Source organism: Pyrus communis, chromosome 12 (assembly GCF_963583255.1).
Source record: "Pyrus communis chromosome 12, drPyrComm1.1, whole genome shotgun sequence".
In the NCBI taxonomy this organism is placed as follows: Eukaryota; Viridiplantae; Streptophyta; class Magnoliopsida; order Rosales; family Rosaceae; genus Pyrus; species Pyrus communis.
This window is the reverse complement of record NC_084814.1, coordinates 15,592,071-15,662,853: the sequence shown is the minus strand read 5'-3', so window position 1 is coordinate 15,662,853 and position 70,783 is coordinate 15,592,071. Positions and strand designations below refer to the sequence as shown.

The 70,783-nt window shown below is 35.9% G+C and overlaps 6 protein-coding genes and 1 non-coding gene across 9 annotated transcripts; 6 read left to right on the top strand and 1 right to left on the bottom strand.

The window, feature by feature from the left end:
• Positions 1-3,183: 3,183 nt before the first annotated feature.
• Positions 3,184-6,432, top strand: LOC137711520 (AT-rich interactive domain-containing protein 2-like). The gene is made up of 2 exons (XM_068450759.1): positions 3,184-4,428; positions 4,885-6,432. The coding sequence occupies exons 1-2, from the start codon at positions 3,547-3,549 to the stop codon at positions 5,752-5,754; spliced, it is 1,752 nt and encodes a 583-aa protein (XP_068306860.1). The 5' UTR covers positions 3,184-3,546; the 3' UTR covers positions 5,755-6,432.
• A 15,183-nt stretch (positions 6,433-21,615) lies between these two features.
• Positions 21,616-25,878, top strand: LOC137710933 (uncharacterized). 2 transcript variants are annotated; one of them, XM_068450099.1, is made up of 8 exons: positions 21,616-21,837; positions 22,595-22,769; positions 22,886-23,316; positions 24,364-24,502; positions 24,756-24,889; positions 25,288-25,350; positions 25,444-25,515; positions 25,618-25,878. In XM_068450099.1, exons 3-8 carry the CDS (start codon positions 23,125-23,127, stop codon positions 25,693-25,695), a joined length of 678 nt encoding a protein of 225 aa, XP_068306200.1. In that variant the 5' UTR covers positions 21,616-21,837; positions 22,595-22,769; positions 22,886-23,124; the 3' UTR covers positions 25,696-25,878. The 2 variants fall into 2 exon arrangements, with proteins under 2 accessions (XP_068306200.1, XP_068306201.1); XM_068450100.1 differs by having other exon boundaries at positions 22,582-22,769.
• Positions 25,879-26,764: 886 nt separating this feature from the next.
• On the top strand, positions 26,765-29,623 carry LOC137710871 (probable E3 ubiquitin-protein ligase RHB1A). Its single transcript, XM_068450024.1, has 5 exons — positions 26,765-26,918; positions 27,590-27,716; positions 27,986-28,421; positions 28,626-28,735; positions 28,836-29,623. Exons 2-5 carry the CDS (start codon positions 27,651-27,653, stop codon positions 28,860-28,862), a joined length of 639 nt encoding a protein of 212 aa, XP_068306125.1. The 5' UTR covers positions 26,765-26,918; positions 27,590-27,650; the 3' UTR covers positions 28,863-29,623.
• Positions 29,624-41,529: 11,906 nt separating this feature from the next.
• On the top strand, positions 41,530-44,078 carry LOC137710917 (ubiquitin-conjugating enzyme E2-23 kDa-like). Its single transcript, XM_068450077.1, has 6 exons — positions 41,530-41,659; positions 41,768-41,847; positions 42,354-42,468; positions 42,617-42,669; positions 42,813-42,941; positions 43,779-44,078. Exons 1-6 carry the CDS (start codon positions 41,616-41,618, stop codon positions 43,907-43,909), a joined length of 552 nt encoding a protein of 183 aa, XP_068306178.1. The 5' UTR covers positions 41,530-41,615; the 3' UTR covers positions 43,910-44,078.
• Positions 44,079-45,752: 1,674 nt separating this feature from the next.
• Positions 45,753-45,824, top strand: TRNAT-UGU (transfer RNA threonine (anticodon UGU)). The gene has a single exon. It is a non-coding gene; the product is annotated as a tRNA-Thr (tRNA).
• A 2,037-nt stretch (positions 45,825-47,861) lies between these two features.
• On the bottom strand, positions 47,862-52,427 carry LOC137711237 (uncharacterized). 2 transcript variants are annotated; one of them, XM_068450465.1, is made up of 3 exons: positions 52,298-52,427; positions 51,837-51,956; positions 47,862-51,260 (listed from the first exon to the last, which is right to left on the bottom strand). In XM_068450465.1, exon 3 carries the CDS (start codon positions 51,189-51,191, stop codon positions 48,195-48,197), a length of 2,997 nt encoding a protein of 998 aa, XP_068306566.1. In that variant the 5' UTR covers positions 51,192-51,260; positions 51,837-51,956; positions 52,298-52,427; the 3' UTR covers positions 47,862-48,194. The 2 variants fall into 2 exon arrangements, with proteins under 2 accessions (XP_068306566.1, XP_068306565.1); XM_068450464.1 differs by lacking the exon at positions 52,298-52,427 and having other exon boundaries at positions 51,837-52,058.
• Positions 52,428-60,030: 7,603 nt separating this feature from the next.
• Positions 60,031-68,582, top strand: LOC137710299 (puromycin-sensitive aminopeptidase-like). Its single transcript, XM_068449231.1, has 32 exons — positions 60,031-60,256; positions 60,743-60,817; positions 60,981-61,025; positions 61,216-61,356; positions 61,455-61,530; positions 61,772-61,848; positions 62,168-62,281; positions 62,371-62,445; positions 62,537-62,644; positions 62,726-62,938; positions 63,054-63,115; positions 63,279-63,306; positions 63,400-63,486; positions 63,603-63,628; positions 63,773-63,836; positions 63,941-64,021; positions 64,168-64,215; positions 64,322-64,340; positions 64,490-64,494; positions 64,594-64,605; positions 64,845-64,901; positions 65,015-65,124; positions 65,218-65,298; positions 65,399-65,582; positions 65,967-66,115; positions 66,207-66,345; positions 66,439-66,585; positions 66,693-66,774; positions 66,871-67,046; positions 67,712-67,939; positions 68,046-68,117; positions 68,319-68,582. Exons 1-32 carry the CDS (start codon positions 60,179-60,181, stop codon positions 68,397-68,399), a joined length of 2,940 nt encoding a protein of 979 aa, XP_068305332.1. The 5' UTR covers positions 60,031-60,178; the 3' UTR covers positions 68,400-68,582.
• Positions 68,583-70,783: the final 2,201 nt, after the last annotated feature.

Genomic DNA, 70,783 nt, shown 5'->3' with positions numbered 1-70,783 from the left:
AATGTTTTCAAAAGGTTTTTATTAAAAACTTTAGTTTCAGGCCCACTCACTTTTGTTTTTGCACCCCTCCAGGTTTTAGCTGTTGAAAGTTCGCATCGACGAGGATTCTTGGCAAATCTTAGTATAGGTGGCTACGTCTAAGTGTATAATCCTTACCCACACTACTGTACTTTACTTATGCTCAGACGCAGTGTTCTAAAATGCGGTCTCGGTGGCCGCCTAGGCACTGGGCTACGGGCCGCCACTGCGATTATTTCAAAAACGTTCAAGAAATCGGCATGGGTCTTAGGCGGTGCCTAGGCGGGCTAGGCGTCGAGCTAAGCGGCCTCCGCGGTGGTTTTGTTAAAATTTTCCGTCTCACTACACCATGATTATGACAACCGAGAAATCGAGAAAGCATGAGGGAAGAGCAAACGTGAGAGAGATATGTAGAAGGAATCGGAATAATAGTGCAATTGCAGGAAAAAAACGAGAACTTTGACTTGGAAGCCCATATTTCTTCGCTGTGCTTGAGGAAATTGACTGGACTCATGATTAGGTTTTGGAAAATTATACAGAGCAAGAAGATGGAAATTAGGTGGAGAGATGGGGAATCAGGTGGAGCAATCGAAGAAGAATGAAGGGAGAGGAAACGAGAAACTTAATTAGGTGGAGAAGATAGGGAATTGGGTAAAGCAATTGAAGAAAAAAGGGAGAAATTACAGAGGGAAAATGGAGAAAAGAAGAAGACGAAGAGGGAACGGAAAGAAGACGAAGAGGATGATGAAAAGGAAAGAATAAAAAAGACAAAAAAAATTCCGGTTTTCAAGGCGTCAAAATGGACTCCTTGGTTGGGAGTTTATGACTGTCTTGGTTGTTGTGAGGCATGGGTCTTGGCTGATTTGAGGCATGGGAAGTTGGGAATGGACAGGGGAAAGGATGCATATGCACCTTTTCAGAATTCTTTTTATTATGAACCACCTAACCGGATTTTTACTTTTAATCTTTAAAAATTAGATATAGTAATTTAAAATGTATATGCCTAATATGTTTTTAAATTCTGGACTTGTTAGATATTTTATTTACATTTTATCATTCTTTTATTCTTTTATTTATGTATTTCATACAAGTATAATTTTTCGTAAGTGTCAATATGCACTTATTTACAAGATATACAAGAAATTTACCTAAATTCGCCTAGACAGCCTAGGCGCCCGCCTAGAACCCGCCTAGCCATCTAGGCACTAGGCTCTAGCCCGCCGCCTAACTAGCGCCTAGCGTTTTTTAGAACCTTGTCAGACGTCACGTGTGAAATTGGTTCATTCCCGCTCACAGCGCACTCTTGTCTTTAGGTACTTTTAGGTTTAAATTTATTCACATTTTCCACATCACTATACTTTATGCCTTCTTTACCCTCTGGGTGTTGGCCAGCACAACTCGATTTGGAGTCCTAGTGAACATTCTGGGTCGGGGTGTGTCAAATTACATTAGTTGTTATAAACTTTAAAAAGCCTACAAGAGTAACAAAACACATTGAAAAAACAAAACAAAGAAAGTCAACAAAATAAATTACCTAATATTGGTATTAAATTAAGTATTTATTTTATTTTTCCATGTCCAATTCAATTTCAGTGTGGTGTTAGATGTTTAGAATAGAAACTAAACTGTTTTTCCATATTGTGGTTCGGTTTCAAACCAAAACCGGTTCAAAACTGCAAAAACCAAACTGTTACGTGTGGTTTGGTTTGTTTTGATTCCAAGTTCCCACCCCTAGCGCGATGTGTGAAGCGTAAGAGGCGTGTGAGTGATGGGAAAATAAAACTAGGAAAAGGACATTGCAACGCAACGTTTGAATCCAAATGTAAAGAAACAAAACAAGGAAACAGATACTACATTGTGGTTTCTGAAACCGAATGTAAAAATTAGGAGTCATGCAAGGTGTGAAGCGTAGGAGGCATGTGAGTGGTGAAAAACAAACGGAACCATGAAACGGACACTGCAACACAGCGTCTGAATCCAAATGTGACAAACACAATCAGGAAACAAACATTGGGTTGCAATGTCTAAATCTGTATTGACCTGTTCCAAAATATTTAAAAATATGAGAAAGGGGTGTTAGACGAATTAGGTGCTAGTTGTAGTGGCATATTTTGTAATTTTTGTTTATTTTAAATATATTTAAGTATCGCAATAAATGGATGACCTATTCATAATTAACATAAATGTTGTTGATATATTGTTAACATTGTAACTTTTTATTAATTTTATGCAAATCAACCATTAGTAAATATATTTCTATTTTTGTTTTTTGCTTAAGATTTATAATATTATTCCCATTTTGGATAGATTTTGTGCTTTGTATCATTAATTGCTTTACTCTTTTAAATAAACTCTTTTTGTTAAAAAAAAAATGCTAGCACAATCACTAACTTTCAATAATGCATCTTACAAAATTGCATAATACCATATACTCAAATTTGAAAAGCCAAATAAAAAACATAAACAACCAATTTCCCAAATTAAAAATAAATAATTGTAGAAAGATTCATAAAACTATTTTCTCCCTTTTGCAATTTTCATTTTTTTTGGATAAATTAAAAATGGTGATTCGAAAATAGGACCTATATTGAAAGAAATATCACAAAACAAAAAGTTAGTTGATTTTTTTAATCTACTATATTGGTAGATTATACCAACCCTCCTATATCACGTGCCGATCTATATTTTTAAAATATATTTATTAATTTTGAGTATGTTCTCAGAGCTCTTCCAGCGCCATGTCATGCACGTTCTTTTAATCCTTTCCGCGTCTTAGCGCAAGTGTATGCCTATAGTCCTAAATTGGAAAACGAGAGTACAATTGAAAACGTAAATAGCTTTCACATCGTATATTCATATTAATGGTTATTTAAAATTTTAAATGTCAGTTAAACCAACGAGATACAAAGACATAGATAATATTAGATCGACCCATCTAATTCATAAATCCACCCATTTCAGAAAACACATCTCTCAAAATCAACCTTCTATTTCTTTGGCCAGAAAAAAAAAAAAAATCTATAAATTAGATTCATTGAATTGTTTCTCTCAAGAATTTTTTTTTTTTTTTTTTTTCTTTTGCATTTTCTCCGCTTTCAATAAAGTATAAACATTTGTTTCCTCCCTCTGCTTATATATAGGTGTGTGCGCGTAATCTAATCTCTGTCCAAAACAAATTTTTGAGTCCACCTGGTACTGTCGGGGTGTCACCCGCTATCATTTTTTCGACAATTTCCTCAATTCCAACGTTATTCTTGCCTGTCCTTGCTCATCCCCTTGTCCCTTTTGCCGCCTCCGCATTTCTGCAAATTCGCAAAGGCGGCTGCTTTCCGAAGCCAAAACCAAAAAGAAGCAACCCAGAAATGTCCAGGTAACAAACGACATTTCCACAACACTCTGCAAATAAAAGAGGGCAAGGGGTCTCCCACCCTCTGCCCAAAATTTGAAATCATTTGTTTCTGTTGTTTGGAATTTTGATCTTTTGGGACAAAGATTCTTGTTGGGTTTTCATTAGTCAAATCGAAGTTCATGGCAGGATGGTCATCCTTAACCGCTGGGTCTGTCTCAGATTGCGTCGAAACTAATGACACATGTCAGAAAAATGGTGTTTTTCCTGAAACCAATCATGCTGGTTCTGTAAAGGATGGTGTGGATTTTGATGAGGGTGATCATATGGGTAGGCGAAGATGTATATTTAATCGAGTTTTAGCTGTTTTTCTTAAGGAAATTGGTGATGGAGGTGGTTTTGTTAGGCCTGTCCCAGCAGTGATTGGTGATAGGCAACCTGTTGATTTGTTCAAATTGTTCTGTGTGGTGAAAGATAGAGGTGGGATTGATTCGGTTTCGAAGAACATTTTGTGGTCTTTTGTTGCCAATGAATTGGGTTTTGATCAGGAAGCAATGTGTTCTGTGAAATTGATTTACTTTAAATATTTGAATGAGCTGGAGAAATGGTTTAGGGAGATTTGTGAAACTAGGAGTTCGGGAAATGGGGATTTGCATCCGTTGTCTTCGGAGTTGGTGAGAGAGTTTGGAGGTTTGTTGTCGGGTTGGCCAGAGCGGAAGGGCAAAAGTGATGGAGAGGTTCATCTAGTATCTGGAGAATGCAATGGTGATGATGACGAAAAAGTTTGTAATTACGATCAGAGTGATATTTTGATATCACTATCTAGTCTCAATAAAAAAGAAAATGATCGTAAAAGAAAGCGAGAATACTTGGTAGGAATGCTAAATTGGGTAGTCCAGGTTGCAAAGCAACCAAATGATCCTTCAATTGGAGCAATACCAGGGCCAACTAAGTGGAAAGAGCATAGGAGCGATGACGAGTGCTGGGTCCAAGCACTTAGAGCAAAGGAGGCATTGCTGATAAGAAGGAATGTTAATTCAAAGACTGAAGAATGTCTCCAGCAGGTACATTTGTTTGTTTGTTTGTGTGTTTCCCTAAATGTTTTTTCCTTTTGCTTCTTGACTACAGCCATTTCTTGAATTTTATATGCATAGTATAGTTAATCGTTCGAGTGTACTCCTTGCTCCGTAACATTTATTAATGAGATGATGAATATCATCCCCTGTGATAAGTTGCCATTGTTTCTGCCTCGAGTAAGTTAACCTCCACAATATGATATCGCCATCCACCTTAATAGCTACAAACCTAAACAGGTTTCCAGATAGTTCACACATCAACCCTACTTAATTCAGCAATATCCGAACTTTTTGATCAGGTGCTTCTTGTTCATTAAGTTTGTCTAACTATGCTCTTCCTTTTCCTTTTCTGCACCAATTTTTGATTTCCCGGAACTGTGAATATCCATGTATGAAAGTAAATTAGTTTCAATTTTATAAACAGATCATGGTCTAAACTTGCAGAAGAAGCTAAAGATGCATCCATTGTTGTACGAAGATAATATTGTTGCTGGTCGCCAGTGCTCAGGGAGGTTTCGATGCAGTGAAAGGCTTCCTCATTCAGTTAAATCTCAATCATGCCCTTGTTGCCATAAAAAAGAGGTGGAAAACGATTCTATGGAGAAAGCTCCTGCAGAAGTTGATTTATTGGCCACTGATGCAACGTCTGAGGAGAATCCCCACGAAAAGGATGTCTCTATAGGCGCTCATGCTCAAGCTGATGTCCCTGAATGGACAGGGGTGGCTTCTGAAAGTGATATTAAATGGCTAGGCACACAGGTTTGGCCCTTGAAATGTGAAGAAGACGGCCCCCTTAGTGAAACAGATCTTATTGGCCAAGGAAGACAAGATAACTGTGGCTGTGGATTTCCAGGTTCTGTTGCATGTTTCCGATTTCACATTACTGAGGCTAGGATGAAATTGAAGAGAGAGCTTGGTTCCTTGTTCTATCATTGGCGATTTGATCGAATGGGTGAGGAAGTTTCTCTTCGGTGGACAGCTGAAGAAGAAAAGAGATTCAAGGATTTGGTAAAGTTAAATCACTCAAATTCTCCTTTTTTTGAGGGAAATACCTCAAATTCTTCTTCCTTTTGGGATAGTGCATCCAAGTGGTTTCTTAGAAAAACAAGGGAAGACTTGGTAAGCTATTATTTCAATGTGTTTGTTGTCCAGCGCAGAAGTTATCAAAATCGTGCAACTCCAAAAACCATTGATAGTGATGATGACGTAACAGAGTTGGGATCTCTAAGTAATGGTTTTAGGCGTGAGATAGTCGAGGTTTCAGCCAATTCTCTACCATGTTCTCTGAACCAGCAGTCCACTGATTTCGACTAGGTATAAATTGTGTCCCGGGGAGTTAGATAATCGGACTGGGGTTTGAACCACTGCATTAACGTATCAAATGGTGATGCAATTTTGAGGGCTGTGTGTGTCATGGTGGAAGCGGGCCTGGTGGGATTGGTGGTGAGGCCAGAAGGTAGAATTGATGAAATGTGCCGAAGAATGTTGTTAGTACTCGACAATTGTCTTCAGCTTTCGTTTTGAAGAACCATGCTACAATTTTAGATGGATGCATCGTGATACTGTACCTTATACCAGGTTCTATAACCTTGGATACAACCATAGAAGTAGATTGGGAAACAAGAGAGGAAGAGACAGAGTTGTCCAAGTTTTCGGGCATTTCTTTCGTTTTTAGAAAACCATTTTTCTTTGTTGTAACTTCTGACAGGTTTTTTCTTTCTAAAAAACTAAAAATTAGCATATAGAATTAAATGTTGTGACCCTTTGCCTTTCAGTTTCAGTTTCAGTGATTTGTCTTCGCCATTCTCGTTTTGGTTCTCTCTCTGTTCCAACACAAACATGCCGGTAAGGCTTAGTTATCGGTGTTGCAACGTGAGAATATGATAGGTGACCGTGATACACGTATATTATTTGCAGCTATGTATGTGTAAACATAATGCAGCTCTCCTTCACCTGTCAGAGGCTGCCCGTTGAGATCATTGTCGAGGACTAGGAGAAGTCGTTCTAGGTATACTGGAGATCTCGAATTCCCTATTTGCAAAACTGTTTTGGTTTTATGGATTCTGTTTTATTCAAACTTAGATACCGGGTTCAAGCTTTGTTGAGTTGAGTTGAAGAAAACTCTGGTTTATCTTGCTGCAGGTGCCGTGAATCTGTTGATCAACGTAGTTCTAGGTGTCGCAAATCAATGTCATCCTTGCATCACAGTTTTGTAAAAAAATTTGTTATGTGATCATGCGACACATAAATGGGTCACATAAATTTTGTAAAAAAATTTAAATTGAAAATAAATTAGAAATAGGTTTATTAATTTAATAATTAATTAAAAAAGTGTCAACCTAGAAACTCAATCCAACAATCATCTCTGATCCTAACTCACACTTTTCTACCTCCATCTATGGTACCCTTTGCTGTCTCGTCTCTTCTACCTCCATTCTAATTTGGGTTTGGTACTGAGATGTTTTTATAAAAGTGGGTATAAAAAAAAGCTGAAAACATGAAGCAACAAAAATGAGCTTATTCTCACAGCACAGCAAAATCAGTTTTTTTTCAAAGCATAGTAATACCAAACCAGTCCTTAGCTTTTAAGCTGCGAAAATGCAGCTGAGATTTTAAAAGAGTAATGCTAGACTTACCCAATTCATCCTGTAATGTTTATCACAATTCTACAGTACCTTCTCCCTTTGAAGCATGGTTTATACAGATGCAGGACATGATCGTGTTCATGCCCGCAAACGATCTCGAAGCTAGTTGTTATGGCAACGTTTAACGTAAAGATTTCGGATGTCAAATTTGTTGTTTGTTGATAACTTTCCCTAAGCTTGCAAGTGTATGTAGTGTTTTTTTACATAAGTTGTGCTAAAATCTTGGTTCTCATTCCTTGTAATACAAGACCAGTAAATTGCTAACCAATTCCCCTTCCCTATTGGTATTTCAATATTTTGTTTACCAAATTGTCTTACAGTTCATTTTTGTTGGTACATTTTGAATTGCAATATCAAGCATGCGGCATAACTAACTCACGTGTATGGACGGAAGCAGCCAGTGGCTACTGGGGATAGGTGGCCCCACTCAACTTTTCATAATTTGAAGATTCCATATAGTGCTAGTTAATCAAATAAATTGTCACCAAATAAAAAAAATAGAATTTTAACGAAAAGCTCGCAATATTGTTCAGTTTAATAAAAAATCACATTTTACACTAAAAAGTCAATCCTGGTACTATTCACTTTACTCTTTATTTTGTCTTTATTGTTAAAACTCAAAGTTTTAACTAAAAAAATTTAGACTTTAACCCATTAATAGTTTTTCTGCTCCAACATTTTTGAGTTAAATTTTAAACCCGAAATTACTAAAGAATGAATTTAGGATTTTTTTTTCTTAAAGTAATTTTTTTTTAAGAAGAAGTTTATGTAGACTATCCTAATTTAATTTTATGAATATTTTAACCTAAAAATATTTCAATTCCGATAAATATTGAAAAATCACTAAATCACCACCATGAAACACGGGGAACACTATGAAAGAATATGAAATACATGAAAATAATTTTTTTTTAACTATTTTAGCCGTTAGATTTAAATTTGGACCGTTAGATCTTTTTGTTATTGTTGGATTTAATGAATTTCAAAATATAAAACTAAAAAAAAAAAGTACACATATATGGTAGGCCAGGCCACCTGTCACATCCCAGACTCCAACCTCTCGGATATTGTCCGCTTTGGCATTCTGGGCCTGGACTATGTCGCAGCCACCCAGCTACCGCACGGTTTTGTTCTTGTGGACTGTAGTCCACAAAAGGCCTCTCTGAAGTTAAAGCTCTGGGCATGGATATATAAGGCCCAAAGACCACGCCCTCACGGGCGATGTGGGATACTACAATCCACCCCCCTTAGGGAGCCCGACGTCCTCGTCGGCACACCACGACCGTGAGTCTGGCTCTGATACCAAATTGTCACATCCCGGTCTCCCGCCTTGAGGATATTGTCCGCTTTGGCATTCCTGGCCTGGACTAGGTCGCAGAAACCAGGCTACCGTACGGTTTTGTTTTTGCAGGCCGCAGCCCCAAAAAGCCTCCTCAAAGGGTACCACCAGGCATGTACATATAAGGCCCAAAGACCACGCCCTCACGGGCGATGTGGGATACTACAATCCTTTGGCGTGGTCTTTGGGCCTTATATATCCATGCCCAGAGCTTTAACTTCAGAGAGGCCTTTTGTGGACTACAGTCCACAAGAACAAAACCGTGCGGTAGCTGGGTGGCTGCGACATAGTCCAGGCCCAGAATGCCAAAGCGGACAATATCCGAGAGGTTGGAGTCTGGGATGTGACAATTTGGTATCAGAGCCAGACTCACGGCCGTGGTGTGCCGACGAGGACGTCGGGCTCCCTAAGGGGGGTGGATTGTAGTATCCCACATCGCCCGTGAGGGTGTGGTCTTTGGGCCTTATATGTACATGCCTGGTGGTACCCTTTGAGGAGGCCTTTTGGGGCTGCGGCCTGCAAAAACAAAACCGTGCGGTAGCCTGGTGTCTGCGACCTAGTCCAGGCCAGGAATGCCAAAGCGGACAATATCCTCAAGGCGGGAGACCGGGATGTGACACCACCAATTAAGAGGGAATTCTAGCCTAAATTTGCGTCAAAATTGAATTTTGGGTTAAAATTTATATTTGGTCTAATGGTTGGAGTAAATTGGAGTAGGTTTATAATTCGTCAATCGATATGTAAAAGTCCACGTATAGAAGGTTTAGCATGAGAAGAGCTGCAGCAAATAACAACCCTTAAGACCTACTCCAACTCTTGGAGTAGAACTCAAATGTTATATTCTTAATTTACCCTATCTTGCTCCAACCCTTGGGGCAAATATGAGTTTTAACTCAAAACTCATTTCTGAGACAAATTTAGCTTATGATTCTCCCTAGGTAGTGGGGTCGGCCCACCATATATATGTATTTTTTTTAGTTTTATATTTATAAATTCATTGAATCCAACGGCTAAAATTTCATACGATCAAATCCAATGATTTAAAAAAAAGATCTAACGGTTCAAAATTAAATACAATGGCTAAACTAATTAAAAAATATATATTTTATGTGTTTCATATTCTTTTATAGTGTTCCACGATTTTCATGATATCGGTTTTGTGATTTTTCAATATTTGTCGGAATCTGAATATTTTTAGGTTAAAATATTCATAAAATTAAATTGAATAGTCTACATTTTTTTTTTAAAAGTTACTTTAAGAAAAAATTAGGGTAAAGTAAAAAAACTACCTCAACTATTGATATCACAACACTTTCATACCTCATCTTTTAAAATTAACAATGTCATACATCATATTTAGAATTTGTGCTAATGTTATACCTTCCGTTAGCTTGGCCGTTTATTTCTCAGTTAAATGCTGACGTGGCTTGATTCGAGGCCTATTGTCTATTAAAAATTATTAAAATATTATTAAAAACTAAAAAAAAAATATTTAATATTTTTTAAATATTAAAACAAAAGTAAAAAAAAAAAAAAAAAAAAAAGCCCTCACTTCGTCCCTTTCCCCCCCCCCCTCTCTCTCTCTTCTCCCCCATCTTCTTCATCGGGTTGGGGGGGGGTTGGGTTTTCAAATTTTTTATTTTTTGTTGAAGATACAAAAAAAAAAAAAAAAAAAAAAGAAACCAAACCAAACGCAGTTCGTTCCCCCCCCCCCCCCCAAACAAAAACCAAACCCAGTTCCTCTCCCCCCCTCCCCCCCCAAAAAAAAACCCAACCCCCTGCCAACCCCAAATCCACCACTCCCACCCCATCACGAAGGTTTCCCGATTCCACCTCAACGGGATCTGGGTTTTTTCCTGGGTTTTTTTTTTTGGGTTGCAGGTAATGGGTGCGTGTTTAGGGAAGATGGGAGGGGGGGAAGAAAGGAAGGGGGTCGGAGAAAATCGCAAGTGGGGGGGGGGGTGATAAATTGGTTTTTTTCTTCTTCTTCTTCTTCTTTTTTCTGGGTTGCAGGAAGGGCGCTAGAAGGGGAAGAAGACGAAGATGGGGGAGAAAAGAGAAAAGGGGGGTGGGGAAGGGGACGTGAGGGTTTTTTATTTTTTTATTTTTCTTTATTATTTTAATATTTAAAAATTATTAAATGATTTTTTTTAGTTTTTAATAATATTTTATTAATTTTTTAATAGAAAATAGGTATCGAATCAAGTCACATCATTATTTAACTGAAAGATAAACGGTCAAGCTAACGGAAGGTATAACATTGACACAAATTATAAAGATGAAGTATGATATTGTCAAATTTAAAAGATGATGTATGAAAATGTCGTGACATCAATAGTTAGGTAATTTTTTGTACTTTACCCAAAAAACTATCTTAAATTTGTATTTAATTTTAAATTTTAAATTTTGAAATGATCCTTTTTATAAAGTTACTTTAAGAAAAAATTATCTTAAATTCGCAGGATCCTTTTTCTGGAGATCCATTGATCGTAACCGTTTATCGTATATTGTACGGTCAGTTTTCATTAGGTACTATTTATATTTAATTTTAATTTTTAATTTTTGAAATTATTTCTGATCGTAAAATGTACGATGAATGATCATGGCACGGATCTCCATAATCTCCAAAAAATGATCTGGTAAGGATCATTTTCCGACAAAGATAGAGAGGGAAAGAGGGACCCACGCTTTGAATTCCCTAAAAATAAGAAAGCGGGAGGAGAGAAGGGTGCGCGCCAGCTGCACTTGTTACAAGGAAAGGGCGGACTTGGAATCCAATTTCAAATTTATTCTATTTCTTTTTCCTTTTTTTTTTCTTCTAATAAAACAAATGGTGGGTGGGTGTTTTGCTTGCTTACTATTAATAACAAGCTTCTAAAAGGCTAGTTGAGTAGTAGGCAGTAGCTTAGCGTTTGGGCTTCCATAGACTATTTTTTTTATTGGGTAATTTTACTTAAATTTGTTATGTAACATATAAATAAATATTTACCTACTTTAAAATATATAATTTTATTGAGATAAATAAATTACAAAATAGAATAACATATAAATTATAAAGTACTATATTATATTACAAATATGGAGAATAAATATATAATGAGTGTTCATTCATGATCCAACAAATCTCTTACAATTTAATGAAGAAAATGCAAAATAAAAGTTATTTATTTTTCTGTTTATGTGAAAATCGCGACCTAAGTGGTCCAAGTGAGTGTATAGTCAGGGTGACGTGTTATTTTTTATTTTTTAAGCGCCTAATAATTAGTCGCTATTGTGGTCAACCGCCTAATACCTAGACAAAGATTTGGATTCTCTTTTTTGTCCCTCCTCTTCCTTCCCTTTCTATTTGAACGTTATGAATAAGCCACGTTAACATTTTATATTAATTTTTTTGTAAAGAGAATGACAAAAATGAAAAGTGTGAGAGGATGGAGAGAAGGGAGAGAAATAGAAGGGGAGATAATTCTTTCCAATTTTTTATACTATGGTCTCAAGTGTACACTTGCTAGGATAAGGTCCGACAATTGTGTTCCTGACACGTGTACGTTATTTCCCTCCCTCTGTTTAGTGACCGGTCACTTTTCATGTCCTCCGCTTCGACTTGCCTACTAGCTACTGACCAATGGCTAAATGGCTTACCCCCTATTCCAATCTCAGAGGTGGAGCCCAGGTTATACATTAAAAAGACTAAATTGCCCAGAATGACAATGAGAGCTTGTATGATAGAACTTGGGGAATGGAGGAGAGTGAATAGCAACTGTCCAATTTTCAATTTTGGTTGTCGGACAAATGGCACACTGGTTAAATACATCATAAACATTTACAATTTTCTTTTTTGAAAACATATGTTTCATTGGTTAAAACTATTCATACACGACGTTCGTGTTTGAATTTTCTTTTTCATAATTTAAAAGAATTTAGTGTTGATTACCTTACCGTTTATAAAAAATACCATGAAATGAGTTTATCGATTTGAATGGTTGAACTTAGGGCTGGTTTTCATAAGATGTGTTTTTGCCCTAGATGCTTGGAGGTTTTCTAATCTTCATATTTTGCCTCCTCCTTATCAACCTCTGCTTGATTGGATGTTAAATCCTTCTAGTTGGAACCTTCCCCCTAATATTTCTAAGCAATATTTTTGTAAAACCTTCCTCACTTGTTGGCAAGTTCAGGCTTTTAAAAATAACTTGATTTCCAGAAACAGAAACACCAATCCCCACCCATACCAAGTTGCTAAGATTGCTTAAGAGACTCCAATGGTCTCACTCTTGCTGCTGCTGCTTCTCTTGGCCATGTGAGTGTGATGACAGCTGAGGATATGGCCCTTCGGATGGGTTTGGTGCATGCTAGGAGAGCTGGATTTTCAAAAGTTCTAGTGGAAGGAGATTCTAAATTAATCATCGATGTTGTGCTTTCAAAATGTACGTTGTCTTGGAAGCTTAAAATCCTTTTTATAGACTTTACTTCTCTCAAGTGCTGGTTTGAAGACATCCACTTTGCCCATGTGTTCCATGAAGCTAATTTTATTGCTGATACTCTTGTCACTTTCGGTTGTTTGATCCTTCTCTTATGATCATGTTTGGATCAATGCAGTTTCTGAGTGCATCTTCTTTTATATTTGTTTGTAATGGATGCCCTAGAGGCTTTGCTTTTTAATTTAATTTCTCCCTTCTAAACAAAAAAACTTAGATCTGGTTTTGGTTTGGTAACTAACCCGAAAAATGGTTACAGAAAACTAAACTGAAAACATCAGAATAAGAAGAAAAAAAATATCAAGAACCGAAAATTGGTAATCCCCAAATTTTTGGATTTCTTTTTTCGGGTTTAGGAAACCAAAATTCCATTTAAAAAAAAAAAAAAAAAATAGGCCCAACTAAAAAATCATCCTCCAATTGTGAAATTCATCCCCCAGTTCGAAAATTTAAAACCTTAATTCTAAAAGAGGGAGATAAAGGGGAGAGACAGACGGACATTAATGATCGAATCGAGAGATTTGGTTGAGAATTGACGGAGCTCTACGTCAACGACTGAAACGAAAGGGTTTCTTGTCTAGCTGGTAGGCAGATGAAGAGAAAGATGAGATCAACAACTACTTGATAGAGGAATGGGTGGTGGTTGGTCAAGAGGAAGAGAGAGTTTATGCAAGCCGAAGGAGTGTGGTGGTGAGTGGTGATACCGAAAAGGATCAAGAAGGATTGAGGAAGACAGCGAGAAGGGTGTGTGTGTGTGTGTGTGTGTGTGTGAATTTGAGTAAAAAGCTGTGAGAGAGGGAGAAGGTTGAGTTTAAACGAACAGTTGAGATTCAACCAATGGCTAATATTAATTCAACTATATATACAATTATATTAAATCTCTAGTCAATTCAATTCAATTTTTACTGAAAAAAAGGATATGGAGATCGATTACCATACCGAATATTTATTCGATTTTAGTATTTTGACTTTCAGGATAATTCAGTTTCGATTTTAATTGGTTTGGGTTTGGGTTTTTTTGGTTTGGGAATTTCAGTAATTTTCTGACACATCTTGACCGGAGTTGAGACATGTTGGCCGTCACGTGAGGGTGACGTAGTCAAGTGCGCAACAAAAGTGATAATAATAAGAAAATGCGAATAAATAAAAAAAAACAAAACAAAACATATTTAACTAGAGATAATATGTAAGAGTATGAAAGTGATCAAGTATAAAATACATGCATATCAGAGCATAGGTAAAACGAAAGTGCAATTGAACTAACCAAGTACTAATTATACAAACAGGGAGAAGATCCCTACTTTTATTTAGTAGAACGTCAAAACTGCCGTGTAGTCTTCGTGAGCCACCAAGGATGAACAGCTACCTAGAACCTGGAGGGACGCAAAACAGAAGGGTGAGTGGGCAAAAACAAAGCGTTTGAAAATGTATTTATCTTTATGAACATAATAACCCCTCACCGTAAAACCCGTATAATTTTCAGAAAATACTACTACGTAGGTATGAAAACCAATGCACAAGAGCAGTGAAAACTGAAGTATGCCATGTCATGATATCTCAGCAATAATAAATGTAAGCCAGGTGTGAAACCAATATAAAATAGTATGCCAGTCGGAGTCACCTAACGTGACCTGTACGACTGGACCTATAACTCATCAATCTAGGCTAGCACACGAGTCGGAGTCACCTAGTGTGACCTGTACGACAGGCTGGGTATAAATATGTACGCTCAAGTGTTACGATCACGTGAAGGCTGTGAGATAATTCGCGGATCACCTACAAGTCAAAACCACCTATTGTGGTCTGTACGACAGGCTGGCACCAGACTTGGATCCAAGGTGAGGGTGTGGTGCGGGAGGTGAACAATTATATGAAGGCTGGCCCTAACCCCGGGCGGGAGCACTAATATCGGGGTGTAGCCATGATAAGCTCTAAATAAATGTGTGCATACCAATGCAATACAACCCATTCAATCACATAGTACTCACCTAAAGCTTACCTGAGTCTCTGCAGCATCACATAATACAATTCACAAGTGTAACAATGCAATATTTAAAATGTAACTTATTTACGACATGGTAAGCAAAGCATAGTTCCATATAAAAATGTTTCTGAAAACTGTATATAAATATATATCTATTAATGCCCACTCATTGATAAGTAGCAGGGGCCTAACTTTGCTTGTCCACGCTCGTCCTTGGGGTATGTCTCACCTATATGCTATACAACGATTTTTACGTTAATTAATTAGCACATAAACAAAGCCTAGGATTAATTCCTCATACGTTGCTCAAATGAGGTATTTGAATATACCAACGTGATCTACTCGACAACACGAATACCCCTATATTTTTATAAAAATTTTGGATGTTGGACGCACCTTCACATGCCGGCCACGTGCAAGCACGTGCCTAACACATGGGACGGAAACTCTAACGGCGTTAGGAATATTCCATTAATTTTAACGGTGTTACTTGACACTGTTAGAATATTTCATCAACTTTGACAAAATATTCTTCTTCTTCTCTAGTGGATCACGCCGGTCTCTGGCATCCACCGCCGCTAGCCGTAGTCTGGTTTGCTGGTTTCTGGAAAAATTTCAAAGCTTAATATCTACTTCATTTCTTAACCAAAATCCATGAAATTTATATGGATTTGAAGGTCTTGAAGAGTAAAACACTTTCGTACCCATTAGGAGTTCAAAATCCTACAAAAAGCGGTCGGAAAATTCCTTGGAAAATCCAGTCAATTCTGCAACTTTCCAAACTTGCCTATACTGACGTCCACTTCACTCCAAAACTACTCCAAAGTGTTAGGGAAGTTGCATGGATACCTTTCCAAGCCTTAAAACCTCGAAACCACTCCGGGATCGCGTCGGAGCTCGTGAGTCGATGGTCAAAATTCACCAAAACTGAAACCTAAGGGTAGGGCTAGGTTCATAAGTTTGTGAGGAGTGTGATGGTAGTCTTTGTAGGTTCAATTCGTGTTGTTTTGGTGTGGTTTGTGCGTGTGGGGTGTCTTGGATGCAGAAGGAAGAAGAAAGGAGAAGAGTCGAGAAGGAGAAAGATAGTGTACGTGTATGCGTCTGTGTTAGAAAATAATATTTTCTAATTGGGCTGCTGTGAGAGAGAGATAGAGTTCCGATTAGCCCAAAGAAAGATAAAAGCCCAAAATTTGATTGGTTTAAAGGTAATAGGAGCTAATATAATTGGTTCGTGATTTACCCGTTTACGTATTCAATTAATCGTAACTTTTTCGTTACGAATTTGATTCGGCCCTAACTGGCGTCGACGCGCTCGCGATGTCAAGTACAATTTAATAATGACAGCGGAAATAATAATTTAAAACTGCATATACACATCCACGTCACTTAGCCAACGAGGGTAATATCGTCACTTTACACACTAGGGGAGAAAATATATGTAATAACTTGGGACGGGTCGTCACATTTTCGCAACCCTAGTTGAACTAATACAATTCAAACATTGACTACAGATCGAATAAACATTAATGCAAAATCAATCATTTTAGCAATTGAGATTTGTAGATTGATCATTTCATTCAATTTTTCAAGAAGAAAAATTAGTTTGTTGAATTTAAGACCTGAAGATTGGGGGACAAACCCTTTTATAAAACACGAGGAGCTACATGTTACCAAAAAACATGCTATTAGTTTTTGATACATGGGTTGTTTTCTGCATATTTATGTAGTATTAATATATAAGGTAAATTTTTTTCGGGGCTTTCCTAGTTTGTGGGCTTAGTAGGTTGGCTTCTCTCAGCTGCTCACACTGCCACCCTCGGCTACATTCCGAGCTTTAATTTAAATTTCATAGACGACAACTGTTGAATAAATAGAAACCCTTTGGGTAGAATTTCACAACCTTTTACTTTTGACTAGGCCTGGCAAACGGGTCGTGTCTGTCGTGTTCGTGTCGTTTTCGTGTAACACCTGTTATCTTAATGGGTCGTATCGTGTCATACCCGTTATCTTAACGGGTCCTTAACAGGTCGTGTCACTTTACCCAACGGGTAAAGTGACCCGACCCGTTATGACCCGTTAAGAAAAAAATATATTTTTTTACAATTTGCACATACCACACATTGCGACATAAATATTACTTGAAAACATTAAAACATTTCTCGTTCAAGTACTATATCTACACTCGAAAATGAAAGCCTAATAAAAAAAATAATACATACACTACTAATCTATTACAAATATTAAATGTATATAATTATTAATATTATAGTTGATTCATACTTTTATAAAGTATATAAATTCCACTAGTGTAAATATTTTAAATTGAAGATCAAATTCATTCTTTGTATTCATATAGGGTCAAGGAGTGTAGCTGTTAAAATTCATCAAAATCAGAGTTAAAATAACCGTTAAATCTTGATTTTTCGTTTATAACCGTCGAAAAGCATTGTCCCGTTACTTGATCTCTGAATGTTTTTTTTTTGTGATTTTTTGCTGATGTGATCTCCAAGCATATACAAACAATTTTGACGGTTTGGATCGTTGAAATTAATTTTGGAGAATTCGTAAAACGATAGATTGACTAACACTTAGAGTTTATTTATACTTTCATTAAGTATAACAAAAGATTTTGTGGTATCCACTTGTGTAAATATTTTAAATTGAAGATCGAATTCATTCATTGTATTCATATAGGGTCAAGGAGTGTAGTTATAAAAAATCATCAAAATCGGAGTTAAAATAACCGTTAAATCGTGATTTTTCGTTTATAACCGTTGAAAAGCTTTGTCCCGTTACTTGATCTTTGAATGTTTTTTTTTTTTTGTGATTTTTTGCTGATGTGATCTCCAAGCATATACAAACAATTTTGACGGTTTGGATCGTTGAAATTAGTTTTGGAGAATTCGTAAAACGATAGATTGACTAACACTTAGAGTTTATTTATACTTTTATTAAGTATAACATAAGATTTTGTGGTATCCACTTGTGTAAATATTTTAAATTGAAGATCGAATTCATTCATTATATTCATATAGGGTCAAGGAGTGTAGTTATAAAAAATCATCAAAATCGGAGTTAAAATAACCGTTAAATCGTGATTTTTCGTTTATAACCGTTGAAAAGCTTTGTCCCGTTACTTGATCTCTGAATGTTTTTTTTTTGTGATTTTTTGTTGATGTGATCTCCAAGCATATACAAACAATTTTGACGGTTTGGATCGTTGAAATTAGTTTTGGAGAATTCGTAAAACGATAGATTGACTAACATTTAGAGTTTATTTATACTTTCATTAAGTATAACAAAAGATTTTGTGGTATCCACTTGTGTAAATATTTTAAATTGAAGATCGAATTCATTCATTGTATTCATATAGGGTCAAGGAGTGTAGTTATAAAAAATCATCAAAATCGGAGTTAAAATAACCGTTAAATCGTGATTTTTCGTTTATAACCGTTGAAAAGTTTTGTCCCATTACTTGATCTTTGAATGTTTTTTTTTTTGTGATTTTTTGGTGATGTGATCTCCAAGTATATACAAATAATTTTGACGGTTTGGATCGTTGAAATTAGTTTTGGAGAATTCGTAAAACGATAGATTGACTAACACTTAGAGTTTATTTATACTTTCATTAAGTATAACATAAGATTTTGTGGTATCCACTTGTGTAAATATTTTAAATTGAAGATCGAATTCATTCATTGTATTCATATAGGGTCAAGGAGTGTAGTTATAAAAAATCATCAAAATCGGAGTTAAAATAACCGTTAAATCGTGATTTTTCGTTTATAACCGTTGAAAAGCTTTGTCCCGTTACTTGATCTTTGAATGTTTTTTTTTTGTGATTTTTTGCTGATGTGATCTCCAAGCATATACAAACAATTTTGACGGTTTGGATCGTTGAAATTAGTTTTGGAGAATTCGTAAAACGATAGATTGACTAACACTTAGAGTTTATTTATACTTTTATTAAGTATAACATAAGATTTTGTGGTATCCACTTGTGTAAATATTTTAAATTGAAGATCGAATTCATTCATTATATTCATATAGGGTCAAGGAGTGTAGTTATAAAAAATCATCAAAATCGGAGTTAAAATAACCGTTAAATCGTGATTTTTCGTTTATAACCGTTGAAAAGCTTTGTCCCGTTACTTGATCTCTGAATGTTTTTTTTTTGTGATTTTTTGCTGATGTGATCTCCAAGCATATACAAACAATTTTGACGGTTTGGATCGTTGAAATTAGTTTTGGAGAATTCGTAAAACGATAGATTGACTAACACTTAGAGTTTATTTATACTTTCATTAAGTATAACAAAAGATTTTGTGGTATCCACTTGTGTAAATATTTTAAATTGAAGATCGAATTCATTCATTGTATTCATATAGGGTCAAGGAGTGTAGTTATAAAAAATCATCAAAATCGGAGTTAAAATAACCGTTAAATCGTGATTTTTCGTTTATAACCGTTGAAAAGCTTTGTCCCGTTACTTGATCTTTGAATGTTTTTTTTTTTGTGATTTTTTGCTGATGTGATCTCCAAGCATATACAAACAATTTTGACGGTTTGGATCGTTGAAATTAGTTTTGGAGAATTCGTAAAACGATAGATTGACTAACACTTAGAGTTTATTTATACTTTTATTAAGTATAACATAAGATTTTGTGGTATCCACTTGTGTAAATATTTTAAATTGAAGATCGAATTCATTCATTGTATTCATATAGGGTCAAGGAGTGTAGTTATAAAAAATCATCAAAATCGGAGTTAAAATAACCGTTAAATCGTGATTTTTCGTTTATAACCGTTGAAAAGCTTTGTCCCGTTACTTGATCTCTAAATGTTTTTTTTTTGTGATTTTTTGCTGATGTGATCTCCAAGCATATACAAACAATTTTGACGGTTTGGATCGTTGAAATTAGTTTTGGAGAATTCGTAAAACGATAGATTGACTAACACTTAGAGTTTATTTATACTTTCATTAAGTATAACAAAAGATTTTGTGGTATCCACTTGTGTAAATATTTTGAATTGAAGATTGAATTCATTCATTGTATTCATATAGGGTCAAGGAGTGTAGTTATAAAAAATCATCAAAATCAGAGTTAAAATAACCGTTAAATCGTGATTTTTCGTTTATAACCGTTGAAAAGCTTTGTCCCGTTACTTGATCTCTGAATGTTTATTTTTTATGATTTTTTGTTGATGTGATCTCAAAGCATATACAAACAAGTTTGACGGTTGGGATCGTTGAAATTAGTTTTGGAGAATTCGTATGCCATCAATCAAGTTCCGTGTGTGTGTGTGTGTGTATATATATATTTATTAAGTAGATTTAAATCTATTTATTTTGTACGTATAAATTATAATTGACTGGTACACGGAATAGTACATACATCACGTGTCATGTGTGTCATTATAAAAATAGTGAGATATGTCATGACAGTCATGTGTGTGATAAAAAGTTAATAACTTAAAAAAAAAAAAAAAATTCTCACCACTTCTATTAATTTTCATTTTTCCCTCTTTTTTTTGTTTCCTTTTCAACTTTTTCTTATCATTTTCACTTTTCCCTCCAACATCTTTCCCTAATTCCCTCACTTTTTTGTTTTATTTTCAATTTTTCTTAACATTTTCATTTTCCCTCCATTTTTTTTTCAAAAAGGGCGGCAAGTTGACAAATGCATGATCATGATTCATGCATATTAAATTATTAATTAATATGCATTATAGTTTTTATAAAATTTAATATATATATATATAATTAGTATAGATAGACTTAATATTTTGGGGGTATAATTATTATAGTATATATAATAATTATAATTATTATAAATTTTATAGTTAATTTAATATATATATATATTATAATTTTTAGGGGTATAAAATTGTAAAATTAATGTATATAATTATTACAGTATTTTTTTAGGGTTATAAAATTATAAAAATAATATTCTGCTTATCGTGTATCGTGTTTACCCACGTGTATACCCGACCCAACCCGTTATCTTAACAGGTGCTTATCGGGTTACCCGATAAGACCCGATTCGTTATCGTGTCGACCCAAACACCTGTTAATTTCGTATCGTGTCGTGTCGGGTTATCGGGTCGTGTCAGAAATTGCCAGGCCTACTTTTGACCAACATAAATTTCTATTTCTTTGGAGTTATAAAAGTGACTAACAATTTTTTGGGTTGAATCTCTCACTTCCAATTTCCTGAAATTTACAAGGATCTTATAATATTTAAGGAACTTTAACGAAAAGTTTCCAATACTGTTTACTGTAACGAAAAATCATATTTTTACATTAAAAAGTCAATTCCAATACTATTTATTTTACTCCTTATTGTTAAAATTCAAAATTTTCAAGCTCTTTTTTATTAATTTTCCTTAATATTTGTGAGTGGATTCGATTCGGTTGTAGTCAAAATTGAAAACCAAACCGAAATTAATATTTGGTTCGATTTTTTCAATTTATAAAAGGAAACCGAATTATTTCAGTTCAGACTTCAGTTTCAGTTTTTTTCTAATTTTTTCAGAACCTTTCACTTTTTGCCAACCGACACGATGTTTGGGCCACGCTGTAGTCCTTAAATCTCCCACTACACGACAAAACCTAGCCGAGCCGGAGCCTATAATTTCAACCGGCTATACCCGGTTCCACCGGTTACAAAGGCATGGCGGTACGGCAAATGGCAGGTCGTTCCATTGACAGTTGGTAAGCATTTAGTGTGCTCCTTCCTCCCCCCCCTTTCTCTACTTTCTCTCTCCATCAGCAAATTCCAATCCTTTTCACTCACTCTCAGAAAACGCCTCTGCATTTTCACAATCTTCAAATCATCCATTTCTCCACAATCTTCAGGATCACTCCATATTATTCAAAATCCTGTCTTGGGTACCTTTTTGTCATCTGGGTTTTTCTCAGAGCTTCCTGTTATTTTCTCGACAACCAAACAGGTAATGCTCTTTTTTCTGTGCTTTTTTTTTATTGTTTCCAGTTGGGTTTTCGACACATTTCGTGTCTCAGCCATTTGCAATTTTTTACTTGTTCAAGCTCATATCTTTGCTGAATTTAGCTCCAAAAGTTGCTATTTTAGCAGCTCCCTCACTGTTAGTATTATTTTATTCTTTTGGGGTTTATTGGGATTAATTATTTGATTGTTTTTTGTAATTTTCACTGGTTGTATTGTCATTAAGTTGTAATAATCCATTGTTGTTAACAAATTTTGATGCATGTTTGAGCTTATTTTTGAAAAAAAAAATGAAAAAGTTCCAGAAAGTGGGGGCACGAACAGTCAAATCAAAAATTTTGTGCCTGTTTTTCTTGTGTGCTTTATTTAATCATGATGGTTTTCTGTACCCTTTGTCTGATTAGCTCAGTTAAGTGGGGGTTGTTTAAATAAAATTTTTATTCAGTTTTTAAATAGGCCAAAAAAAATTTAAAACTTTTTATTTCTGACACTTTCGCAGCTGCCAAACAAATGTTTTGGGATTTGCCTTGGTTGAGTGCTGACGTATTTTCACCATAGAAGTAAATAGATTTTTCTTATCATTATTATCTTTCAGAAAAAAATTCAGCTGTTTCTGATGAATTTTCGTAAATAAAAATCCGCTCCAAAATTTTATTCAATGCAGAAAGTGTGAGAAAACTAATCCAATATATGTGTGTATATATATTAGTGTGTGTATATATTGATTCAGGTTTTGCATGCAGAGTGAAGCTTGATGAAAAGCATAAATCTTTGATCTGAAGCAAATAGTGCTTCATTTAATGTGATCAATCGTTGCCCGTGAAGCAGTGATTGAAATTCTGTCTGTTTTGCATTGAAGATTTCCCTCAAGATTTCGTGTCAGAGCTCAAGAATTACACACATTCATAAAGAAGAAAGGTGCCTCTCTCTCTCTCTCTCTCTCTCTCTCCCCCTCCCTCTAGAATTAATTCCAATCACTGCATGTCTCTGGGTTTATTTATAACATAAGGCCTTCATTTGTCTTTCTGCCACAGGGATCAGAATTGGAGGTTGGATTTTCTTGGCTAATTTGGTTCATGAATCTGTCTGGGAAATTTTAGTAGTAATGTAAGCAAAACCCATTTGAGAAAAAGGCCTTTAGGATCTAAAAAATGGGTTTTTGTATCTCAAATTGTTGAATTCAGAAGTTGGGTATTGGACTGTGGAGCGGTTTGGTTTTGGTTGTTTGATTGGGTTTAGTAGAAGCTCTAGTTTGTGATCAAAACTGGGAAGAATGCTGGAGCCAGAGCTCTGTGGTTCTCGGATGCTATCGCCTTTTCGGGACGAAAGCGGAGATGAGGAACTTTCAGTTCTTCCCAGGCACACCAAGGTTATTGTCACTGGAAACAACAGAACAAAGTCTGTTTTGGTGGGTCTTCAAGGCGTGGTCAAGAAAGCTGTTGGGCTTGGGGGTTGGCACTGGCTGGTATTCTTCCTTTTCACTTTTTCTAAATTATTTTGTTTTCATTTAATTATTTCTTAATTTGGTTTTTGTGGACTTGTTTACATAATTGCTTTTATTTTTTAACTGTTTTGCCAAATTTTGCTCCCAAGTGGATTTGTTGATAATTTTGGTTGTTTTTGTTGGGAAAGGAAAAGCTGGGCGTTTAGTCATTTTCCTCTATTCTATAAAAGTTGTGTTTGTGAAACTAACTTGTAGCTCGGTTCGTTAAGAGCAAGGTTCCGAGTTTCATTACCTCTCCCCAACATCGCTTGTATTAAAAAAATTTGTATTTATGTTGTATTCTTTGGAAAGGGCATATCTTTCTAAAATTATGGGATGACCCACAAAATTAGGCATTAGTTGACAGCGAGGCATATCATTTCATGTGCTTCGTTGTTTCCTGCTGTGAGAACAATTGGGGGTTTTGCATTTCAGACAAATATAAGGGTTTCATTGTATCTTATGAGGATAGTTCCTTAGTTGTATGTGCAGGACACTCTTTTCCCCTTCTTTTGGGTTGAAATCCCTGGCAAGGTTTTTATTGAGGCCCAATAAGCACCCTATCCTCACTTTGTACGTTTTCCTACCAATTTTACGAATATCATAGGGTTTTAAGTTTCTTGGAGGGGACAACTGGAATTTGTAGTTCTTTTCCGAGTGCGTTGTCATTGGCGGGATTCTGGATTTTTCTCTCATTCTTTTTTTATCTTCTTGCATCATATAAGCAATCATGTCAAATGTAATTTTGGATATTTTGTATCAGAAATTCTGTTCTGGGTTCAGTTTATCGGTTGCGATTTTGTTTAGATCATAACCTAAGCTTTTTGAATTAAGTAAATTTATATAATGCTTGTTATCATTGCCATCTAGGGCTTGTTATTATACTAATTCTTTCAATTCTTGAGTCTCAAGTATGGATTTTCATTGTTATTACTACTTGTGGATGGTTTATCTTATAACTTCACTTCAGTATCCTGTTCTGCATTGTGGGGATTTATTTTTTAAACCGTTAAATTTTGGCGATACAAGGTTCTGAAAAATGGAGTTGAAGTTAAGCTACAAAGGAATGCATTGAGTGTGCTGGAACATCCTACAGGGAATGAGGAAGATAGCGATCTTGATTACTCTAGCGGCAGCTCTGACCATGGTGATAAGGAGAATGATTTCTGTAAGTTGCATAAACCACACCTGATGAAGAGTCAATTTAGTCATTTCTCAGGTTTTTACATTGCAACCTGGAGGTAGTGGACTCAAAATGGGAAAACAGCCTCTAGGGGATGAGGGATACGACTGTACATCTGTCCCTTTTCAGATCTTGACGATGGGATCCTTGTGTATTGGGTTGCTCTTTTTACGATATTTTTGTTTGGCATTTGTTTGGAGCTTCTATCTAATTTTCATCATTGTATATCTTTTGGCAGCTAGATGCTTTGAGTTCCATAAGCATAGTAAACCAAGAGTTCGATTTTCAAGGCCATATGTTCCACCCTCAGCAACGAAGTCAGTAAATCGCGGAAGTTATAGAGAAGTTCAATACATCCAAGCACCCCAATCGGTAAGTAACTTGGAAAGTGAGATCTGGGTGTTCATGTTTGTCATTGAAAATTTATCCTGTCTACTGAATGAGTCTCCTCAATATGTTTTCACTTATTTAAAAACAATGCTGTAAATTTTGTTAGGAATAAAAAATTATGAATTGGGAGTGTACTGCTTTAGCGCCTTTGGATAGAACGCTTTTGCTTATGATTTCCTACTCAAGTAATAACAAAGACTTTGCTTCAATATGCTTGCATCGGTCACTCCAATGGTTCTAGTAGATGACACATTTTCTGGCTAAGTTGAATGGTCATGCTCTGATATATAGTTATCCTTCTACACTTAATGCGGTATGAATTTCCGAATTTCTATGTACACCCATTATTGTGTTGCCTAATCTTCTGTGTGGATGATCAGAGAGTAAACTTGGGAAAACTAGGAACAAGCTCATTGAGGAGGTATTGCAGACACTTCAATCTTGTGGGTAGCGCTGATTCCTGCTCTTCGTTTGTTTGTTCTGCCTGGTTGTGAAATCATTCGACTAAATCCTGCTCTTGCAATTTGAAATTGTAGTTAAGCGGCAATTCTAATCCAACAAGGGAACAATTGATCAATGCTGCACAACGACATTTTACATCACAGCAGGTCTCTCTCTCTCCCTCATGTTTCTGCACACAGAAAATTACATATATGCTTTGAATGCACAAATAGAATCCTCTGCGTCTTATTTATTGTTCTTGGTTGCAGATGCCATTGGATGAGGTATCGGTGGTCACTGAATTTGTCGATGCTGCCGGGTGTCGGAAGTGGAAACAAGCAGAATGAGAAATGTGAACGTCAAAAAAAGGAAATATGGTTGTATAATAATATACATATGTATCTACTAACCTAACCGTTAGGTCAGATTTAATCAGATTTAGTACGGTGACATCGATCCCTTGAATCCTAACTTTGTAATACAGGGCTCATACCTAAGTTGTTCTATATCAGTATTAGGTATTAATCTCATCATTATATCTGCCATTTGAGTATCATATGATGTGCTTGGTTTTAGAAGCATATGGTTTTGTACAAAATCTAACGTGCAGAATGCCGAGGGCGAATAACTTATCCATTCTGGCTGCTAACCCCAGCTCTCTCTCTCTCTCTCATCACGTGATAGGACATGGTCTTACGTGAGAAGAGAGAGAGAGAGAGAGAGAGAGAGAGAGAGAGAGAGGGGTTTTGCATCACCAGAGGGAGTTCTTCTCCAATCATGTTTTTTCAGGTTCTTTATTTACTGGTGTAGATTGCTGAGACCTAGTGCCTTTATTTCTTGTTTACAGTTTTGAACTACGGAAAAGCATTGGTGGAAGTAGGACTAATCAAACCTAAATTGTATAGATAATTATGGTTTTAGGTGCAGCATTGATCATGTATTTCAAAAAAGCATACGTATGAGTAGTATATACGTGCTAGTGACTCACGTAGAAATCTTTGCCGTATCGTTTTAGTAATATTTTTAGTCTTGGGTTCGGCTTTTACATGGTGAGTTTGATTATTAATGATGTAATGTGACTTAACCAAACTTCCCACTGCTCAATAGCGTTGCATCGAGAAAAAGATCGCGAGGTTAGATCTTGAGTCGAGTTACAAAAGAGACCGAATTGGATTTGAAATGGTAAGGGATTTAGGCTCAAAATTAACTAAAAAGGATCCAAATTTATAACCTACTAGTGGGCTTTGAACAAAAAAGCCCAAAAACTGGTTTTCCCAAATGCCACTGCCACCTGTGAATATTGGTATAACAACAATCAACAAACCCGTACCAAAATTGCAACAAAATGTATTTATTTATTATATTTCATAATTTTCAGCATAATTAATTAATTTAGTATTTTTGTTTTATTCCCCCTGAAAAGAAAAGCCACTTTCTCTCTCTCTCTCCCCTCCAAAACGCTCTCCAACAAGTCCACCCTCTCTCTCTCTCTCCACTCACTCCCTCCCTTCCTCTAAAATCCCCAATTCCAATTTCGATTCCGATCGAAGCGTCTTCAATCCACAAAAAGGTACTCAAAATTCTCAAACCCTTGCTAAATTCGGATTGATATTTTTTACTTCTTCTTCCTCTTTGTTTTTTTTTTTTTTATCGATTTTTCAAGAGTTTTTCTGTAAAATCCTGTTCGATTTTTTGTTTCTGCTTTTAATTCATTGGTTTTGAGATTTTTCGGCTGATCATGTATTTTTTTCCTTTTTAAAAGTGTATTGGTATTGACTGCTTAGGCTTTTAGTTTATGGCTTCCCTAATAATTTGATGCTGTTTGTTGTCTGTGTATAATTTGATTGCTTCAGTTGCTTCCATGATAATTTGATGCTGTTTTACTCGTGATAATTGCTCGAAGTGTATAGAATTGGGTGTTGGTTCCGGAGAAGATTGGATTTTCACTAATTTTTAATTATTTTTTAAGCTCCATGAATTGGGTTTTGCTGCTAATATGATGGGTTTGTTGGGTTTTGCAGTAATTACCATGGTGGGGGTTTTGTACTAATATCACTAGGAACGTGTTTAGGGTCTATTGTGTTTGAACAGTTGGTTTAATCCGCGGGTGTCAAGACTTGAATCGTAGTTATTGGTCATGGGGTTTGAAATCATCAATTGTAGGTTTTTTGTTTATTTTGGGCAAATTGTTCATCTTATTGCAGTCATCTAACAACGTCCTTTTCGTTTTTTATGTTTAAGGGATATGTGGCACCAAGTGCCTCGAGTTCTCCACAGCAGAGATAATAAGTAAAAGAAGACAATGGGAGGCTGCTGCTGCTGTTCTTCCAAAGGAACGGAGCTAAATGCTGCACCAACATACTATTACGTAAGTAGAATGCTTTCCCTCACTCGCTCTAAATTCTAAATACTGTTTTTTATTTTTCTATTTCTTAGCGTTGAATTGCGTCGCTTTTGTTAAAAACATTTTGTGGGGTTATTTGTTTCTTGTGAATGTTTTAAGTGGATTTGGCCTTTGATAATTGACTTGATTAATGAATTCAGTCTTTTAAATCAGTGTGTTGGCAGTGAAGTTGATTTTGTGATTTATCTTGTTTCTTGTTATTCATATTTTTGTGAATTTGAATTACAATGCAGTTTCCAAGGACATCGGATGAGCATGTTCCTTTATCGTCTCGCCAAGGAGGTGCCTCTGCAGTCTCTACTGGACTCCTAGTTGATACAAATTTGGATACATCAATACCTGACACTTATAGACCACCTCCTGCCCCTATTCCATATGATGTGGCTATAGAGGATCCTCATACTCCACCATCGGTGCAAGAGATTTGTGGCAGCAAGAGTGAATCAGCATTGCAGACAGCAACAAATTCTGATTCTGTTCAAGAAGCAGTTGGTGGAAATACCCGAGAAGTTTCACCCAAGTGTGAAGACCTGAAGGGTGCGGACTGCAAAGCCCAAACTGATTCAGAACTTGATCCGTTGAAGAAGTCAGAAGTTGAACTTGCGAAATCAGTGGAATCTATTACTTTAACAATGGAGGAAGAGGATCTTTGTCCCACCTGTTTGGAAGGTAAAGTCCTTGGTTCAACCATTCTAGAATTGTATAATTAAACCGTTATCTTTCTTTTAAAGAGGAAGTTCCTTCATTTAATTTCTTATGATCAACGACATTGTTGCTTGAAGTTGTCCATTCAAACTGCACTCTTTGTTTTTCCGCTTGCCTCTAAATATGTGACACATTCAGTTACTAGATCATTTCCTTTCTTCTCTGCAGAGTATGATCCACAAAATCCAAAAATTACCACAAAATGCGATCATCATTTTCACCTTGCTTGCATTCTTGAATGGATGGAACGAAGTGACACATGTCCTGTGTGTGATCAGGTTTGCCTTGTTTAATATTTTCCTTATGTTGCGATTTAAGAGAAGAGATATCCATTGTCACCCACAATACTGAGAGGCCTCTTCTTCACTTATGATGCAGGAAATGATATTTGAGCCTCCAATCTAGTATCATCCAGCAATTGAAGTCCAGTTCTCTCCATTTTGAAGTATGGTTTGAGATGCCGAGGTTACAAATGCACGAAGGTTTTTATTTCCTCCTATTCTGTGCTCACGGTTAGGTGCCAGTCACAGATATGGTTGGTTTTTGGTTTTGTTTGTGGAGCTATGCTCGTTCAAATGCAGTGCCCTCGTGCATTTGATTCCTTTCAACTCAATGATAATGAAAAGGAAGAGGGGTTAGAGTTGACACTGGCATGAAATTAGTATTGAACTCGATTTTCTATTTGTAGTGCATACATCTTAGATCTTAGAGCAAAGTATTATGAATGATAGAATGAATGACATGGGTTAAAATAGTTACTGAAGACGGGGATAGTAGTCAGAGTCGTTGTCCACAATGGCAGGTTAGTTTCCAAACAAGAAGGGTGAACGCATTGTTCTCTGTTTTTTCAGAGTATAGTTTCTTCCTTGTTTTCTTGTGGTGAGCCTGGCCATATGTGTGCTGCTGTTTTTTGTTCTCTCCCTTGTCGTATAAATGGCATCAAATTACTGGTCCGTTTGCTGGTGGTGGAGTCGTTTAGTGTAATGGAGGATGGAAGGTGATGGAAGGTTCATATTGGTTTTTCAGATTATTTATGTATATAACGACGAGTTGGTGATAGGTTTTGATTGAGTTGATCGGCATGTAGATTCGTGTTATACATGTTCAACGTTCTGTCTTTTATTAATACTATACATATATACATATAAGTTGCTTTTTTTTGGTCACCATGGCTTCTCCCCTTATAAAAGGCATACTGACTCCGTTAATATTTAAGCATAAAGAGGTGCTTAGCTGAAGTTTTCTATATTTTTTTTGCGATATTTGAACTTAAAGACAACATTGATGCTTATACATTTGCTAGGTACTTTCCCAGGCTGCTTCTGAAAAAGGCACTACTGTGATTTTTTGTGCCATGCTAAACACACGCAACGCATTCACCTCCAACTGATTGTTTCTGTGATTTTTTTTCTTTTTTTGGGTACTTCCAGGGAATTGTTGCTTAGTTCTTTCAACTAGTCAATTTGCACTCGTACCCTTATTTTTCTTGATTAAGAATGAAGATTCTAAAAGACGATAGGCGCTACTCGGACGGCGGGTTGGGACCTAGTGCTTGGACGGGTAGGTGGGGTCTATGAGGGCTCCTAAGTGGACTAGACGGATTTAAGTAAATCTATTATATTTCGTATAAATAAGTGTTTGTTTATACTTAAAAAATATATTTTTTCATCATAAATCACAAAATAGAATGATATATATATTATGAAGTATTGGAACATAATGAAAACATGGGGAACAAGCATATAATGTGTGTGCATTTTAACTATTCTGCAAGTTGGTTATAATTTATTGAAAAAAAATAAATTACAAAATGAAAGTTATCTATTTTCTGTTTAAGTGAGTCGCAACCTAAGCGAGTGCCTAGGCGGGTCTGGGTGGGCTAGGCGGGTGTCTACGTGGGTGCCTCATCAGGTTTAGGCGTCATTTCTTAATTTTCAAATGTCTAGGCATTAATCGGAGTGGTGGCCAACCGTCTAGCGCTGGTGCTAGGCAGGGATTTTTAGAACAGTGTTAATAACAATTGCAAAATGACTACTTTGAAGCTCCAATAACAACTTCATTATTCTAACCTAAAAGCATTTCACTAGGTGCTTTTCGTGTTTCAAGTAAATATAGGTTAGCACCTTGCGTGGTTTGAGTGGGACGTTTGCAAAATTAACCAAATTTTGAACCCTATATTGAATTATAGCCACCGTTTTAAGTTAATGATAATTAAAACCGAAATTTTACATGAAACTAGTAACATACCCTTAAAATGAGTTTTCCCATAAAACCAAAACGAAAATTTTTAAAATTCAGGTTCGAGAAATGTTCATTCAGATCGAATTTGCCATGTCAGTCGAATCTAGCCAGAAAACTGTCGTTCTCCGGTCACATAGCAGGGTATTCGAAACCCATTTAGTCAATCTTCGCCACAGTTGTTTGTTTGAGAAAAAAAAAAAGAAGAGGAATTTAGCTCCAAAAGCAAAGCAACGAGCTTTATGGGATCACACAAGCAATCATGGATAGCAGCGTTGACACTATCAACTCCGCAGCCACCGTCATCTCCACCGAAGCTAGCGCCTAGCTCACCACTGTCTTTGTAACTCTAGCTCTCTCTCTATTGCATACATATCTTTATGCATGTGTGCTTTTGTTTTTTTTGCGCTTCTCATTTGCATCAGAAAAGTAGAATTGCTGCATTTGCAGAAGCTTGAGAAAGGCTTATCATCCCTCGACGCAGTGCATGGGACTTATATGTGAACAAACAAGTAAAAGCAGGAAAACTATTAGATAAAAAAATCCACGTAACAAAAATTGAGAGAAGAGATATCAACTAATATGACTTTTGGGTCCTTGTTATACTCTGTTTGGTTGCTGAGAAACTCTAGGAATCTAAAATACACATATATGGACAGTTGGATTTTGCGTTCTTACACGTATTTTCAATCCTAAGAATGAAAACTAACAACGTTTTGAGTGTTTTTGTAGGATTTTGTTTCTTGGTTGTTATAGGAAAATTCATTTTAAGGATATATCAGTACTCTCATATCAACTTTTAATTATAATTATCATAAACTTAAAAACGTCACTATAATTTTATATAGAGCCTAAATTTTGATTATTTTTCCAAATTTCTCGATTTGAGTTAAGGCCCACTGGTGGACGTAACCCAGCAAACTCCACCTGCTAGATTAGTGAATAGTGAAGATTAGCACTAGGACTGGTGGTTTGAGGTGATTAGTGAAGAACACTATAAATAGCATCACTAAAAAAGTAAAATAATCAATGAAATCAAGCATGTTAAATGTATTTTCATTCAATTATTATTATAATAATCATTATTTTTAATATTATTTTGGGTAGTGTGAGAGAAACTAAATTGGAGATAAAATTTGTAAACTAAGAGTATTTCCAAAAAATATGTTAAAATCTTAGGTGGAATGTCATTGTGCATATTTGACATCAAATGTCTCTCCAACCAAAATGCTATTTGTTGAGTGAATTTGAAGGTTTTGGGATTTGAAGTTAAATTTGACATTAATGTCAAAATTATTTTTAATTAATTTTAATGGTAGATCCCTTATTCCACTAACATCTCAACCAATAAAAATTTTGTTTCAACATTTTTTTTATAATTACAACCATTTAAAGTTCTATTTAAATAATAAAATAACATTTGATAGTTCAGTTGGAGAAGTATAAAATTTGAAATAAGACTTTAGATTGCCACATCAACCATCAATTGTAATTTGACTCTTATAATTTCGCGTCGCCTTTGGAGATGGTCTAAATGATGTATCACCTATATAAATGAGCACGTTTATCAACACTTACATAATAAACCAATCATCAACTTTTATGTCTTTTAGTTTCTAAAATTTTGTCTACAACTTTAATCTTTCTAGCATTGCCTTGTTATTTTTATGGGTTTGGTTTGTATTTTGATTTGCCATGCTCCCATCTCCAACAGGTTAACTCTAGTTAGTGGCGAAGCCAGGATTTTATGTGAGGATGGACCTCACTTAAATGTTAAAAAAAAAAAAAGATAATGTTTACCAGAGTGTATAATACATGCTTGGAGTTATGAGCTAATTAATTTCTTTTAGGCGCTAAATGCTTTTTTTCATGTTAAAATTAACCTTCCAATATCAAGTCAATATAGAGAGTTGTTAATCAAAATTAAAGAGGATTAAAATAAATTAACCTTCCAATATCAAGTCAATGAAAAATGCTAAGGAGATCATGTTTTTAGACTATATTATTAGTAAAAAGTTAAAGAGAACAGAGAGATTTACAAACCTTAATATTGTTTTGGGTTGGAAATTTGGAGGATAAAACATATGAAATTCAACAAGGGAAGGAGGAAAAGCTCAAAGTTTATTATTCTTTTGGTTGGCAATGTAAAAGAATATTTTTGGATAAAACTAAAGTAGACTTTAGATTTTAATTTTAAGAGTTATTGACTTGTTTACAAAATATAAGAGTTAAATTTAGTTTTAGGATGAGTGTCGTTGGGTAAAGAGAAAAAAAAAGACCTATTGTTTTAACTATTAGTGAATAGAATTTAAGAGTTTTATGCAAACTAAAAGATGTATGATTTTATAAAAAAAAAATAAATATATATATATATATATAATACTGTTATAAATAGGCAAAAGTTAGAGAAATAACATTTGCTAGGGACAGGAGCGAAGTGGGTGCAAAATATTACACTATAACTTTAGTAGCTATAACACAAAAGGATAGCAGATAAAGAGAGGGAGGGATACTGATATTATTTCTTTGATTCTTTCTTTCGCAATGTGTTTTGATAGCACACGGAGTGTTTTATTTATAGAGTAGCTCCCGTAATAACAATCATCCAAATACAATGATGACACTTTTGAAAGTATCAAATATTATTCCCAAGTCTTTATTCCTTTGAGTGGGCATTCATCCACTAATTCTACAACACTCCCCCTTGGATGCCCACATATCAACATTAGTTGCCTCATTAAAACCTTGCTCGGAAAAACCTAGTGGGAAAAAACCATAGCAAAGGAAAAAGAATACAACTTTACCTTGATATAGTGTTATGTATGTTTATATTGCCTCATTAAAACCTTGATAGGAAAAACCCAGTGGTAAAAATCTTAATCGAAGGAAAAAGAGTACAACATGCATTTATCATGGATGCTCCCCCTGATATGTATCTCTCCCTGATTCCGCATTCTTCAAATTTAGCTGATTGGTAAGTCGACGTAATCCAATACTCTGCACTAGACGAACGTGCACTTTGATAGATATCTGGTGAACAGGTTTGCTAGATTTCATTGGAACAGTTTTGTCTGACTTCAATAACTTTAGCCTTTTGAAGTTCATGTGCAATGAAAAACTTTGGAGATATGTGTTTAGTCTTATAACTCTTGATGAATCCTTCCTTCATTTGGGCAACACATGCTGCATTATCTTCATGGATGACAGTTGGAGTGTCTATTTTTGAAGTTAGACCACATGAATTCAAGATATGATGAATCGGTGATCTTAACCAAGAACATTCACGACTTGGTTCATGTAAAGCAAGTATTTCTAAGTGATTTGAAGATGTAGCAACTAGTGTCTGCTTTGTTGAGCACCATGAGATTGTTGTATCTCCATTATTGAACACATATCCAGTTTATGAGTAGGCTTTATATGGATCAGAGAGAAAACCAGCATCTATATATCCAAACAAGAATTTGGTCATTTGTGGATTTTTTTAAGTAGAAGAGACTCATGTCTGTTGTCCCACAAAGGTATCGCAAAACATCTTTGACTTCTTTCCAATGATGAATTGTTGGAGCAAAGCTATACCTTGCTAACAAGTTAACTGAAAAAGCTATATCTGGTATAGTACATCGTGCTAAATATAATAAAACACCTATTGCACTCATATATGGTACTTCTAGACCAAAGACCATTTCATCATCTTCTTTTGGACGGAATGGATCTTTCTTAATGTCTAAAGAATGAACGACCATTGGCGTACTGAGTGGATAAGCCTTGTTCATGCCAAATCGCTTCAGGATTTTTTCAATGTAAGCTGATTGATGGACCAAAATTCCACTAGCACAATGCTTGATTTACAGGCCGAGACAATATTTTGTTTTCCCAAGGTCTTTCATTTCAAATTCGCTTTCCAAGTATTCAACAGTTTTATTGAGCTCGTCAGGGGTTCCAACTAGGTTCATATCATCAACATATATTGCCACTATAGCAAATCCAGAATTGGATTTCTTAATGAACACACAAGGGCAAATGACATTGTTAGTATTCCCTTCTTTGATCAAATACTCACTGAGACGATTATACTACATTTGTCCAGATTGTTTCAGCCTATACAATGATCGCCTTAATTTGATTGAGAGCATACCTCGTGGTTTGCTAGTTGTTTCAGGAAACTTAAGTCTTTATGGGACCTTCATGTATACCTCAGTATCTAATTCTCCATATAGATACGCAGTGATGACATCCATAAGTTGCATGTCAAGTTTTTCTGAAACCATTAAACTTATTAAGTAACAGAACATAATTGCGTCCATTACAGGAGAGTATGTCTCCTCATAATCAATTCCAGGTCTTTGCGAAAAGCCTTGTGCAATGAGTCGTGCTTTATATCTTGCAATCTTGTTTTTCTCATTGTGCTTTCTTGTGAATACCCATTTGTAACCCACGAGATTTACATCAGGAAGAGTTTGGACTACTGGTCCAAAAACACTTCGCCTTTCTAAGGAATTTAATTCTGCTTGGATTGCATCTTTCCACTTAGGTTAATCTTGTCTCTGTTTGCATTCATCAATAGAGCGGGGCTCAATAGGTTAATCTTGTCTCTGTTTGCATTCATCAATAGAGCGGGGCTCAATATCATCACTTAATATGATTTCAGTGGCTACTGCGAATGCGAACATATCGTCGATGATTATTTCATTATGATCCCACAATTCATTAGTACATGCATAATTTATGGAGATTTCTTTGCTTTCATGTACCTTTGTCTCTTCAGGGACATATGTCTTATCAAGGACATTTTCTTTTTCTGAAAGTACAGAATCATGAGTTGTGGATTTTTCATTCATTATCTTTTCCTGAATGATTTCATTTGGATTCAGCTGTGCCCTTGTCTTTCTCTTTCGAAAGGATGAATCTTTTGAACTTGAGGGTCTACCACGCTTTAGACGTGCACCAGATGAATAATTTGCCGTCACTTTATTTTGTCCAACAAGGACATCAATTCTTGCAGGTGCATTTGTAGCTGGTATATGTGATTTTGTCACTTTCATAGCATCATTAAATGCATTTGGTATTTGATTAGCAATACTTTGAAAATAAATGATCATTTTCACATTGAGTGATTCGTGAATCAAAATGAGACAAGGTAGGTACAACCCATGCCAGCTCTTGCCATTCTTCTGGAACGGTCTTTTCTCCCCCTAATGACAGGAAGACTGTCTCATCAAAGTGACAATCAGCAAAACGAGTTGTAAACATATCATTTGTCAAGAGTTCCAAATATCTAATGATAGATGGTGAATCAAAACCTACATAAATTCCCAGCCTGCGCTGAGGTCCCATTTTAGTGTGTTGCGGCGGTGCAATATGCACATAAACAGCACAACCAAAAACTCGTAAATGTGAAATGTTTGGCTGATGTCCAAACACAAGTTGTACTGAAGAGTATTGGTGGTTAGCTATAGGTCTTAATCGAACCAATGCTGCAGCATGTAAGATGGCATGTTCCTATGCAGAAACTGGCAATTTTGTTTTCATGAGCAGAGTGCGAACTATTAATTGAAGCCACTTAATAAATGCTTCTGCTAGACCATTTTGAGTATGGACATGAGGAACAGGGTGTTCAACATCAATGCCTAATGTCATGCAGTAATCATCAAATGTTTGAGACGTAAATTCACCAGTGTTATCAAGTCGGATTGACTTAATGGGATAATCTGGGAACTGTGCTTGCAACTTAATTATCTGAGCGAGAAGTCTCGCAAAATGTACATTTCGATTAGACAAGAGACAAACATGTGACCATTGGGTAGATGCATCAACCAAAACCATAAAATATCGAAATGGTCCACAAGATGGTTGATTAGGCCCATAAATATCCCCATGAATTCTTTGAAAAAAATGATGGGGATTCAGCATCAACCTTTAGTTGTGATGGTCTAATTACCAACTTCCCATGAGAATAAGCCTTGTAAGGGTTCTCATTTGAGATAGCAATGTGTCTGCTCAATAATGGATGTCCATTAGAGTTGGTAATGATCATACGCATCATGGTGAATCCTGGATGACTCAGACGATCATGCCAAAACATGTAAACTTTTGAATCAATGAACTTCTGGTTCATGACAGTATGTGATTCAATTGTCTTTATGTATGTATAATACAATCCACTCGACAAACCACCCAACTTCTCCAATATACACTTCTGGGTATCATTGGAGGTAATGCATAGATACTCCACATTTTTTGCACTTTTCATTTCGATGTGGCATCCATTTAAACGCATATCTTTAAAACTCAACAAATTTCGAGTAGATCGAGTAGCGTACAACGCATGTTGTATGGACAATATTGTTCCATTTGGTAACATGATATGGGCTTTTCCTGAGCCTTCACTTACATCTGATTGACTTGACATTGTTGTTACCCTTACTTTTGTAAGCATCAAGCTCGAGAAATACTTTCGATCTCGAAGTATTATATGCATGGTTATGCTTTCTGCAAGACAAATATCTCCGTCATTTCTCTTGTTTTGAGAGTAACCACAGTTTTTATCTATGCTTTCTGAGTAAAGGGAATCACGGTCAAAAACAACTTAATTGAAGTGCGAGTTTTAAACTACAAGTTTAGAATACATCAAACATAAATGATTTAAGGGGAAATTAGAATCCCCTTCACATTAAACATTGGTTCTATTTTGAAATTTGATTAGGACGCCTAAATAATAACCATGTCAGCATTTTTATATTTATTTAGATTACATGTAATTATTGTGTTTTTTTTTTAATTTAAAATGTTAATTATTATCCTTTAAGGTTGATATATTTTTGTATGTGGCCTTTTTTTTAGGAAGCCAATTTCTTCTCCCACGTTTGAGCTATATGGTTTCTTCTCCCACGTTAGAATTATGTGATCTTCATTTTTAAATTTTGAATGGACTTATCCATTTCAATTAGTGGTTGTTTTCACTATTTTATATTGATATCATGTGAGATAATTAGACGTATTCTCTATTTTCGGAGGCTTGAGGCTGGTACGTTCATATAATATATTTAAACGTACCAAATACGTACCAAGAAGATATATAAAGTAACTTACCAAATATATATAAATGTACCAAATACATACAAAAAAGAAATATGAACGTACCAAATACATACCAAGAAGATATATAAAATAACGTACCAATATGTACTAAGGAGAAATATATTGTTTGATCAATAGGAAATATATGTACCAAATATGTTTTTTTTTTAAAATAAATATAAATGTACCAAATGCATACAAAAAAGAAAACAAACATACCAAAAGGTATATTAAATATAATGGCACCTAAATTGTAGGAAAATGTTTAATCAAAACTCTAAAAGGCATAAATGTTTAATCTCAAAATTTTAAAACCTAGGCATCTGTATCAAAACCCCCCAATTAATTAGACCGATACACTTTTTTCCCTCTTTCCACAATGAAGTCCGAGACATCTAGGTAGGTTGTGTTCAATTGTCCTAATAAGTCGCACACTGAATCAGGTATATCCATTGGTCTAGCCTGGTTGAGGAAATTGGTCTCGACACCCTTCTCATTAAGGGAGGCTATATGGCTTGATATAGATCCACCAGATGTTTTGGGGTACGATAGGTACGCGCCCAGTGCCCATTGCCATCACACATATGGTAGGCTCCTTCAGAGTTTCTAGGAGCATTGTTCATATGAGCTTTGCCTTTGTGGCGATTTACATTTTTGAAGCTTGGGCCTGATTTATGTTTTGGAACCTGGTTGTGAAACTGAACACCATGATTTTTGCCTTTCTCGTTCCATCGACCTCGCTTGTGGCCACGTCCTCGTTTATGATTATTGCCACTAAAAGATGTGGCGTTCACTCGAAGGAAACAACATTCACTTATGGGAATGGTGCAGATCTAGTAGGTCGGGACTGATGATTTTTCATTAGGAGCTCATTGTTTTGTTCAGCTACCAGGAGCACAGATACCACTAACACCAGGGTGCAGGTTTATAAGCTCTAACTGCATCTATTATAACATGTACGACTCATGGGCAACATGTACGATAGTGTCGGAGTTGCCTATTATTGCAACCTGTACGACAAGGTCGGAGTTGCCTAAAGTATAAATATAGTCATGCCATAACTCGATCATTTCAAGTCACACCATAAACTTACCTGAATTTACCTATGCGTCCTGTGTTCCTCTTTGCACTTCAAAGCATTCACAGTAATTCCTTACAGGTAGTATACATATGGATATGTCATGATGCAATCTAATACTCAACCATGTCATAACATTTACCAGTATATACATATATATATATATATGTATATATATATACATATATATATATATATATATATATATATATATAACATGGCGAAATATGCATAATCTGTAACAACCCACTCTCGAACTATTTATGTCGGGAATAATTATAGAGAACAAGTCCAACTAAATATTAGTTTAATTAACCATCATTATTTACCATTCTTTACTTCAATCTCTCAATTCCTCACACATTGATTTATGGCCAACATTTAACCACCAAAATCATAAAGTTAAATTTCACATTTTCACCAACTTCCTTCACATTGCTCAATTCCCAAACAAGGCTTTTGTCTTGATTATTTAATCTCATTTATTGTATGGCTACATTTAACGTCTCGTTAGATTGCCTACGTACCCTAAGCAGGGATCAAGCCAATCGTAGTTTACATCAATTATTTGTAGGTAACATGCATAAATCAACTTAAACACGTTTGTGGAATTATCAATCATATGTATATATACGATATAAAGGAAAAGATTCACTCACCTGAGGTCCGCGCTACGACTCCCTAGTACGTATATCAAGACATCACGAACCAATGTCACCTGCTACCAAGGCCAATTTGGCCGGGAAAAACCCCAATTTAACACTAACCCGCCGAACCCTATAATTTGGATGTCCTCAATTCGGCTCTGTAGCAACTCCAACACCCCTAAACTTGTTTGGGCTTTGTTCCTAAGCTTAAGATGAGTATTTTGGTGGTGGTAATTTAAGGGTTTTGTTTCAGAATTTAAGGAATGGCCACCACAAACCCTTTAGCCTTGCCGTCGGCCTTTTGATGAATTTACACCCAAATTCCTACAAATTTTAGGTGGATATGGAAGAGGGGAAGGCTAGATGATGACTGGGAGTAGTAAATCGGTCCAAATTGTCGGAAAAATGATAGAAAGATGACGGAAATCGCCGGAATACGGGGTCGGGTCTGTTGGTTTCGCGGGTCAAGGGGAACAGATTCGGTTCCCCTCTTCTTCTCCTCCCTCCTTTTTCCTCCTTTCTCTCTTCCCTCACTGGGCCATCCTCTCTCCCGGTCCCTCATGTGCTCTCTTCCTCCCCTCTCTTTTGCTGCCATCAGGCAGCCCCTCCTTCTCCCTTCTTTTTTTCCCTTTCTTTTTCTCTTAAAATTGATTGGTTACCACTCCCACATGGTGGGAGTTTGAATTAATTTATAACTAAACTTTAAATAACCAATTTCAAATGTCTATAACTATACCGATATAATCCGGACTCGCAAACGGTTTTCGCCTATGCATTCGTGCCAACGCGTACTACAAGGATATGCTAAAAGAATAAGTCATACGTCTCTCTAATTGATGGTCAACGGAAGTCAAAGTCCTTGCCTCTAAGGAATTTTCGTAAATTCATTCATTTAAAATTTATAAAATCATAGAACTAGGAACGGGTTGTCACAAGTTGGGTATCTACTACTGTGCACCCAAATGGGTGGCTTGGATTATATGCCACTCCCACCTTATGCATGTAATCTAGTATAGACTAGATAATGGTTATTTGTCTAGTTAAATTTTTATGCATCAAGATTTAAAGCCTAAACTTGGATGAGTACCACTATCATCTTGTACACGTGCATGCCTAAAAAAATTTCAACCTTTTACCTCAACGGCCTAGATTTAAAGTGAGGCAATAAGTGATGTGATGTATAACAAGAAATGTAGTATTTAAAGGAAAAATGATGAAATTTTTAACGAAGATTAATATAAACGGCAAAATAGCAAGATTTTAATTTTTGCGGTGTTTGCGCCCATCTCTAACAATTTAAATGGTCCTTGACAATTTTTTTCTCAAAAAAAGTTTTTGAGGTAGTTTACATTCAGATTAATTGAAAATCAGCTCTACAAGCAAACCTTGAAAAATTCGAAATTATAGCATAAATTATTTTTGAAAAGAACTAAAGTTGTCAACACTCGACGTCTCCAATGAATTCAAAAACAACAAACCCCTATTAAATTTTGCATATGCAAGTTTATAGTAATTATTGAAATTCGCTTTGTTATTGTAATAGAATAGAAAATCTCATAGCATTATAGGTGATACGTACTCAGTGAAAACAAATGAATGAATTAACAAAGTTAAACGCATACTATTAATAAACGGTGACACGCACATGAGTGACAGAAAAACCGTCCACAAATTACCTATATTCGCGGGCCAGGCGGTTATCCCTAGCACAACTCCAAAAATTAAAAGGAAACAAAAATCTAAGAAAAATGCAATGAATCTTGAAATTACTATATAAGCAAAAAGAAAAGAGAAATTGTACTTACTATTTGACCACTTTGTCAAAAGAGGAATTTACCCTATACTCTTGTAATTACTCTCTCTGTCCTCTTTTCTTTTCCTTTTCTTTTTTACTTTAGTTCTGGAACCTACTGTGGGCCTTTGGAAATCTAGCGGTAACTCAAGAAATTTACTGGACCATCATTGCAAAGTAGCCGACTTTTCTGAACACGTATATATATTTCAGTCGTGTCTCTCTCAATTTTTGTCTCAATTTATTATTTTTGTTGCAGAAAGCTCTCAAAATCTCTCTCAGCCTCTCTCTCTCTCACCCCAAAAAACCCGACCGAACCACAAAAAATGTCTTCCCCAAGCAAACGCCGTGAGATGGATTTGATGAAACTGTATAATTTCTCTTATTTGTATAAATATTGTTACTTTTTTATTTTTTTTCTAATTATGATTATTTAATTTCTCGTTTGTTCTATTTTGTTTTGGTTGGTATGAACCAGGATGATGAGTGATTACAAGGTGGAGATGATCAATGACGGCATGCAAGAGTTTTATGTGGATTTCAAAGGCCCCAAAGAGAGTAAATCATTCGAACCCATAACATGGTTTTTTTTTTCATTTTTTTTAATCTTTGTGTGTTCTTATTTAAATTTCAGCTATTTTTGGTGATATTTTTGGTGGGTTTTATCCATTTTATGCAAAGATGTGTTCTTTTGTGTTGATCATGTGCAAGTTGTTTTGGGTTTTTGGATTTATCTGTTTTTCTTCTTTTTTTTATGTTCTCTCTGAATTATTATAGTAGTGGGAACTTACTTAAAGTTATCCGAATTTACTGATTTGGCCATGGATTAAAGTGATTTTAAAATTGTATCAATTTAGATTAGGGTGTGATTTCAGAATTTCGACATAGATTTCGATTTACTGCTTGTGCATAAGTGGGGCTGCAAGTTTTTGTTTAGTGTTTTTCTTCAACAGGAGGAAGTTTATAGGTACTTTTTCTTCTGGGTAATATGGATATTGAATGAAGTGGGAATTTTTTTATTTTATTTTATTTTATTTTATTTTATTTTGAACGGAATGTGGCAGGTCCGTATCAAGAAGGTGTCTGGAGGATAAGGGTGGAGTTACCGGATGCTTATCCTTACAAATCTCCATCTATCGGCTTTGTCAACAAAATTTACCACCCAAATGTTGATGAAATGTGAGTGGAAAGATGCTGAAAATTCAGTACTTTAGCTTTGTTTTAGTTGTATTTTACCTTCTAATAAATTATGGAATTGTTTGTAAAACTTGAACATAGTGCAAAGCTTGTACTTAAGTCTGGCTAATGGTGCTTTTTTGAGTTCCAGGTCAGGATCAGTTTGTTTAGATGTTATCAACCAAACTTGGAGCCCCATGTTTGGTAGGCCTATACATGTTTTCTTGTACCTGTAAAATTGATACGGTTTATCTGGAGACTTGTACCATGTAGTTATACTTTTATAACCAGTTTTGCTACCTTGGCGAGATGAGGATTTACCTCTTTTCTTTCTTAACTATGTTCAGACCTGGTTAATGTATTTGAAGTGTTTCTGCCTCAACTTCTTTTATATCCCAACCCATCGGATCCATTGAATGGAGAAGCTGCTGCTTTGATGATGCGCAATCGCACTGCTTATGATCAAAGAGTAAAAGGTAGTAATGCAGCTTTTGTAAATTGAGTATATATTGGTTGTCTCTTATATGTGTTTCCTGACATACTTGAACTTCCTTTTAGTTTCTTCTTTTCATTGTTCACATATACTGCCTTTGCTGTAGGAGCCATAGAATTTTGAAATCTTAACCCGACAGTATTTGAGAAAGTGTTCGAAGGTCCTCAACCTGTGATGTTTAAATATATAGTTTTTGTTGTTGGTTTAGTTGAACATTTAAATTGGTTTAAAGTGTTATGAAATTTAACTCTCGGTAGTCGAATTAGGTGGAAAAGATTTGAGGCTTCAAGGTCTACTTGAGTTCCAAATCATTGTGTAGTTCAAGACTTGGGGGGTGGGTGGCCTTTTAATCTAGCTTTTTAACAACTCCAGATGTCAAATGACACCGCTAGTACTTTGTCCGAAGCTTTCAATTCCTTTGAATATTAAGTCATGTGCAACTAGTAAAGTTTAGCTATATTAAGTGTAGGCTTTTGAAACTTCTATGCCTCACATATATTTTCTACTTTGGAAATCAGACATTACTGTCCATTCTATAGTTACAGTTAAATGGATTAGAGGACTTTCCCCAAAGGATTAAGGGTACAATCCATAACTACGCCTAATAGGAAAATGCATTGGAAAGATTTTGGGAAAATTGTAATTCAATTCTGTCGGTTCAGAGGGTGATGAGCTCGCAGAACCAAATATAATTCATAGTATCACTGCTTTCAACATCTCTACATAAACTGGACCAATGGCCTGACCCTATTTCACCGCATCATTCTGTTTAGGATCATTGTTTGTGGATGTTTTGCTGATTATTCTTTGAAATTTACAGAGTATTGTGAGAAATATGCAAAGGCGGAAGACGTAGGGGGTGCCCCAGAGGAGCAATCAAGTGATGAGGAGCTGAGCGAAGATGAGTATGACTCCGGGGATGATGCAGTCGCAGGCCAAGCCGATCCATAGGTATATAACGCTGGCCAAATTTATCATCTGTTGTACATCATTATGTTCTGCTTAAATGGAAATTAAACCCAAAAAAACTAGGGGCTCGTGGTAAAAAACCCTGCCCTTGTTTCATTGCTGTTCGTGGAGGTTGTGTAAATTAATCGACTATGATTTATTGTTTTGGATATTCATTTAGTGTTGGGAGTGGAAGAGCTTATATTCTACTCCATATGCATCATTATGCATATGCGACCAGTACGTTCGGGTCTCTTATGCTTGAATTCTCTGCATAAACACCAATGATAGAAAGAAAGTACCGCTAGATCAATCGGGTGAGTATTTGAACTTGGAGCTCATCCAATATTCGGAAGAAAAATATCACTAGATGAAGAGTTGGTTGGATGCGAACGGTGAACTGTGAACATAGATTCGAACGATGCATTAGAAACTTAGGTTGAGGAATGCTTGGCTCCTTTAAGGTTGAGGAGTTCCTCTTCAAAACACTTTGTGGTCGATTCACAAAATATTGTGCTTATGATTGAAATTGTTCATATTATAAATCACTTTGTAAAGATCATATGTGAAAAAATCAATTGAAAATAAAGGTCGTTAAGTTAAATTAGCTATAGCAAATAGACGGTTCAATGTGTCTGCCAAATCCGACCATTTGTTTTTATACAAGATGAATAAATAATCTCATATTTTATTTATTTGTTGCTGAGATGATTTTTAAAGAGTGATTTATAATATGAATAATTCCGATCATAAACATTGACTTAGTCACAAAGTATTGTGATGAGGAACTCCTTCTCATCTATTGAGGAGCCAAGTTAATTCCATTTTAATTTCCATGAAATAAAAGTAGACTGAGTGAACTCCTCTAATCTAGACTAAAAGGGTGTATTGTATATAGAGTTTGTCGGATTTTGCTTGACTTTCAAATCCAAGTGTATTCAACATAGACTTTTAAGGAGTCCACAAAAGTCACCATGTATTGAACAAAGACTTTTATGACTTCTAAAAAGTCTATAGAAATCTTGTGGTATTTATTTATGACTTTTTATACAAAAATTCAGGTGTTTTTAAAATTCACTTGCTTTAAAGGATTTTAAAAAGCAATGGATTTTGACGGACTTTGAGTGTTTTTATAGTAAGTTTTTTTGTGTCATAGCAAATCCAACTTTTCCCTTGGGATTTTTCTGGATTCATTTTTTTCAATTCTATGTTGATATACTCCATCATCTACCATAATGCAATGATTATCATTATCATGACTTCCACCACCACCTTACCATATGACCATCTCCTCCACCCCCGCAGCCACCACTTCCACCATAATCATTTCCATGAGCATCATTGACACCCCTACTATGACCCCCAACTAAAACATCATCACCATGACCGCCACCTCAACCACCACCATAACCATTTCCCCCATCCCTACTCCTCTACCACCCAAGCATCACCCCGCCACCACAATCACCACCATCGTTGCCACCACCACCTCATAAGACCACTTTGTCATGGTCATGATCACCAATTCACAATTTCAATAATGAAAATTAAAAAATAATACTTAATAATAAATTGGTAATTAAAAAGTTTATGACAATCCACAGGATTCTAACATTGAACTCTCTAGAATTGTGCAAAAGTCTATTATTTAACTCATTTTTTTTCCACAAACGTATATCATTAAAAGTCTAGAATTTTATGAATATGTGAAAGTCTATTAAATTCGTGAAAGTCTATCAATTAAAAAACTCAACATAAGGGGGAGGTCGAAGAGAAAAACTCAACGATTAACATTAGCTCAAATTTAACATTTAAATATACAAAATGACCTTTACATCACCAATTAGCCCTTATAGCTCAGTGGTAGAGCGTCAGTCTTGTAAACTGAAGGTCCGTAGTTCGATCCTGCGTGAGGGCACTTTTTCATCTTTTTCCTTCTTTATTTTTAATTTAAAATTTTATTTTTTTTCATTAAATAGGGTTTAATACATCAAGTTTTTTTTATCCCAGAGTGGTACATGAAGTTATAATTGTGGTACATGAAGTCATAATTTTGGAACAATTTCATATATCCGTTAGGGTTGCTGTTAAATCAACCGTTAACTGGTGACGTGACACCTACATGTGTAAATGACATGAAGTCACATGTCAATATGGCCACGTGGATATTTAAAAAAAAAAATTAAAATTTTAAAAATCTAGGCCCAATCGTCTTCCTCCAAGAGGAAGAGTTCGATCTCCCTCCCTTCTCTCCTCCGCGTCCCACCCACCTCCATCTTCTCCGAAGTATCCTCCACCTTGTCACCGCTATCTTCTCTAGCCAACTATATCCCACACCCACTTCTCCTCCCGACAACCCACTCCCAAACTCCCTAAACCACCATTTTCACCCACACACCACACCCAAACTCCCCAACGAACCCGAATCCAAGAAGACCGAGATCAGCAACGGCTCCACCAACAACACCTTCCTCCACAAAGAACCCAGGTCCCCCTCCTTCATCTCTATCCCACCTTCTGCGACTCTTCCCGTTACAAAATTCACTTCGCCAACGATAAGAAATAACACCGACCTCAACTTGTAAATAACTTACAAAATTCACACATATCCACTTAGAAATTTGGATTTAACAACTTGATTCTCTCATCTGATCCAAAACACACTTCAATGTTATGGAAGGTAAAGATTTTTTCCTATCTTTCTATTTTTCTTGAACAAAATTGTTGGGTTTTTTTTAATAATATTCAAAGTTTTCCATTTTTAATCTCTTTTCCTTAGAATTTTTTTTTTATTCCAAACTTGGTTTGTGAAGTTATTAGGTTTTGATAACCCATAAATATATATTGCTAGGAGACGGCGGTGTGGGTGAAATCGGGGTGGTGGGACTGAGTGTATCAGAAGAAGAGGTAGACAGGCTGCCATGAAAGGGGGAAGGAGTTGCAGACCTGAAGGAAGAACTCATGGGTGAGTTGGAAGGCAGAGGAGTTGAGGTTTGAGTGGAGACGTGACTTGGGCGAGTTCTGTTGCTAGTAGAGAATGGTGCACACCTGGAGGAGGTGGGGCGGGTCGACCAGGGATGGGGCGACGGTGGCGGCGGCGACTTGGGTGGGTGCCGAGGATCGGGCGAGTTTTGTTGAGGAAGAAGACAAACTTTTTCTTTTGTAATTTTTTATTTTTTTAATGTTTAATTTTTAATTTTTAATATCCACATGAGACCTTTATTGACACATGGCGCCTAGTCAGTATCCACGTGGGCATCATGTCATCAGTTAACAGAAGACTTATCTGCCAGATTAACGGATGTATGAGACTATACCAAAGTTAACACTTTAGGTATGATTCTGAAACGAAAAAACTTCATGTACTAAATGTTGAAAACCACGAAAGTTAAGGATAGTAAACTGATATTAACCTTATTAAAAACATTGTTATTGCTACTCTTATTTTCTCTTTAAATTATCCAGATTATAATATAATGTTTTGGAAGAAAGTGCAGAAGGTGTCACGTCAAAACATTTAAGTAAAAAGTACACTTACAAACCGGGTCCCACTTGTATCAGTCAATCATACACTCCAACAGAGAAGATGGATGTGATGGACGGATGGATTGCTGACAACTACGCATTACTCGTCTCAGCCTTTGACAAAAATTGTTCGTTTCTTACATATTGTCAGACCATTTATTTGTGTTTCGACAAAAAATAAACTAATTGTTCACCGACAAATATATGAACTAAACTCTAGTCCAATTTTTCATAACTGTTTTTAGAGCGGGAATAAAACTCATTATTTTGTTAAAGTCGGAAACTTAAAGCGGAAAAAAAGTTGCGAGTTAGATACAAGCGACATACGGGAGAGAGATTCGATTACGAAACTTCAGACGTAAATGTAAACGATCTTCATCATAAGAGCAATGAAAGACAAGTATGGTCAGATACAACAATGTTGCATCCTTCCATAATCTAAAACCTGTCTCTTCTAAATTACTCTAATTAGTGGAGCATCGAACTCAATGCAAAGGAACGAGAACACTGCCTTACCTAACTGGAGTTGCTCACAAATTCTGTATAGCAACACCATAAACGAATGGAGATGACTGTTTCCAGCAAGTCATCATCCAACAATCCGTCAAAAACTCTGAAGGCGCGTTACAGTTTTTACTTACAATATGGAATCTCTTTCAGACTAAAAATTGGTATGGAAATTCTATGGGAATGGGGTATACAACTGTTTTATTTCAGACTCTATAAATGCTACAATAAAATCTGCTTCCAAAAACTATGAGATCTATGGTGAAGTATGAATACGAACATTTGCAAGAAGCCTGGTGATTTTGCCAAGAGTTTCACGAGCAGCTACGGTGTCTTGGTGATCTTCGCCACAAATTGAAGTTCTGATAAAAAGCGCCTTCCTAATTAGATCATCTGCTATGTCGAATTGTCCCCCTCTTAGCATCAGCTTTGCCCTAGTTTCTAGCACTGTGGCTCTTGATAGCGCGAGCTCCTGCCAAAGGTAAGGATTCAGCTGAGCATTAGTCTGGATCGGCCTCCAACAAAGAGATTTATCGAGCCACTTCTCGACTGGGGTTACGAACGCTTGGTCTGCTGCTTCCAGGGCGTTGGTGCATAGGCGGAGGAGTTCTAGGGCAGCATTGCAACGAGAGAATGTTATGAAGGTCCGGATTGCATGAGGCAACACCACTTCCTTGACAAGGTACAGCAGGTCCGACACCTTAAGTTCAACGACTGCAGGGTCATGCCCGAATCCAAATATCAAGAAACAGGCTGCCCAGATATGTTCCGAGTGTTGAGATATCGATCCACGAGTGATGACAGCTTGAACCATCGCTTGTGCAACTCCGGTGACTACTCTCATGCGAGCATAAAGCTTGATGAGTTCATGGAAATGAACATGGTCTTGCTTGGTGCTGCTTCTAGCAATGTTAAACCTTAACAACAGGGAAGTCGCTTCTGCTTCTGATTTTTTGGTGTATGATGAAGTAAAGCCACAAGTTAGAGAATTCATCAGCTTTCTCCATAACCACGTCCCTTGATGCTTTTCTGGTATTTTGTGAGCAGCTTGGGCCAACAAAGAAACTGGAATTGAGGCAGGTGCAAACCAAGTACTTGCCTGGACCATTCTCGTTGCCAAGCTCCTTGGTCCATCTGCATGATCAAAAATTGAGAAACACACCTCGAAGAGTTGCAGAAGGAAAGTATGCCGCCTCAACGAATTAGTCTCCCTGCAACTCCATGAAAATTCTTTTAAGGGCATTCTACTAGTTGTCTCCAACAGCTTACTTGGAAGTATGGGCAGCTCGGACAATATTGCACCTACAATAGAAAGTCCCAAGGTTGAGCGTCCCACTTTCTCCTCAATAGCGCGTAAAGCATCCAATTCTTCATTTTCTGTGTATTCTTTTACACTACCCCGCATAAGCGACATTGCCTCAGCCCCGGATAAGAATGAGAGTTTCAAAGGCTCCAAATTCATCAAAGAAGGAAGGCATGTGGATATTATTATGTGTGTATCACCGCCAAAACGGGGAAGAAGATCCATTACAAGTTTATGGTCCCACCAATCCTTTTCACTTTCTAAGTTGTCAATCACTACCAAAAATGGCATGTTTCTCATGAGTTCTCTGCGTACTCTAGCTATGGCTGCCTCTTCCTGTTCTTCAAAGCTTTTGATTCTGTTTTTGTCAAAGCAATTTTCAACCCCTACATCAACTTCTAGAAACGACCAGAGATTCAAATAGTTTTGCCTAATATACCTACTCTCCCCTCCTATCCATAAAACCATCTTGTACCTCTGGTGATGTCTGTAAGCAAATTCAAGAAGAAGTTCCGTCTTGCCAATTCCCGAGTCCCCAGACACACAAGCAATCCCCTTTCCATACACAACCTTCATTGATCTTTTCCTCCTTGAATATCTTCCACCACTTTTTGGCTTTGATTGTCTCTGAGGATTTTCTGTGCTTTGCAACTCAATCTCTTTCTCTGATTCCTTCCACACAACTGGTTCTTTTCCCTTTCTGCTTCCACTCTCCAGTTTTCGTTCCCTTCGCCTTTCATCAAATGAACTGCTCCTACCCCACCCAATTGTCAAGTTCTTTCGTCTAGGCCTAGCCTTAAGCTCAAAATAATCTCTTTCTGCATCTCCACTGACATCACCAAAAAGTATGAATTCCAGCTCAGACAGTTCCTTTTTCCTGCCAACAAAGTTCTCATTTCGAGGGAAAGGGAACTCCTCTTTATCCACCACCTCTCTCCACTTGTTTAACCGATCTACAACACTTCTCCTCCCTAATCTAATTGCTAATAATGTGACAGCCCTTAATATACAATCTCTCCAGTTACCATCCTGAGCCTCCAATTTCCACTCATCCACCCGAGAGAGGCTATGAAGAGCTTCTTTCCACTCCTTCTCAAGCCCTCCATACAAAATCCATAATTCTCCCCCATGTTTTTCCCACAGCTCTCCTCTCTTCTCAACGATATCCCTGACAAGGCAATCACCTGGACTCAAATCAAAGAATATTGGGACCAAGTTCTTCTTGCTAGCGAAAAATCGCAGTTCCTCGATGGTGTATGGATTTCGGAATGACTTCCTTGTTAAGATGACAATCCCAAAAGAAGAAACATCCATGGCCCTCTCAACAATTCCATGGTTGCGGGAGTTCCTACATCGAGCTCTATCAGATACAAAGCAACTCATCCCCTGAACTTCCAACTCAACTCGGAGCCAATTAGCAAACCTCAGCAAAGAAGGTTTACGGCCATGCAAACCTATGAAAATATCACAGCTCCTCAGTCTATTAGATGTCATTGAAGCTGGACCTGTTGTATACGAGGCTCCATAGTTTCTCCCATGCTTTCTCTGCCTCTCTTTTTGCCCAGAATAATCATATGCCCGGGCATGGCTCTGACTAGATAGAATACTGTTAGAAATGGCTGTTGAGGAAGACACGCGATCAAACTTCTCAAAATCGCCTGAAACTGATGCAGCTGGGGCCGGTGATAAGTTTGCCAATTTATATCTGATGTTTGCTAGAGATTCAAGGTCTGGAATTCCAGAGCTGGAACTAAGGGGATCTGTACTTAAAACCATGCTGTCACATGGAGCATCGGACCTCGTTGATTCGGATAGTTGACAAGATGGCGATCTTGGGGAAAAGAAAGGCGACTGATTTGCTGAAAAGAATGCCGAAGATGAGGTTGACATATTCCTCGAAGTGGTAGCCGGTAAGGAACAGAACCTGGAGCTATCATCTCCCATATCCATATCTACAAACTTTCCCACTTTCCCAATGACTCACATTCAGCGCAGTCGCATAAGATGTAAAACACCACTCTGAAATGGAAGGCACATCTTCAATCAGTTGTAGAATTCCAAATCCATCTTTCCAAATTAATCGGGTTTAGCAATCGAGAAATTAAGAAAAGCATTCTAGAACACTGTAAGAACAGTATACGTATTCCGATATTCGACAGCAACAGACAAATGGAACTACAAAAGTTCACTCTTCAAACAACTAGGGAAAGGACTAGGATAGCAGTATATATGCCTTAACACAGCAAAACAACGTTGTTCGTGATCGGAACCAAGAGAGAAGAACACAAGAAACACATTCAAGCGATGCAGTAGAGGATATACAGTTTCAATGGATTCCAAAAATATATAGGCGCACAAGAAAAATAATGGCAGCCAAAAACTTAGACAAATTTTAAATTTATGCTTCCAAATAACCCATTTGAAATTTGAAACAAACCCACTTACTGAAATCGAAGAAACGAAATTTTAACAACACTGAAAGAAGATGACATTTTGAAGCAATACAGATCCAATGCAACACTTAAATGCAAAAAATAATAACACAGAAATCAGTAGAAAATGATAAAACTTAAAAATTCAGATACGAACACTTACCATGACTCAAATCTAGAACAAGGAGGCAAAGAATCCATCTTTTGTCCTCAAATCGAAGAACCCAGTTGGCTGAAATGAATGAGGACCCCAAAAAAGTCCAAATTTGAGCAACCCAAATCTCTGAAAAATATACACAATGAAGTTTAAACCAGTGGTGTAGAGAAAGGAAGCAGAGGTGTAGAGAGAGAGAAAGGAAGACTGAAACATGGAAATATATAATTGCCCAAAAGGCCAAAACAGGGAAGGGGAAAGTATCTTTAGGCCATAGGTCAAGACTTTTCACTCGGAAGAGAAAGTTTTGACAAATGCAATCACTGTGACCGTGGGATTGAAATAATTGACATTTAAGATTTCCAGACACACCATTTTTTAAAATTTTTCATCCCAAAAATTTGAAGTTAAGAACAAAGTGAAAAATTTTCATAAGAAAAATGAAAGCTGAGTATTGGGTTTGGTTTTACCTCTTCGAAGATTTAAAAAAAAATTGAAAAATCTGAGAGCCTTTCTTTCTTTCTTCTGACTCTGCAACTGTTCGACTCGCTCCTTTCAATGCCTAACTAAACTTTATCTCTCTCTCTCTTTCTCTCTCTCTCTCTCTAAAAGTCACTGGGTGTCTGAGGTACTGAGGAAGTGGTCAGAAGGGAATGGAACACCGTTGGAGTGAGGAAAATATATGGGGCCCAGAAGAAGAGATCTGACGAGATATGCCTGGTGGGCTCCATGTTCCCCCGTTTTCTTGCTGTGAAAATTTTATCAGAGAAATCCACTCTGTTTTGGGGTTTCGGATTCACATTTGTAGCTTTTTGTTTTAAAAGGTTTTTTATTTTTAGACAACCTTTGTATAAATTTCTCTATTTAGATGCTTAAAATTGTATAGGATTTTTTTTATTTTTTTTATTTTTTTTAAGGTTTTGATATGGGATCTAGTGTTTGGATGCTTGACTCAAGTCAATTTAATTCAAAGATATTTTAGTTGTAAAATTACACTCGTTGAGTTTCTGAGATACTATAAAGATTTTAGTTTTACAGTTTAAAATCTCAGTATTTTGCACACCAAATTTAAAAAGCTTTAATTAGTGTGAAAGTGGGTAAGATTTGGTTATATTTGTTCGTTAACAATTAACTTGTTCCGTTAGTTTTGATCTTGCCACTGTTATAAAATCAGGTCATTTGAACAAGAACAAGCTAATTTTAGACTATTTACATGCTTTTGCAACAAGATTAAAATACTGTTTATATGTTTTTATGTTTAAGGTTTCAGATGGCACTACGAGTCTTGGACATTTGGCTGAAGTTGATTTGATTCGAAGATATTTTAGTTGTGAAATTCATGGGTTAAGAGACACTCTCTCTTAATTTTACAACCTAAACCCTAATTTTTTTAGCGTTGATCAAACTCGAATGAGGCTTTTATAAATTAGGTTGTTAACACTTGTTCTGTTAAGTACGTATAATTTTTTCACTATTGTAAAACCAGTCAACTGACCAAATAGTAAGCTCATAAAAACATAATTAACTCAAACTAATTATACAATAGTTGTTATGATGAAGTAATTGAATGTATCAAGAAGATTTATCATAACCAAAAAGTGATGTGTGGAAAAAGAAAATAATAAGAAAATGTAGAACAAGACTATATGATTCTAAAAGAAATAAAATGTAATAAGTAAAGCAATACTTTCGATGTGGATGATATTTTGAAATAATGTACTTTAGAGTCACTTAAAAGAATTTAATATGGATGATATGATAACTATTATTGGCACTCCAAAAATCTCATTTGGCACTTTTCACAAGTGTATTTTTCTTTCTAAATATACAAAGTTTGGAGTGCTAAATGAGAATTTTGGAATGCTAAATGAGAATTTTGGAATGCTAATAACAATTCCCGATTATATTTTGAAATAATGAAAGGTCACCTGTTACGGTCTAGTGATATTTCTATTCACTTGTAAGTGAGAGGTCTTAGGTTCGATTCTCATCAAAGACAAATTTGAACCACATTATTACTAGCACATTGTGAGCCTTAAAAATGCCACTTGTTTAGCCTGATTTATGATTATTTGTGAATCCAAGCCAACTCTATAACTAATTTTAAGACCTACATATATGCAATCAAAACTAAACATATATGCAATCAAAACTAAGGAAATTCAAGAAGAAGAGGAAAAAGAAAAGTGTAAGAGAAATGACGTTGGGATAGAGAGTTAATGTTTGTCCAAAAAGAGAAGAGGAAAAACTTATGTTTGATGTATATAAGTGGTTATTTCGAATTTTTGTTCAAAATACCGATACCAATAGCTAAATAGGGAAAAAATTTATCTTACTTTCTGTTAGAGAGTTTGAATCACGAAACTCTAGTCTAATTCAACCGGTCAGTCTACTTAACCAGAGTAACAATAATTGACTACCTGTCTATAAAATTAGGCTCAAGCCCTCAATACTGGGCTAACCCTAATAGCTTGGGCAAATTTATATTTTTACAACCAGTAAATGTAGCAATATATGCATATGAGCCTTCATTTGAACAAAAGAAGATTAGGGCTAGGTTTTTTTACCAAAAAGAAAGAAAGCGGTTTGATTTTATTGCTAATTTGATAAAGATCTATATCATTATCGTTATCAATGTCGGGTGCAATTGCACAACTGCAAGCACATGCACATAGTTCCAAAAGATGTCCTTCCTTTGATTTGTGGTGTGTGCTAGATTGTCTGTTTTGGAATAAGTATGTCATATGGCCAACTTTATAGTACAAGGATGGACCAAATCTTGGGTTTTGATTCAAATGGTAAATCTTGATTATTGTTTCTGTTCAAGAGAAGAGAAAATGGGTGCTATTTTTGTTTGATTTGTAATGTACTGTGGTTTTTTTTCCCCAAACGGTTGAAGATCAAATACGAAGAAAAACGTTTACTTGCCTTTTTTTCCTAAACTGTTGGAGAAGCAATAATGATAATTTTTGTTGATACGAAAAATACGATTACAATACAATTACAAGAAGGGTGCCAACTGAGGACATCTTCTTTAGTGACCAAATCCTCAGTCTGGAGAGAATGCATGCACAAGGAACTTAATTAACCCCTATATGGCAACCAAAATGAGCAAAGCAACACAAGAATCATTGGTTTAGATTTGCCACAATAGATCAGTGGTGGCACACCCAAAACTTAGAGACACACAAAGCTATGACAAATATGCGAGGCCACACAAACCGCTAGGCGGCACATACATACACAAACACGAACACAAAATACAACTAAACCGAGAAGGAAATCATCATCGACTCATCTCCACAACTACAAAGCAGGGTGCACAAACCCCGGCCCTCTGCAACCGGATTTGCGCCAGCCATGACCCAATTAAAGTGTCTCCGTCACGTATTTGGCCATGAAAGGCGATTCGATAACAGATCTGTCAATGGATCTGCAACCATCACTGAATTAAGCTAGATATGCAACTGTGCCCCTTGGGGGGATGGCTTTGACTCGAATATGAAGCAAGAAAGACGGCTTAACCACTAAAATGTCAGGGGGCGCGCGGCCACAAAAAAATAAAAAAAACGGGTAGAAAGGGATTTCGACCCACCACATCTACAAGCCCGACTCAAACCCACAAATCTATCCTAAAAAGAGAGCGTATAAATGAATTTGGGAATGACACTCCATTAAAGCATGGAAGGTTGCTCACAAAATAGTGGATAGATAGATGGGGAAGGGAGGCGGTGAAGAGAAAGAGTAAAGGGACCATTTAGTGTGGTGTATGTTCACCATCCTATTTATCATCGTTAAATCAATTTGAATTTCGAGATTTGTGTAGTGGATAAGCACAAATCTCAAAATTCAAATTCATCTAACGATGATAAATAGGATGGTGAGCATACACCATACTAAATAATAGTGAGCAAAAAAGGCTGTCACCAACCCCAATCTGAAAGAGGCCGATGTTTGGAGGAGTTTTAGTTAGAGTTTGTTGTTTGGGTCACGGGGGAAAGGGGAGGCCAAAGAACTACTTTCCTTTGATTAATTATAGTCTCCATTCCGGTTGGTATCTAATTATTATTATTATTATTATTATTATTATTATTATTATTTAAGGGAATGAGAAAAGTTCGAAACTGTTATAATAAAAGTTTTGTTGGTGTCTAAGATTGACTTTGATTTAGTAAGTGTTGAGTGAAAACACATATATCAATTTGCATGGTTTGTCAAAATTGAAGGTAATTGATTCATTTACTCTGCGCTCACAATCCCTGAAAATTAAAGTTGGGAGGTAATTGCATATGAAAATTGAAGTGCTTCTTTTTTATAGATAGCATTCACGTCTTTTAATTCCATTTACAATACACACTACAAATCTTTTGGTAATAATTTTCAAGCTAAAATATGTGCATGTTTTGAGTTTGATTTCTAGCATTGGTGAATTACACGATAGTGGTCAAGGATAGGCTAGAATGCATTTATGAATCTTCTGACCCCCAGAAGAGTAGACTGTCATATCAAAATCATCAACTAATCTTCTGCTTTTTTTTTTAAAAAAAAAAAAAAACCTATTAATTTACACCAAATTTCCCATGAAATCGTTAATAATGTATTAATATAAACATGTTTAACCACCCATTAAAAGACTTGTCAGTTGACTTAAAATCAGTGGATTTGGCTCTTTCGACTTCAGTCCAAAACACTCTTTTGCTGCTCTTCTTGAGAGCACATGCTTCCATGTGATACCATTACCACCACACACGAATGGAGAGCTATGATCTGTTCCAACTCATTATTCTCTATGCAATCAATGGCTTGGATTGTATCACTCTCCCTAAGAAAATAATAATAATAATATTACAAATTTAAACTTTGAAATGGGGTTGAACACAAATCCACAACTGAAGTACCCCATGAGTCCAATCACATTTGCCCACACTTGTAGACAGCTTGTGAACACATTACAAGTTTTCTGAAAGAGGGATATAATACTATTCCAATGGTTGGTAGCTAGATTGACAAAACCTTTATTATATAATCATATATTTGGAAGTATGGCTTTACTCCGTTTTATAGAACACATGTTCAAATCTTATTGCATAAAAATAAGGGGTGGCCGCTGAATTTTCAGCAGCCAAATGTTAAGTTGTTTGTCAATGAGTAATTAACTTTTAGATGTACTCCAAAAAATGAAAAATCATTCAACTATACTTTTAAAATACCAGGAATTTCATGAGTTATCAAATTTGTTCCGATCTTAGGCATCAAATGATCCCTTAACGTCTATTAATATATAAGTTTTTTTTATTATTATTTTGAAATTATTATGCAGTTGTGTTTTATAATTTTGAAGTAATTACAAACAAAAATGGTCGTATCTCTTTCAACGTTAGTTAATTCAGCACACATATGAGGAAGGTGGTTCACTATGAATACATACACACACACACACATATATTTGTATATAGGTTCAAACTTTATGCAAGAAGTGGGAACAAAAGGATCCCTCAAAAGGAACACCTAGGTGTTTTTTGAGGGTCACATTATTCACATCGAGTTTGTTTGACTAAGTGGGATCCAATGAGTGTAGCATATTATAAAGCATGCAGCCAACTAGGTATGGAATAGTGGTCTACATTTTAAAGCATGTGAAATTCTTCCTTTGACCTGTGAAGACAAACGATGGATCATGAACTTGTTTGAAAATACTCTTTTAAAAAGCATTTCTACTAAAAAAACGCTTATTTGGAGTACATTGATTTTTTTTTAGAAAAATGCAAGTGCTTCTTGAAAGAAGCACACAATATGTCTTACTTATAGAAAGCACTTCAAGTGTTTCTGTTTTTTATTTTTTATTTTTATTTTTTTTGAAGTAGAAGCACTTTTTTTTAATTTTTTATACTGCACATTGTCATAAGCGTTTTTAGTGATCTGAAAACACTATTGTTTGTTTTAAAAATATTTCAAACATGCCCTGTATACAAGTTGTTTTATTAATGTGATAGTCTATTCAGAATAGAGTGAAGCTAATATATGATGAAAGTATCAAAATTCACTATAAATCCAAATAGTAATTACACTCATATGTATCATATTCGAGATACAAGATTAAATGGTAGTTGATGGCTACAAATTATTGTAGCAAATATTGACAAGTATTATGGAGTGTGTTTTCTGTATTTTTTCAATAAGGAATCACATACATCGATAATTTTCTGCATAGATTTGGCTAGCATTGAATTGCAAATGCCACATGGATTAGCAAAACCATGCGACACTGTAAGTACTACACTATAAGACTTCTCCTTATTAACTTAATATCACCACATGGCAGGTGTTATAAAAACTAACAGTGTAGTTTAGTAATATTTCTGTTCACTTATATGAAATCTTAGATTCAATACATTGAATTGCTCATCGCTAAATAAACAGAATATTTGTAGAATTAATTACCATGATCTTTGGGCTTTTGGCATTAGCTCATTTTCTAAGCCCAAATTTTAAAGTAGACATCCCGTCATATGAAGCAGTTATACCTTCTAACTCGAATTTGAATTGGATTTAAGTTCTAACTTTTTCCCGTTATTTAGTATTACGATCTAGTGGTATTTATCTTTATTTATAAGTGAGAAATCTTAGGTTTAATTCTTGCCAAATGTGAATTTGAACCACATTATTATAGCTAGTCTAGTGTGATGTTTAGCCCATTACCCCAACCCCTTAGACCATCTTCAACACATAAGATAAAGCTTAAAATATAAATTTCAAACCACACCCACCCCCCCCCTCCCCCAATCTCCAATCATTGGGTTAAAATAAGCCTTGGGAGGAAAATATATCTTTTGGATTATATTCTCCACATGATTTAAGTCTGGCTTAAATTATTTTGAACCCACCAAACTGTCATATTTCAAGCCTTTTTTTTTTATTTTTTTTTAAACTTATAATCAAACGGCTTTGATCAAATGAAATCAAATATAACGGTAAAAAAAAAGATTTGACGGCCAAAAATTAAATCTAATGTCTACATAATTTAAGAAAATTATTTAAATCAAATTTCACATTAAACTTTATAAATATCTATTTATTTGTATGCTTTTTAATTACTTATCGGAATTTAAATATTTTTGGATTAAAATGTTCATAAAAATAAATTAGGATAATCTACATAAAGTTTACTTTTAAAAAAGTTACCCAAAAAAAATAGGCTAAAATCATTATTTAATAAACTCAGGCTAAAATTTTAAACCATAACAATTGGAGGAGAAAAGTACTTTTTGGGTTATGACTTAAATCTTTATCTCGAAGGGTTGGAGATAGTCTTAATATAAATACTATCGTTTGTTAAAATGTTCCAACTTCTTCCCCAAAAGCAAAAACTCCGACTCAACAGACCACAACATAAACAGAATCTAATTGCATCCAAAGTTTAAACTACTACACCCAACTTCAAAAGTAAAATGATACCTGGCTTACCAACATTTAAACAAAAATAAGAATGAATCACATACTTATTTTTCTTATACAACGATATATTTATACTAAATTGAATGAAGTGACTCGTCATTCTCAAGATTCGAATTTAAAACGTCTTACTTATAAGTAAAGAAAAATATCACTAAATTGCAATATTTAAGGTAGATGAACCACATAATAAGTTTGACGGTGAATTAACATAACCACCCACCGCCAATGATCTCACGACCTAAACAAACCTCAGGTTATTTCAGCCATCCATATTGGGCCAAGTTAAGGCCCAACTTTGCTGTCCAGGCCCAGGAAATAACAGATAATATTAAAAAACCACAAATACAGACAGACAACCCAAAACATAGGCCAATGGAACATCAAAAATGACGAAAAAGATTATCATCAAATTTAAAAATAAAATAAAAAGTTAAACGTGATTTAGGATATAATAATGGCTTCAGTGAGGCACCTAAAATAGGTTCCATCTCACTATCTCAGGTTGTTTTAAAGCCCCTGGATTTTCCTTGCATTTTGATCATCAAATCACACAAGGTAATTGCACAAGAAACCATCAAATTCCAATCTCAATTTTTTTTTTCACAATATTATCTGAATCAATGGAAACCATGATTAATTTGTTTTAGGGGTTTTTGTTTATCATTTTATTGAATTTTGGTGTCCATAATTTGCATTATCCATATATCCTTTTATAAGGAGTGTATCAGTATCAATGGGCTCTGTTCATTTTTCATCTGGGTCATTTTTGATCTAGGGTTTTAGGGCCTCTTGGGGATTTTGTTGGGGTTTTGGGCATCTGGGTTTTCGTTAAAACTTTGATTACTTATTGGGATTCAAGAGATTAGTGCTTAAAGTAGGTTTGTTTGGGGTTTGGAATGGCTCGGTTGGTTCTGCCATGCAAGAGCTCTGCTTTTGTGAGGACCAGTCTTTTGGGTTTGATCTCATCTGCTCCTGTGATTGCTCTTAACCCATATCTTTGATTAGTGGATAGTGATTAGTTTGTATATTTGATTGGTGTGTTTGTTTGTAATTGTGTGTATTGAAAGATTGTGACTTGCAAGCAGTTTTACTGGTGTGTGCGATTGTAAGAGATGGTCTGTTGAATTTTATAGTAAAACACAGAAGCATATTTGAAATCTAGACTAGGAATCTACTAAAGGGTTGTAAGTCGTGTCGCTTTTTCGTGGTTAATAGCTATGGTTCTTTGTTTTTTGTTTTCCTTCAAATTTCTTCACTTTAGCTATCTTTTCGTCTCTGGCCAGCTATTTATATATTCTCTTTAGGATATAGAATGTCATATCTATGTGCTGTATGGTTTTGCAAAGAAGAATTACGGAGCGACAGCGTGTTGCAATTGTGTGGATACAATTTTGTATTTGGTTTGTGTTTTTAAAACTTCGTCCACTTGCTGAATATTTTCTCTTTCTTTTGAGCTTCAGTGTACCAGTCGTGTTAGATTGTTGGGGAATTCAGTCAAAAGGCTTTCCAGATACAAGCGCTTTCTTACTTTGGAGGTTCGTGCATATTTCTCAACTTTTTCATAGGTGAATTGTTTTAAATACATATTCTTTTCTTTTTTATAGTATTGTGTTTCGTTGACGATTTTGTTATATCAACTTTGAAATTCGAACAGAAGTTTCTGAAACCTAAACTCTCGTAATGAACTGATGTTTTCAGGCCACGTGTTCAAGGAATTATCGCTTTCCATATACTGCATTACCTGTGAGTTGCAATGCTTTTACCAGAAACTGTTTTGTGTGTTCTGATATTTCTTTGCACACACACATATTTGTATGAGTTGTGTCCTCGGTTCTTGTTCTGTACTCAACAAATTATTCATGCTCCACACCAATCTTGTAGTTGTTTCGTCTTATGCTTTTGTTAATCATGTGAAAATCTTGAATCATTCCAGAGGGACAAACAAGGGAGCAGGAGGCTAATCTGTTCAGTTGCCACAGAAAGCTTGCCAGATCAAGTTGACGAATCCAAAATGGCTGCACCAAAAGAAATATTTTTGAAGGATTACAAAATGCCTGACTACTACTTTGACTCGGTATACTACACTTTAATAAATCAAATTACTGTATATTCTTTAGGTTTCTGATCTTTTGTACCCTCAATTTTTCTGTACTTATGGAGCTACTACTTCAGGTGGATTTGGACTTTTCGCTGGGTGAGGAGAAAACAATTGTTGGTTCAAAAATATGTGTCTTCCCCAGGGTTGAAGGTAGTCCTATGACCACTCTTCGCATTTAGTATTTCATTGGTAGAAAATATCTTTGTCTTTGTTATCCTGGTAACTTCCTGGTTATTTTAACGAATTGATTATGCTTGTCAGAAAATATTGTCATTTGTCTGGCGCAGTGTTCTAAATCTAGCTTTGCTTGTCTTTTCTATTATGCTACATATTATTTTGTGGAAGAATTCCTAGTAATGTTTTTATTCATAAATTTTTGTTTGTATGACAGGATCTTCTTCCCCATTGGTTCTGGATGGAACAGATCTTAAATTACTCTCAGTTCGGATCAACGGCAAGGATTTAAAGGCATGTAATTTCTATTGTGTTTGTGCCATTCTGGTTTTTGGTTAGTTTCATGATTGCTTTCTGCAGAACATAAGCATCGACTCAAGCTTATTCCTTAATGTAATGCATAGAAAGGTTTTTATTTTTTATTTTTTTTTGTACTTTGTAAAATTAGCAGTTTAAGTTGCCTCTTTCGTTGACATCATACCTGAACCTTGAGATCATGAACATACCTTTTCTATTAGAAATATATTATGTACTGATTTCTATTTTCAAAAGTTCTTCCTCCCCTTTCTGGGAATCCTATGATTTATTCTCATTGTTTTTTCTCCCTTGATAGGAGGAGGATTACAACTTGGATTCACGCCATTTGACACTAAAATCGCTACCTAGCGGGGCATTTACTTTGGAAATTTTAACAGAGATGTATCCCCAGAAGAACACATCATTAGAGGTGCATGTCGTCATATCTACAATTTTTTTTTTTTTTTGGTCTGGTATGTGTTTCTTTTTGGCCTTGACCGTAGATTAATTTTACTGCAGGGACTTTACAAGTCATCCGGGAATTTCTGCACCCAGTGTGAAGCTGAGGGTTTTCGTAAAATTACATTCTATCAGGTTTTGTAAATTTAATTGATTATTTATTCCGGTCCTCCAGTTATAATTTTTATCAACTTCTGCTGTACTGATTACATTTCACTTGGAACAGGACCGTCCTGATATAATGGCAAAGTATACATGCCGCATTGAAGCTGATAAATCGTTATACCCAGTGTTGTTGTCCAATGGAAATCTCAGAGAGCAGGGAGACCTAGAGGTGATCATCACTTACTAAACGAAGCAATATTTGGAGATTTACTGTACTTTTATATGTTCTAATCTTGTGCTTGTGGTTCAGGGTAATAGACATTATGCTCTTTGGGTGGATCCCTTCAAGAAACCCTGCTACTTGTTTGCTTTGGTTGCTGGACAGCTCGAGAGCAGAGATGACACATTTATTACTCATTCAGGTCGAAAAGTGGCTTTGAGGATTTGGACCCCTGCTCAAGATGTAGCAAAAACAGCACATGCCATGTATTCACTTAAGGCTGCTATGAAATGGGATGAGGATGTGGGTTTCTTTTCGTTTAAGAAGATTATTGGTTTTGATATCAAAGTTCTGTAATTGAATTGATTGTAGAGTTTGTTGTGCTGTGCTAAGTGCTAACATTTGACTATTCTAATAGGTTTTTGGTCTCGAGTATGATCTGGATCTCTTCAACATTGTGGCTGTTCCAGATTTTAACATGTATGTATTTTTTTTTTTCCTTTCTAGGTAGAAGTTTAAAAAATAATTATGCAACATTCCAAATTTGAACTTTATTTGGTGGAATGTGACTGATGGTTTCATTTTACTAATCTTAATTTATTCTATAGTTTAACGGTACTTTTTGTTCTTATTTGATTACCAGGGGAGCTATGGAAAACAAGAGTTTGAATGTATGTATTACTCTCAGAATCTAGTTTTGTTGATAAAGAGTTCCATATTTTCTTTATATATGTACAATGTTGATTAATTTTTAATTTTTGCAGATATTCAATTCCAAACTTGTCTTGGCATCTCCAGAAACTGCTTCCGATGCAGACTATGCAGCCATCTTGGGTGTTATTGGCCATGAGGTTTGTTTTTCACATCTATAAGATCGGGACACAAACCTTCATCCTATGCCAATTTTGATTTGTGGCAGGAGCAAATTGGTGCTGATTTTTTTTATTTTTATTTTTTATTTTTGCAGTATTTCCATAACTGGACTGGCAACAGGTTGGTTGACAAAGATTATATGCATCCTATCCCATGAGAGGGTTCAGTAATTACACCAAGGCATTAGGGTTTATGTGTCTACAACCTTTTTAATGCAAGAATATGTTTAATCTTGAGCTAATTGTTTCGCTAATATACATCCAGAGTGACATGTCGTGATTGGTTTCAACTTAGCCTGAAGGAGGGTCTAACTGTTTTCCGTGATCAGGTATTACTTTTTATCCAGGCCATTTATAGTCCCATGGAGATACTTGTAGATTTGATCTTATGACTTGGAGAGTTTTGCTCATTTATGACATTTATTATGTGTAGGAATTTTCATCTGATATGGGGAGTCGCCCTGTAAAGCGGATTTCTGATGTTTCCAAACTTAGAAATTATCAGTTTCCACAGGTTTGCCTTTTCATCTTATTTTATACTATTTTATGGAGCTTATTAGTTGAGTTATGAGTCCATTGTATGACTGTATTTGATGTTCGAATGATATGTTGTACGGTGCCACCTTTTTAAGTACTGATATATTTTTTCCGGTCTTTTAGGATGCTGGCCCCATGGCTCATCCCGTGCGGCCACATTCTTACATCAAGGTCAGATGTCACCTTTTATTTGGTAGCTCATACAGAGTTGGCTTTTTCTAATCCATTTCTAATTATTGCCTTTAGATCATATGCATGTTTTCTTTCTTTCATGCAGATGGATAACTTCTATACAGGCGAGTTTTCTATCTTCAGTAATTTGGGTGAAGGCCTCTTTTGTTTGTCATAGGAATTTGTGCTCTCAATTTTGACATGTTTTGGGTGTCTTGTGCAATCACATTGTATCTGATTGTAATTTTGGGCTGCCATCAACATCTACTTGCAGTGACGGTAGGGATTAGCAACTGTTCTTCCTATCTCGTTTTCCTTTTCTATAATTTGTGGAGAAGACATCTAATTATCCTCTGTTATTCCATTTTCTTTTGACAGGTGTATGAAAAGGTTTCTCCTCTCTCTCTCTCTCTATACACACACACACACATACACACACACATACATACATACATATATACATACATACATACATACATACATATACATACATACATACATACACACATACACACATACATAGATATATATATGTGTGTGTATATATATATGTATATATATATATATATATCTATCTATATGCGCGTCTACAAAGTCAATGGCACAATCTTACGTTCCAACTTTATCAGGGAGCTGAAGTAGTCAGAATGTACAAAACCTTACTTGGAAGTCAAGGTTTCCGAAATGTAAGACTGAAAACCTATTTCTAAAACTAATGCTTGAATGATTACAAGTTTACTTAATATTTTCAGGCGGACCATTTTTCAAAGTCAACTTATCTGAGTTTTCCCGATTTCAGGGCATGGATCTTTACTTCAAGAGACATGATGGACAAGCTGTAACCTGTGAAGACTTTTATGCTGCCATGCGAGATGCTAATAATGCAGATTTTGCTAATTTCTTATTATGGTGCTTGTCTGTCCCTCACTTCTTGTTTCCTAATTTTTGTACTGGTGGTATTCATGCTTAGTTCTTACATATTAGAGTGTAACTAAACTGTAGGTACTCCCAAGCTGGGACCCCAATTGTTAAAGTTGCATCCTCTTATAATGCTGAGGCCCGTACTTTTTCTTTGAAGTTTAGGTATACTCGACTCAACAGGATGTAGTTTTGTCTTGTCTTTACCTGTCTTTTTGTTTGGTGGCACTACTAACCAGCTCTGTTTGATGATGGACATGATCAGTCAAGAGGTGCCACCAACTCCAGGGCAACCCATTAAAGAACCCATGTTCATTCCCGTGGCAGTAGGTTTACTTGACTCAACTGGCAAGGAGGTGCCTCTGTCCTCTGTGCATCATGATGGGATAGTGCAGTCTATTGCTAACAATGGTCAGCCAGTCTACACCACAGTTCTTAGAGTAACAAAGGTTGGCTCAGATTTTCCATTTTTAGCTATTCTTCTCTGTCTCATATTTGCAGTTTTGATTTCTCTATCCTCCAACTTAGAGGCTATATGTCAAACAATAGTGTCACTGACATGCAATTAAGAATGCATGGCAGCTTGGATTATAACCAGCAGAACTTTTGTGTGAACTGTGAAGATATACTTACTAAATAGATGTAAAACTGAAATCTTTTTTCAAACTTGTTAAATGCAAAGCCTCTAATTTGTTTTCTTTGAGTTATCTTTTTACCACATTACACAGTGATGTATATTGGCAAAATATAGAGGTGTTGGCGTGTAAAACTGGGTCTTTTAAATGGACACCAGGTGCTTGTATTAATAATTTTGCTTTTACTATCCTATGCAGAAAGAAGAAGAGTTCATCTTCTCTGATGTATCCGAACGACCGATTCCATCTCTGCTCCGGGGCTATAGTGCACCTATTCGTCTGGAAACCGATCTCACAGATAGTGATCTCTTTTTACTCCTTGCTTATGATTCCGACAAATTCAACCGGTTTGTCTTGTGCAAACAGAAAATATCTCGTTTCATTAAATGAGCCCCCGTTTGAAGTTTGCTTATTTACTTATTTATATTTGTGTTGCAGCTGGGAGGCTGGACAAGTGCTGGCACGTAAGCTGATGCTTAATTTGGTTGCTGATTTCCAACAAAACAAACCTTTGGTTTTGAATCCGAAGTTTGTGCTTGGGCTCAGAAGCATACTGTCCGACTTAAGCTTGGATAAAGTATGATGAAGCCTTTTATTTTTTTCAAAAATAATTTTCTGATGTGGGAAGAATTAATTCATAAGTGAACTGTATGTGCCTTTGGTTGATTAGGAATTTGTGGCAAAGGCAATAAGTCTCCCCGGTGAAGGAGAAATAATGGACATGATGGAAGTTGCAGATCCTGATGCTGTTCATGCTGTTCGTTCTTTTATCAGGAAGCAGCTAGCCCATGAACTGAAAGCAGAGCTTCTGAGCACAGTATGATAATTTTGATTTACCTAGAGTTTTATTGAGAAATTCGTCGTGTGCTTTCTTTACTTGTTCTATTCTACCAAGAACAGACTTGAACTTTACATGTTTCACAGGTTGAAAACAACAGGAGCTCAGAAGAGTATGTGTTTGACCACCCCAATTTGTCCAGGCGTGCTCTTAAGAATATTGCTCTTGGTCTGTTTTGTTCTTCTGAGACGTAATGTTTTCTATATTGGTGAAGTTAGCCTTGCATGAACTCATTGTGCTTATATTTTTTTGTTTCGTCTATAGCATATCTTGCATCGCTCGAGGATTCAAAGTGTACTGAGCTTGTGCTAAATGAGTACAAGACTGCCACAAACATGACTGAGCAGTTTGCAGCTTTGGCAGCCTTAGCACAAAACCCTGGTAAAACTCGTGATGATATTCTGGCCGACTTCTATGGCAAATGGAAGGAGGACTATTTGGTAAAGCTCTATTTCCAACTTAATAGTCCCTAAATTGCTAGAATGAGTTATATTTATTAGTTCTTTGGTGTGTGTTTTCCTCTCCCTCCCTCCCTTCCTCCCTCCTTCCTTCCTTCCCTGTCTGCATGTTTTTCTGAGGTTCATTACATGTAACTAATGTTATCCTGTATGATGTTCACTAAACCTACATTTCCTTGTCGTTAAGTTGCACTATTAAGGACTTTAATGGAGCTACACACCAAATTTTTTCTTTTCATTTCCCACGTCAATTGGAAGGCAAGATTGAACCCAGGATGCTTTATGATAGTGACTCATAATCTATTTTGCTCTGACTTCCGTTGTCTTCACCGAGCTCCTTGTCAATTTCTTATTACAAGTTTCAGCTTTTGAAATTCCTTAAATGAACATTAGTTTATCATATATCAGATGTTCTGTTTCATCGGCTTGCTTCTCACCTTTCCACCTTTGCATACTAAGTAACTTGGTGCTTTTGGACCTCGAAAAACAAAGGGCTGAGTGCTAACCCGGCCTACAGTTGTTTAGTATGTACCTTTCTGATGATTTCTTCTCTCATTTATTCAACTAAAAGCTTCTTCACTTCTTTTTTGTTTTGTTTGTTTGTTTTTTTTTTTTTTTTCTTCGTATTTTTGTATTCCTCTCCTCAGGTTGTGAATAAATGGTTTCAACTTCAAGCCATGTCAAACATTCCTGGCAATGTTGAGAATGTGCGGAACCTCTTAAGCCACCCTGCATTTGACTTGCGCAATCCAAACAAGGTGTACTCACTCATTGGAGGTTTCTGTGGCTCTCCTGTTAATTTCCATGCAAACGATGGGTCAGGCTACAAGTTTTTGGGAGAAATTGTGATGCAATTAGATCAAATAAACCCTCAGGTTTTTTGATCGAATCCTCTTGATTAACATTTTTCTTGCTGTGAATTGCTTGGTTGTCATTACATGTTATTTCTTCCCTAATAACATCCTTGGTCATGGATTGCAGGTGGCCTCCCGCATGGTGTCAGCCTTCTCCAGGTGGAGGCGCTATGATGAAACCCGGCAAAACCTTGCCAAAGTAAGTATTTCATTCTTATCGCTCGCATTTTTGTTATTTTTCCCACAGTACATTCTTTGGGCATTGCTTAATTTCTTGGACTACAAAGCACAATGTTCTTATAAAGTTCGAACAGAAAAATCGATGTTTAGATGCAGTGTTTGTATTTGTTTCAATTCCGGAGCCAGCACAGTAATAGATTCCATGGTATGGTGTTTGCAGGCACAACTGGAGAAGATATTGTCTGCCAATGGACTGTCAGAAAACGTGTTTGAGATCGCGTCCAAGAGTTTGGCCGCTTAGTTTTTGGGTAATTTTGGAAGAGAAACTGCATATGCATTTGTATCACTCTTGTAATATAGAGAAATAATCATCTGTTGGCTTGTTATGCAGGAGGACAAGTCTATTTCAGAATTGCTTGTTTACTGTTGTTATGCGTTGCACTTGTGAAGTTCAAATTATGTTAATGGTTATTGGGGTTGCTTTTATGAGTTGTAGTACTCCAAAAACGTCATCTTGCACTTGACGAGTTCTTTATTTATTTATTTTCGTTACGGAGGATGGGAGGAGTACTACTTTTATAGAGTGTCAATATCAGCTTCGAACTAGAAACGGACCGCAAAAAGGTCTCTCACTAACAGTATAAGGAATTCAACGATGATAACAAAGCTGTTCTTTGCATTTTAAATATCTTTAAATTTTCTCATGGTGAAATTGAACTCATCTAGATCAATAATAGCGTTTTTCAAAAGTAACTTTTTATAATTGGTTTAAGATGCCGCAATTTTAGCGGTCCTATTTCGTGTAAGTTTGAAATGTGGGGGTACGACAAACTCTTTTCTTGGCAATATCTGAAAATGGAGAGTTGAAATGGTCACGGCCGCAGCACGTGAGATGTTGACTAAAAAGAACCCAAAAGAAAAACTTGACCTAAATAAGACATCCAAATGCAAAGCACTTCATGTGGAATTTGGGTTTTGCCTCTTTTTCAAAGGTCCAAGAAAGGTCGATATCATGTGAGAAAAACTGAGTTCCAAACTTTCCAAAGAGGAATCTACTTTGTTTTGACCAAAAGTCCCCAAAGGGAGTCCTAATCCTTCACTCATCAAATGCGATAATTTATGAAATCTCAATCAAATTTGCATAATTAGTGTTCTTCTTAAGAGTCAAAAGTATCTCTATCCTTTTTAACTTTTAAAAGTTAATTTTTAGGGATGAGGATTTTCTCCAGAGGATCCTAAGGGTCCTCACATCTTATCCGTTCATTGTACATCGTGCAGCTAACTTTCGTTAGGTACTGTTTATATTTAATTTTAAATAAAATAATTCAAACTAATTTCTAGCCGCACGATGTACAATAAATGGATTGGATGTGACAAAGAGGATCTGGATGGAATCCAAATCCAATTTTTAGTTAGGTCATTGATTTATCCCAACCCCAAAGCCTTTTCCCTTGTACCAAACTTTGGTAACTCATTAAATCAAGCTTTTTGACTAAACTTTTTTACATGTTTAACTGCATTTCCACTTTGAAATAGGTTGGTGATTTGCTTTTTAACTCATATAAAGAGAAATAGAACATATTAATGAGTGAATGACATATTCCAAAAGCATATGTTTTCACTTTTAGATAACACTTGGTTATTTTTCTTACCCCAAAACATGTGGTTGTGACAATGTGTACTAAAAAGGTGGATTTGTGTCCAAGTCTAAGGTAGGGATGATGAGTATGCTTTTAACACAACCACACATGGGGGTTGAACAAAAACTACAATTACGGAAACCTAGTTCGGAAGTCCATTCGTTCTAAAGAATTTCATATGTACAGCTAAATAGTTAACAGACAAACATGATTGTATACTTGAACGTTTTAAACAAAAACCCTAAATGTAACAACTGACGCTTACCAAACTTGTAGTTTGAGAGATTGCACTTATATATGTATGAAAACAAAATGCAAAGTGGTCAAAACTCAAAATGTAATAAGAAAAAGGAGAAGAGAGAGAAAATAGAAGGGTCCTTAACCTATTGCAATGTGGAAAGAGATCTTCTCTGGATCTCTTCTACAAATGTCACCGGATTAAGTGATATGAACTCTTGAAATTTGATGCAACGGCTAAAGTTATTATAACTTTTAAAGGGACCCTGTTTTTAGCCGTTTGATCAAATTTCAAGGGTCCATATCACTTGATTCGGTGGCCTTGGTGGAAGAGATCCAGAGAGGATCTCTTTCCTTGCAATGTGAGGAAAAGGGATGGGGAGGTGGCTTTTGGCTCTTGGGGCATCAAATTCTCAAAAGATTCATAGAAATTGCATATTATAAAAGGAGAATACTTTTACTCATTATGGGAATGTGAAAAGTCTTATTTCTTTACTAATGTGGTAGTAAGAATAATTAAAATCTTTCATTCTTTTACTATCAGTTATGATAACAAGTAATATTTTTATGATGAACTGTTATTTGATTCAATAGGTAATTAAACAATTTCTATAAAAAAAAATTATTTTTATAGAAGATTTTTAATGGATGATAGAAAAATGTTTGGTTATAATTATGATTTTGCACTGTAAAATGATGATACATTAATATTGATTAGACAAGGATTTTCCTACCTTTGAAAATGAGGCAAGTAATATTATTCTTTTTAATACAACAATATATTTATGGAGGAAGATTGTCTTTCCTC

Coding starts and splice junctions, on each gene's coding strand:
- LOC137711520 (XM_068450759.1), top strand. CDS start 3,547: ATGGCAGGATGGTCATCCTTAACCGCTGGGTCTGTCTCAGATTGCGTC. Junction 4,429..4,884: donor CTGAAGAATGTCTCCAGCAG/GTACATTTGTTT, acceptor CTAAACTTGCAG/AAGAAGCTAAAGATGCATCC.
- LOC137710933 (XM_068450099.1), top strand. CDS start 23,125: ATGCTGGAGCCAGAGCTCTGTGGTTCTCGGATGCTATCGCCTTTTCGG. Junction 24,503..24,755: donor TGATAAGGAGAATGATTTCT/GTAAGTTGCATA, acceptor ATCTTTTGGCAG/CTAGATGCTTTGAGTTCCAT. Junction 25,516..25,617: donor GACATTTTACATCACAGCAG/GTCTCTCTCTCT, acceptor TCTTGGTTGCAG/ATGCCATTGGATGAGGTATC.
- LOC137710871 (XM_068450024.1), top strand. CDS start 27,651: ATGGGAGGCTGCTGCTGCTGTTCTTCCAAAGGAACGGAGCTAAATGCT. Junction 28,422..28,625: donor TTGTCCCACCTGTTTGGAAG/GTAAAGTCCTTG, acceptor TCTTCTCTGCAG/AGTATGATCCACAAAATCCA. Junction 28,736..28,835: donor CATGTCCTGTGTGTGATCAG/GTTTGCCTTGTT, acceptor CTTATGATGCAG/GAAATGATATTTGAGCCTCC.
- LOC137710917 (XM_068450077.1), top strand. CDS start 41,616: ATGTCTTCCCCAAGCAAACGCCGTGAGATGGATTTGATGAAACT. Junction 42,469..42,616: donor CACCCAAATGTTGATGAAAT/GTGAGTGGAAAG, acceptor TTTGAGTTCCAG/GTCAGGATCAGTTTGTTTAG. Junction 42,670..42,812: donor AACTTGGAGCCCCATGTTTG/GTAGGCCTATAC, acceptor AACTATGTTCAG/ACCTGGTTAATGTATTTGAA.
- LOC137711237 (XM_068450465.1), bottom strand. CDS start 51,191: ATGGATATGGGAGATGATAGCTCCAGGTTCTGTTCCTTACCGGCTACC.
- LOC137710299 (XM_068449231.1), top strand. CDS start 60,179: ATGGCTCGGTTGGTTCTGCCATGCAAGAGCTCTGCTTTTGTGAGGACC. Junction 64,022..64,167: donor GAAATTATCAGTTTCCACAG/GTTTGCCTTTTC, acceptor CCGGTCTTTTAG/GATGCTGGCCCCATGGCTCA. Junction 67,047..67,711: donor AATGGAAGGAGGACTATTTG/GTAAAGCTCTAT, acceptor TCCTCTCCTCAG/GTTGTGAATAAATGGTTTCA.